Genomic DNA, 72,089 nt, shown 5'->3' with positions numbered 1-72,089 from the left:
AGGGGAGCCACCATCTACAAGGGACACATTAGACCCAATGCTGTGTTGTGAGTTTTTCTTCCTTATTTTTGCACTTTCTATTGGTGGATTATGTTTATAGTCTTGTTTCAAAGAGAGATGGTATACGTACTTAAAAGCTTTTGTAAATCTATATGAGCAAGTCTTCGGCGGCCACACATAAAAAAGTTGGTCGTGCATTTCTAATGAGAAAGGACATAAACCCATTATGCAAAGTAGAGTGTATTCTCTCGCTCTCTTGTGTGCTAAGTGGTTGTTTTCATAATTAGAGAGGGATTACTTGCACACTTAAGCAATAGACTGCTTTTTCTCTATAATGAGATTGTGTGAGGTTAGCATTGTTATGTAATCGGTTGCACCCACCACACAGCTTACCTTGCTTTTTATTGCAAATAGTAATAGTAAGAAGCTTGCTAAGGAGAAGAGTCATGTGTGAACATGAACATAGCAAGAAAAATAAAGTACCCAGAAATCCAAGAATCTGAAGTACATATATCAAATGCTAGTTTTAGCAATTACGAAAGTTATAAAGTGCAATGTTGCATATTCTACATTCTCATAAGATTTGTAATCAATTCAAAGCCCTTGAGAAAATTAATCCTTAGACAAATGGATGTGCTCTCTCTCTCTCTCTCTCTCTCTCTCTCTCTCTCTCTCTCTCTCTCTCTCTCTCTCTCTACATTCTCATAAGATTTGTAATCAATTCAAAGCCCTTGAGAAAATTAATCCTTAGACAAATGGATGTGCTCTCTCTCTCTCTCTCTCTCTCTCTCTCTCTCTCTCTCTCTCTCTCTCTCTCTCTCTCTCTCTCTCTCATGCACACGCCATTAAAAGTATTTATGTCACATAACTTCCTGGATTGGAGAAGAAAGAAAAGGGAAGAGGTGGTTCTTTTTTATCATCCTTTGCTAGACTCTCTCTCTCCCCCCTTTTCTCTCTCCATCTCTCTCCCTTTAGCCATTACAAGCACCTATGTCACATAACTTCCTATATTGGAGAAGAAAAAAGAGGGAACTGGTGGTTCTCTTTATCATCCTTTGCTAGATTGGATTCACATAACTAATGTTGCACCCCATTTTCTAGATTTGGATTCACATAACTAATATCCTATATATTCCTAGGTTGGAGAAGAAAGAAGAGGGAAGAGGTGGTTCTCTCATATCATCCTTTGCTAGATTGGATTCACACAATTAAAATCGCAGCCCATTCCCTTATGGAAATAAACGATTCAACTTTTAATTTAATTATATTTTTAACATGGCTTGCAACTATCCGCTTGAAAAATGCCATGTGAACTTTTATCTTGCCTTGGCAAAATGGCTAAAATTTTGACAGTTTTAGTTCTAAAATCAATCGACGATTAATTAAGGTGAATTAGCACATGGTTTATTTATACATGATGCAACCATACCACACATGGTCCTAACCAGTATGATAGCATGCAAAGGGTGTTTGGGAGAGGGTAAGGCACATGAGAGAGAGAGCTGAAACAAACTAAGGGAATGTGGTGAGGAAGAAATGAAGAAGAGATTACATTGAGCGGTTATGGAGACATCTCTAGAGAAGAGGTGTCTCCATGCTCTTAGTAGTGATTAAAATATAGAGACTTTAGGATTTGTGGAGACACCTCTAGGGAAGAGGTCCATGCTCTTGTAGAGATTTATAGAGACTTTAGGATTTGATATAGTTTTGACTCACCTCAGCATTAAATGGGTCCAACCAAGGCTTAAAGAGGCTCAATTGCAAACCCAAGCAAGAGGAGAGGTGGTTTTCTTATATCATCCTTTGCTAGATTGGATTCACATAATTAATTTCGCAGCCCATTCCCTTATGGAAATAAATGATTCAACTTTTAATTTAATCATATTTTTAAGATGGCTTGCAACTATCCACATAATCAATCACGTTCACAAAATAGTTTACATATGTGGCTCTGCAATATTTTTTCACAAAACCTCAACAAGATTGACAAACCGAATCTCCAAAATGTGTCCTATCTCCTTATGACAAAATTGATTTGTTCTACATCTGTGGCTATTATTATCCTTTTCACAAAATCCAAACGACGTAGATATTATAATACATTCCCAAGAAGAACAAAAACTTCGTGCCTTGTAGTGAAAAAGCTTTATATAACCTTCTAATTTCTAGCCTTGTACTTTTTGTGTTCCCTCTCAAATAAGACAAATGGACGTACTCTCTCTCTCTCTCCTCATTAAAAGCACCTCTGTCATAACTTCTTAGATTGGAGAAGAAACAAGAGGGAAGAGGTGGTTTTTTTAATCATCCTTTGCTAGATTGGATTCACATAACTAATTTCACACCCTATTTTCTATATTAGATTCGCATAACTTTTTGGATTGGAGAAGAAAAAAGAGGGAAGTGGTGGTTCTTTTTTATATTCCTTTCCTAGATTTGATTCACATAACTAATGTTGCACCCCATTCCCTTATGGGGATAAATGAATCTTCTTTCAATTGTGTCCACAATTAATCATGTTTTCAAGATGGCTTGCAACTATCCCCATAATCACTCACCTTCACAAAATAGCTTGCTTACATATGTGGCTACGATAATTTTTTCACAAAACCTCAACAAGATTGAGATACCAAATCTCCAAAATGTGTCCCGTCTCCCCATGGCAAAAGTGATTCGCCATGGCTGTTATTATCCTTTTCATAAACCCCAACTCAACATAAACCATTGACTATTGTATTATTTATGAAACCGATTGAAAAATGCCATGTGAACTTTTATCTTGCCTTGGAAAAATGGTTAAAATTTTGGTTGTTTTAGCTCTAAAATCAATCGATGATTAATTAAGGTGAATTAGCACATGGTTTATTTGTACATGATGCAACCATACCACACATGGTCCTAATCAGTATGATAGCATGCTAAGGGTGTTTGGGAGGGGGTAAGGCACATGCGAGGGAGCTAAAACAAACTAAGGGAATGTGACGAGGAAGAAACAAAGAAGAGATTACATTGAGCGGATATGGAGACATCTCTAGGAAAGAGATGTCTCCATGCTCTTAGTAGTGATTAAAATATAGAGACTTTAGGATTTGTGGAGACACCTCCAGGGAAGAGGTCCATGCTCTTTGTAGATATTTGAAGAGACTTTAGGATTTGATATAGTTGTGACTCACCTCAGCCAGGGATTTTATATTCACGTGATCACAAGCTTTTTTTTGTTAATAACACTTGTGAACATGTTATTAACATGTTCACATGTTTTCATGTTCTCAAAATAGCAAGTTACCAGTGAGCTGGTAACCTACCGAAGCCCGCCGGGCTTTTTGTTTTCCCGGCGGGCCTGCCGGGAAAATCCATTTTCCCGACGGAAAAAAAGTTAAAAAAAATGGTCAAAATATATTTATGTTCACAGTCATTCCTACCATTTTTGGGCCTTCTGGACTCATTTATGATGTCAAAAGTTCAAAATTCTTTGTACAAAAAAAGTTATCTCTAAATTTATCACCTTAAGCTCGATTGCCATCAATTAGATCTTATTATACTTCCAATTGAGTCTAATTGACATCAATTAATATCCAATTGAGTCCAATTGGTATCAATTAAGTCTAATTGGGTGTCAATTGATCGATTGGGCTCAATTGACATCAATTGACACCCCATTGGACTCAATTGGGCTTAATTGGACTTAATTGGTTTCAATCAATTGACACCCAATTGGACACAACTGGGCTTAATTGGACTCAATTGACATCGATTAACACCCAATTGATGTCAATTGAGTCCAATTGGACACAACTGGGCTTAATTGGACTCAATTGACATCAATCCTAGTCAATTGATATCCAATTGATGTCAATTGAGCCGAATTGACACCAATTGCACTCAATTGGTACCCAATTGATGTCAATTGAGTCCTCAATTAACATCAATTAACACCCAATTGAGTCCAATTGACATCAACTAATACCCAATTGAGTCAAATTGATATCAATTAAGTATAATTGGGTGTCAATTAATCAATTCGACTCAACTGATATCAATTGACATCCAATTGGACTCAATTGACATCAATTGGGTGCCAATTGAGTCCAAGTGACACCCAATTGATATCAATTGCATCCAATTGGGCTTAATTGACATCAATTCACACCTAATTGATGTCAATTGAGTCCAATCCAGTTCAATTCACACCCAATTGATGTCAATTGGGCTCAATTGACACCCAATTAACTCAGCCCAATTGATATCAATTGAGTCTAATTCAAACCCGATTGAGTCTAATTACATCTAATTGGACTCAAGTGACATCAATTAACACCCAATTGATGTCAATTAAACTCAATTAACATCAATTAACACCCAATTGATATCAATTCAGCTCAATTGACATCAATCGTAGTTAATTGACACCCAATTGATGTTAATTGAGCCAAATTGGGCTTAATCGACATCAATTGCACTCAATTGGCACCCAATTGATGTCAATTGAGACTAAATTAACATCAATTAACATCCAATTGAGTTTAATTGACATCAATTAATACCCAATTGAGTCAAATTGATATCAATTAAGTCTAATTGGGTGTCAATTGATCAATTGGGCTCAATTGATATCAATTGACATCCAAGTGGACTCAATTGACATCAATTGGGTGCCAATTGAGTCCAATTGACACCAAATTGATATCAATTGCATCCAAGTGGGGTCAATTGACATCAATTCACACCTAATTGATGTTAATCATTAGGAACTCAATGGAGTCTTCTTGGGCCCTTTTATTTGGCAGCTTAAGGGAGTCAAATCTTTTCTCTTAAGAAGAAACGTTTTCTAATTAGAAGCTTCAAAACGGCTACTTTATTCGAATTTGAATTTTGGGGGGAAAATGGAATTTAAAATCTAGCGAATAAAACCATATCATGTAACATATCTATGGAAAGCTCTTGATGCGTAGATCACGGATCTATAATCTCCGCTCAAATCGGAGCTTGTATGTAGAAGTTATGGAGGTCCGAAAATTGTAAAATTACCCCCTCCCCTTTTTGGGGGAAAAAGTGCACCCTTTGACCACTCTTACACCTCTCTTACAAACCATTGGTTTTTGCTTACATGGCGGGCTCCTATTTGTCAAAAAGTTAAACGTTTCCATAACCTCATGGCAAATTAAAGGGCCCAAAAAGACTCCATTGAGTTCCTAATGTGAGTCCAATTAGGTTCAATTTACACCCAATTGATGTGAATTGGGCTCAATTGACACCCAATTGATATCAATTTGGCTTAATTGATATTAATTGGACTCGATTGACATTAATTAACACCCAATTGATGTCAATTGAGCTAAATTGACATCAATTATAGTCAATTGATACCCAATTGATGTCAATTAAGCCAAATTGGACTTAATGGACATCAATTACACTCAATTAGTACCTAATTGATGTCAATTGAGTCTAATTGAGCTCAATTAATATCAATTAGCACCCAATTGAGTCTAATTGATATCAATTAACACCTAATTGAGTCAAATTGATATCAATTAAGTCTAATTGGGTATCAATTGATCAATTGGGCTCAATTGATATCAATTGACATCCACTTGGACTCAATTGACATCAATTGGGTGCCAATTGAGTCTAATTGACACCCAAGTGATATCAATTGCATCGAATTGGGCTCAATTGACATCAATTCACACCTAATTGATATCAATTGAGCCCAATTGATATTAATTAAGTCTAATTCACACCAATTGAGTCCAATTACATCTAATTGGACTCGATTGACATCAATAAATACCCAATTGATGTCAATTAAACTCAATTAATATCAATAAACACCCAATTGATATCAATTGACTCCAATTGGGTTTAATTGACACCCAATTGATGTCAATTAAGTCCAAATAGATACAATTAGGCTCAATTGACACCTAACTGATGTCAATTGAGTCCAATTGGATTCAATTGAGTCCAATTGGGTTAAATTGGATGCAATTAGGCTTAATTGATGTCAATTGAATTAAATTGGATGCAATTTGTCCAATTGATGTCAATTGAGTTCAATTAGATGCAATTAGGCTCAATTGACACCTAATTGATGTCAATTGAGTTCAATTCATACCCAATTATTGTTAATTGTGTCCAATTGAGCTCAATTAACACCCAATTGATGTCAATTGGGCTCAATTAACATCAGTTAACACCCTTTTGAGTCCAATTGATGTCAATTGAGTCCAATTGGGTGTCAATTGATATCAATTGAGTCCAATTGATCAATTAATACCCAATTAGACTTAATTGATGTCAATTAGACTCGATTCATTCAATTTAGCATCAATTATAATCAATTGACACCCAATTGACATCAATTAGGTGTTAATTGATGTCAATTGAGCCCATGTGACATCAATTGTGTGTCAATTGAATCCAATTGATGTCAATTGAGCCCAATTGACATCAATTGTGTGTCAATTGATACACAATTAGCTTCAATTGGGCTCAATTGACATCAATTGACACCCAATTGATGTCAATTAGGCTCCATTGACACCCAATTAGACTCAATTTGGCTCAATTGACATCAATTGACACCCAATTAGACTCAATTTGACTTAATTAAGTCTAATTGGACTCAATTAGACTCAATTTGGCTCAATTGATATCAATTGACACCCAATTATACTCAATTTGACTCAATTGACACCCAATTAGACTCAATTTTACTCAATTGACATCAATTGACACCCAATTGATATGAACTGATGTGAATTGAGCTCAATTGCATCGAATTAGGCTCAATTGACATCGATTGACACCCAATTAATATCAATTGAGAGCAATTGATGTGAATTGATGTCAATTGAGCTCAATTGCATGGAATTAGGTTTAACTGACACCCAATTAATATCAATTGAGTGCAATTGAGCCTAATTCAGCTCAGTTGTAATCAATTGACACCCAATTGATGTCAATTGCATCCAATTTGGCTCAATTGAAACCCAACTGATGTCAATTGAGTCCAATTGATGTTAATTGGCACCCAATTGATGTCAATAAGGTTCAATTGATGTTAATTGACCCCCAATTGATGTCATTTACGTCTAATTGAGCTCAATTGACACCCAAATTATCCAATTGAAGTCAATTAGACTTAATTGACTTTAATTGTGTTAATTGGATATTAATTGATATCAATTAACACCCAATTGCTATCGATTGAGTCTAATTCGGCTCAATTGACACTCAATTTACATCCAATTAGGCGTGAATTGAGCTCAATTGTATCATATTAGGCTCAATTGACATCAATTGACACACAATCAATCACAATTGAGTGCAATTGAGCCCAATTGATATCAATTATGATCAATTGACACCTGATTGATGTTAATTGCATCCTATTAGGCTCAATTGAGCACAATAGGATGCAATTAACACCCAATTGAGTGTCAATTGAGTGCAATTGAGCCCAATTGAGCTCAATTGATATCAATTGACACCCAATTGATGTCAACTGAGCTCAATTGAGCTTAATTAATATCAATTGACACCCAATTGATGTCAACTGAGCTCAATTGAGCTTAATTGATATCAATTGACACCCAATTGATGTCAACTGAGCTCAATTGACACCCAATTGATGTCAACTGAGCTCAATTGAGCTTAATTCACATTAATTGTAATAAATTAACACCCAATTGAAGTCAATTGGGCTTAATTAATATCAATTAACATCCAATTATTATCAATTGAGTCCAATTCGACTCAATTGATACTTAGTTTACATCCAATTTATGCAAATTGGGTGGCTCAATTGCGTCGAATTAAGCACAACTGACATCAATTGACACCCAATTAATATCAATTGAGTGTAAATCAAGTGTAATTGAGTCCAATTGGGCTCAATTGAGTGCAATGATGTCATGGACAATTGAGTCAATTGATGTAAGTATAGTTAGATTTAATTGGTGTGTCAATTGAACTTAAGGCCAGCAAATTATACAAAACTTTTTTTGTGCCAAGAATTTTGAACTTTTGACATCATAAATGAGTCCAGAAGGCCCAAAAATGGTAAGAATGACTCTGAACATGATTTTTTTTTATTTTTTTAATTTGTCCGCCGGGAAAATGGGTTTTCCTGGCGGGCCCGCCGGGAAATGTAATTTTCCCGCCGGGAAATGTAATTTTCCCGGCGAGATTACTGGCAGAGAAGGTTTTTGCAGGTCATAAAAAATGCCCGTGAATATACATTGTGATCACAAGAATTTTTATGTTAACAACAGGTTTTGTTAACGTGATCACGAAATTGTGAAGACGTTAATGAAATCCCTGACCTCAGCATTAAATGGGTCCAAGCAAGGCTTAAAGAGGCTCAATTGCAAACCCAAGCAAGAGGGATGTTAGGAAGACCACTCGTGGGGATATCTGAGATACCATTGTACCATAATGATATATTGTATTGTGGGTGATGCCATATTAATACTGATAGGCTCGTATTATTAGTATATGCATTTGGGCCGTGTTAGTGTTATTGGCCACTATCATATGGGGGATGCCATATTAATATTGACATGCTTGTATTATTATTATATGCATTTGTTAGGGCCATGTTAGTGTTATTGGTATTATGGGTGATTTACTATGTTCATGAATATTGATATAATGTATTACTGGTGTTGTGTTTCTACCTATGAACATAATCATGTTCATACCAATATTGATAGGCTCGTATTAATAGTATATGCATTTGTTGGGGCCATTTGAGTGTTATTGGTATTGTGGGTGATATACCATGTTGATGAATATTAAGCTGGCATATTACTGGTGTTGTGTAGAAATTCTACCTATGAACATAATCATGTAGATGAATATTAAGATAGAGTATTACTAGTGTTGTGTTTCTCCCTATGAACATAAGCATGTTGTGATTAACTATTAAGGAGTCCAATTAATTATTCTAACCAATGTGATTAATGCTTATGAGAGTAATGGGCGTTGAGCAGTGCAAGGATATTGATTCAAGTGTCACACATGGATGACAGTCTAAGCATGGTGTGGGGTGCCAATCAAGTGTCATGTTGAGTATTTATAGTGTGCAAGTTTCTATATTTATCATGTTTGATGAATATTGAGCTAGTGTATTACTGGTGTTGTGTCTCTAGCACAATGAACATAATCTTAATTGTTAAGGTTCCCATTAATTATTCTAACCAATGTGATTATAACGCTTATGAGTAATGTGTGTTGAGCAGTGCAAGAATACTAATTAAAGTGTTGCACATGGATGATAGTCTGAGCATGGTGTGGAGTGCCAATCATGGTGTCATGTAGAGTATTTATGACGATGTGCAAATGTCTATATTTAATTAACACCATATTTTAGATTTGTCCGCCGAATGTTGTAGTTGTAATTGCAATGTATTCTATGTTTGCACATCTTAGATGTGTAAGAGATCAATTTTTTTAATTCTTAAGGTATTGCATAAGGTACTAAGATTTATATTTGAAAAATAAGACGCATATTTGGATGTACTCAATCCTATTATTGCAGATGGGAAGGAGAGCCACCATCTACAAGGGACACATTAGACCCAATGTTGTGTTGTGAGTTTTTCTTCCTTATTTTTGCACTTTCTATTGGTGGATTATGTTTATAGTCTTGTTTCAAAGAGAGAAATGGTATACGTACTTAAAAGCTTTTGTAAATCTATGAGCAAGTCTTCGGTGGCCACACATAAAAAAGTTGATCGTGCATTTCTAATGAGAAAGGACATAAACCCATTATCCAAACTAGAGTGTACTCTCTCGCTCTCTTGTGTGCTAAGTGGTTGTTTTCATAATTAGAGAGGGATTACTTGCACACTTAAGCAATAGAGTGCTTTTTCTCTATAATGAGATTGTGTGAGGTTAGCATCGTTATGCAATCGGTTGCACCCACAGAGCTTACGTTGCTTTTACTTGCAAATAGTAATAGTAATAGTAATAGTAAGAAGCTTGATAAGGAGAAGAGTCATGTGTGAACATGAACATAGCAAAAGAAAAATAAAGTACCCAGAATTCCAAGAATTTGAAGTATATATATCAAATGCCAGTTAGCAATTACGAAAGTTATAAAGTGCAATGTTGCATATTCTACATTCATAAGATTTGTAATCAATTCAAAGCCCTTGAGCAAATTAATCATTAGACAAATGGATGTGCTCTCTCTCTCTCTCTCTCTCTCTCTCTCTCTCTCTCTCTCTCTCTCTCTCTCCCGTGCACGCGCCATTAAAAGTATTTATGTCACATAACTTCTTGGATTGGAGAAGAAAGAAAAGGGAAGAGGTGGTTCTTTCTTATCATCCTTTGCTAGACTCTCTCTCTCCCCCCTTTTCTCTCTCCATCTCTCTCCCTTTAGCCATTACAAGCACCTATGTCACATAACTTCCTAGATTGGAGAAGAAAAAAGAGAGAACTGGTGGTTCTGTTTATGATCCTTTGCTAGATTGGATTCACATAACTAATGTTGCACCCCATTTTCTAGATTTGGATTCACATAACTAATATCATATAACTTCCTAGGTTGGAGAAGAAAGAAGAGGGAAGAGGTGGTTCTCTCATATCATCCTTTGCTACATTAGATTCACATAATTAATTTCGCAGCCCATTCCCTTATGGAAATAAACGATTCAACTTTTAATTTAATTATATTCTTAGCATGGCTTGCAACTATCCGGTTGAAGAATGCCATGTGAACTTTTATCTTGCCTTGGCAAAATGGCTAAAATTTTGACAGTTTTAGTTCTAAAATCAATTGATAATTAATTAAGGTGAATTAGCACATGGTTTATTTATACATGATGCAACCATACCACACATGGTCCTAACCAGTATGATAGCATGCAAAGGGTGTTTGGGAGGGGGTAAGGCACATGAGAGGGAGCTGAAACAAACTAAGGGAATGTGGTGAGGAAGAAACGAAGAAGAGATTACATTGAGCGGTTATGGAGACATATCTAGAGAAGAGGTGTCTCCATGCTCTTAGTAGTGATTAAAATATAGAGACTTTAGGATTTGTGGAGACACCTCTAGGGAAGAGGTCCATGCTCTTTGTAGAGATTTATAGAGACTTTAGGATTTGATATAGTTGTGACTCACCTCAGCATTAAATGTGTCCAAGCAAGGCTTAAAGAGGCTCAATTGCAAACCGAAGCAAGAGGGATGTTAGGAAGACCACTCTATGGTTGACTGGGGATATCTGAGATACCATTGTACCATAATGATATATTGTATTGTGGGTGATGCCATATTAATACTGATAGGCTCGTATTATTAGTATATGCATTTGGGTCGTGTTAGTGTTATTGGCCACTATCATATGGGGAATGCCATATTAATATTGACATGCTTATATTATTATTATATGCATTTGTTGGGGCCATGTTAGTGTTATTGGTATTGTGGGTGATTTACTATGTTTATGAATATTGAGATAGTGTATTACTGGTGTTGTGTTTCTACCTATGAATATAATCATGTTCATACTAATATTGACAGGCTCGTATTATTAGTATATGCATTTGTTGGGGCCATTTTAGTGTTATTAGTATTGTGCGTGATATACCATGTTGATGAATATTGAGCTGGCGTATTACTGGTGTTGTGTAGAAATTCTACCTATGAACATAATCATGTAGATACATATTGAGCTAGTGTATTACTAGTGTTGTGTTTCTACCTATGAACATATTGTGATTAATTATTAAGGAGTCCAATTAATTATTCTAACCAATGTGATTAATGCTTATGAGAGTAATGGATGTTGAGCAGTGCAAGGATACTGATTCAAGTGTCATACATGGATGACAGTCTAAGCATGGTGTGGGGTGCCAATCAAGGTGTCATGTAGAGTAGTTATGGCAGTGTGCAAATTTTTATATTTATCATGTTGATGAATATTGAGCTAGTGTATTATTGGTGTTGTGTTTCTGCCAATGAACATAATCTTAATTGTTAAGGTATTGCATAAGGTACTAAGGTTTAATTTGAAAAATGAGACCCATATTTGGATGTACTCAATCCTATTATTGCCTCCATGGGTCTATTTTTGGAATAAAAGATATAAATACTACAGATGGGAAGGGGAGCCACCATCTACAAGGGACACATTAGACCCAATGCTGTGTTGTGAGCTTTTCTTCCTTATTTTTGCACTTTCTATTGGTGGATTATGTTTATAGTCTTGTTTCAAAGAGAGATGGTATACGTACTTAAAAGCTTTTGTAAATCTATATGAGCAAGTCTTCGGCGGCCACACATAAAAAAGTTGGTCATGCATTTCTAATGAGAAAGGACATAAACCCATTATGCAAGCTAGAGTGTATTCTCTCGCTCTCTTGTGTGCTAAGTGGTTGTTTTCATAATTAGAGAGGGATTACTTGCACACTTAAGCAATAGACTGCTTTTTCTCTATAATGAGATTGTGTGAGGTTAGCATTGTTATGTAATCGGTTGCACCCACCACAGAGCTTACCTTGCTTTTTATTGCAAATAGTAATAGTAAGAAGCTTGATAAGGAGAAGAGTCATGTGTGAACATGAACATAGCAAGAAAAATAAAGTACCCAGAAATCCAAGAATTTGAAGTACATATATCAAATGCTAGTTTTAGCAATTACGAAAGTTATAAAGTGCAATGTTGCATATTCTACATTCTCATAAGATTTGTAATCAATTCAAAGCCCTTGAGAAAATTAATCCTTAGACAAATGGATGTGCTCTCTCTCTCTCTCTCTCTCTCTCTCTCTCTCTCTCTCTGGTGAATTAGCACATGGTTTATTTATACATGATGCAACCATACCACACATGGTCCTAACCAGTATGATAACATGCAAAGGGTGTTTGGGAGGGGGTAAGGCACATGAGAGGGAGCTGAAACAAACTAAGGGAATGTGGTGAGGAAGAAACGAAGAAGAGATTACATTGAGCGGTTATGGAGACATCTCTAGAGAAGAGGTGTCTCCATGCTCTTAGTAGTGATTAAAATATAGAGACTTTAGGATTTGTGGAGACACCTCTAGGAAAGAGGTCCATGCTCTTTGTAGAGATTTATAGAGACTTTAGGATTTGATATAGTTGTGACTCACCTCAGCATTAAATGTGTCCAAGCAAGGCTTAAAGAGGCTCAATTGCAAACCGAAGCAAGAGGGATGTTAGGAAGACCACTCTATGGTTGACTGGGGATATCTGAGATACCATTGTACCATAATGATATATTGTATTGTGGGTGATGCCATATTAATACTGATAGGCTCGTATTATTAGTATATGCATTTGGGTCGTGTTAGTGTTATTGGCCACTATCATATGGGGAATGCCATATTAATATTGACATGCTTATATTATTATTATATGCATTTGTTGTGGTCATGTTAGTGTTATTGGTATTGTGGGTGATTTACTATGTTTATGAATATTGAGATAGTGTATTACTGGTGTTGTGTTTCTACCTATGAATATAATCATGTTCATACTAATATTGACAGGCTCGTATTATTAGTATATGCATTTGTTGGGGCCATTTTAGTGTTATTAGTATTGTGCGTGATATACCATGTTGATGAATATTGAGCTGGCGTATTACTGGTGTTGTGTAGAAATTCTACCTATGAACATAATCATGTAGATAAATATTGAGCTAGTGTATTACTAGTGTTGTGTTTCTACCTATGAACATATTGTGATTAATTATTAAGGAGTCTAATTAATTATTCTAACCAATGTGATTAATGCTTATGAGAGTAATGGATGTTGAGCAGTGCAAGGATACTGATTCAAGTGTCATACATGGATGACAGTCTAAGCATGGTGTGGGGTGCCAATCAAGGTGTCATGTAGAGTAGTTATGGCAGTGTGTAAATTTTTATATTTATCATGTTGATGAATATTGAGCTAGTGTATTATTGGTGTTGTGTTTCTGCCAATGAACATAATCTTAATTGTTGAGGATTCCAATTAATTATTCTAACCAATGTGCTTATAACGCTTATGAGTAATGTGTGTTGTCGCACATGGATGATGGTCTAAGCATGGTGTGGAGTGCCAATCATGGTGTCGTGTAGATTATTTATGGTAGTGTGCAAATGTCTATATTTAATTAACGCCGTATTTAAGCTTTGTCCGTTGAATGTTGTAGTTGTAATTGCAATGTATTCTATGTTTTCACATCTTAGATGTGTAGGAGATTAATTTATTTATTGTTAAGGTATTGCATAAGGTACTAAGGTTTAATTTGAAAAATAAGACCCATATTTGGATGTACTCAATCCTATTATTGCCTCCATGGGTCTATTTTTGGAATAATAGATATAAATACTACAGATGGGAAGGGGAGCCACCATCTACAAGGGACACATTAGACCCAATGCTGTGTTGTGAGTTTTTCTTCCTTATTTTTGCACTTTCTATTGGTGGATTATGTTTATAGTCTTGTTTCAAAGAGAGATGGTATACGTACTTAAAAGCTTTTGTAAATCTATATGAGCAAGTCTTCGGCGGCCACACATAAAAAAGTTGGTCGTGCATTTCTAATGAGAAAGGACATAAACCCATTATGCAAAGTAGAGTGTATTCTCTCGCTCTCTTGTGTGCTAAGTGGTTGTTTTCATAATTAGAGAGGGATTACTTGCACACTTAAGCAATAGACTGCTTTTTCTCTATAATGAGATTGTGTGAGGTTAGCATTGTTATGTAATCGGTTGCACCCACCACAGAGCTTACCTTGCTTTTTATTGCAAATAGTAATAGTAAGAAGCTTGATAAGGAGAAGAGTCATGTGTGAACATGAACATAGCAAGAAAAATAAAGTACCCAGAAATCCAAGAATTTGAAGTACATATATCAAATGCTAGTTTTAGCAATTACGAAAGTTATAAAGTGCAATGTTGCATATTCTACATTCTCATAAGATTTGTAATCAATTCAAAGCCCTTGAGAAAATTAATCCTTAGACAAATGGATGTGCTCTCTCTCTCTCTCTCTCTCTCTCTCTCTCTCTCTCTCTCTCTCTCTCTCTCTCTCTCTACATTCTCATAAGATTTGTAATCAATTCAAAGCCCTTGAGAAAATTAATCCTTAGACAAATGGATGTGCTCTCTCTCTAATCTCTCTCTCTCTCTCTCTCTCTCTCTCTCTCTCTCTCTCTCTCTCTCTCTCTCTCTCTCTCATGCACACGCCATTAAAAGTATTTATGTCACATAACTTCCTGGATTGGAGAAGAAAGAAAAGGGAAGAGGTGGTTCTTTTTTATCATCCTTTGCTAGACTCTCTCTCTCCCCCCTTTTCTCTCTCCATCTCTCTCCCTTTAGCCATTACAAGCACCTATGTCACATAACTTCCTATATTGGAGAAGAAAAAAGAGGGAACTGGTGGTTCTCTTTATCATCCTTTGCTAGATTGGATTCACATAACTAATGTTGCACCCCATTTTCTAGATTTGGATTCACATAACTAATATCCTATTAGACACCTCTAGGGAAGAGGTCCATGCTCTTGTAGAGATTTATAGAGACTTTAGGATTTGATATAGTTGTGACTCACCTCAGCATTAAATGGGTCCAACCAAGGCTTAAAGAGGCTCAATTGCAAACCCAAGCAAGAGGAGAGGTGGTTTTCTTATATCATCCTTTGCTAGATTGGATTCACATAATTAATTTCGCAGCCCATTCCCTTATGTAAATAAATGATTCAACTTTTAATTTAATCATATTTTTAAGATGGCTTGCAACTATCCACATAATCAATCACGTTCACAAAATAGTTTACATATGTGGCTCTGCAATATTTTTTCACAAAACCTCAACAAGATTGACAAACCGAATCTCCAAAATGTGTCCTATCTCCTTATGACAAAATTGATTTGTTCTACATCTGTGGCTATTATTATCCTTTTCACAAAATCCAAACGACGTAGATATTATAATACATTCCCAAGAAGAACAAAAACTTCGTGCCTTGTAGTGAAAAAGCTTTATATAACCTTCTAATTTCTAGCCTTGTACTTTTTGTGTTCCCTTTAGAAAAATTTTAAAAGGTAAAAATAAGACAAATGGACGTACTCTCTCTCTCTCTCTCTCCTCATTAAAAGCACCTCTGTCATAACTTCTTAGATTGGAGAAGAAACAAGAGGGAAGAGGTGGTTTTTTTAATCATCCTTTGCTAGATTGGATTCACATAACTAATTTCACACCCTATTTTCTATATTAGATTCGCATAACTTTTTGGATTGGAGAAGAAAAAAGAGAGAAGTGGTGGTTCTTTTTTATATTCCTTTCCTAGATTTGATTCACATAACTAATGTTGCACCCCATTCCCTTATGGGAATAAATGAATCTTCTTTCAATTGTGTCCACAATTAATCATGTTTTCAAGATGGCTTGCAACTATCCCCATAATCACTCACCTTCACAAAATAGCTTGCTTACATATGTGGCTACGATAATTTTTTCACAAAACCTCAACAAGATTGAGATACCAAATCTCCAAAATGTGTCCCGTCTCCCCATGGCAAAAGTAATTCGCCATGGCTGTTATTATCCTTTTCATAAACCCCAACTCAACATAAACCATTAACTATTGTATTATTTATGAAACCGATTGAAAAATGCCATGTGAACTTTTATCTTGCCTTGGAAAAATGGTTAAAATTTTGGTTGTTTTAGCTCTAAAATCAATCGATGATTAATTAAGGTGAATTAGCACATGGTTTATTTGTACATGATGCAACCATACCACACATGGTCCTAATCAGTATGATAGCATGCTAAGGGTGTTTGGGAGGGGGTAAGGCACATGAGAGGGAGCTAAAACAAACTAAGGGAATGTGGCGAGGAAGAAACAAAGAAGAGATTACATTGAGCGGATATGGAGACATCTCTAGGAAAGAGATGTCTCCATGCTCTTAGTAGTGATTAAAATATAGAGACTTTAGGATTTGTCGAGACACCTCCAGGGAAGAGGTCCATACTCTTTGTAGATATTTTAAGAGACTTTAGGATTTGATATAGTTGTGACTCACCTCAGCATTAAATGGGTCCAAGCAAGGCTTAAAGAGGCTCAATTGCAGACCCAAGCAAGAGGGATGTTAGGAAGACCACTCGATGGTTGATTGGGGATATCTGAGATACCATTGTACCATAATGATATATTGTATTGTGGGTGATGCCATATTAATACTGATAGGCTCGTATTATTAGTATATGCATTTGGGCCGTGTTAGTGTTATTGGCCACTATCATATGGGGGATGCCATATTAATATTGACATGCTTGTATTATTATTATATGCATTTGTTAGGGCATGTTAGTGTTATTGGTATTATGGGTGATTTACTATGTTCATGAATATTGATATAATGTATTACTGGTGTTGTGTTTCTACCTATGAACATAATCATGTTCATACCAATATTGATAGGCTCGTATTAATAGTATATGCATTTGTTGGGGCCATTTGAGTGTTATTGGTATTGTGGGTGATATACCATGTTGATGAATATTAAGCTGGCATATTACTGGTGTTGTGTAGAAATTCTACCTATGAACATAATCATGTAGATGAATATTAAGATAGAGTATTACTAGTGTTTTGTTTCTCCCTATGAACATAAGCATGTTGTGATTAACTATTAAGGAGTCCAATTAATTATTCTAACCAATGTGATTAATGCTTATGAGAGTAATGGGCGTTGAGCAGTGCAAGGATATTGATTCAAGTGTCACACATGGATGACAGTCTAAGCATGGTGTGGGGTGCCAATCAAGTGTCATGTTGAGTATTTATAGTGTGCAAGTTTCTATATTTATCATGTTTGATGAATATTGAGCTAGTGTATTACTGGTGTTGTGTCTCTAGCACAATGAACATAATCTTAATTGTTAAGGTTCCCATTAATTATTCTAACCAATGTGATTATAACGCTTATGAGTAATGTGTGTTGAGCAGTGCAAGAATACTAATTAAAGTGTCGCACATGGATGATAGTCTGAGCATGGTGTGGAGTGCCAATCATGGTGTCATGTAGAGTATTTATGACGATGTGCAAATGTCTATATTTAATTAACGCCATATTTTAGATTTGTCCGCCGAATGTTGTAGTTGTAATTGCAATGTATTCTATGTTTGCACATCTTAGATGTGTAAGAGATCAATTTTTTTAATTCTTAACACTAGTTCTGTAATTGGACACTAAAGTGTCCTGAGGACACTAAAGTGTCCTGAAAGTCAGCATTTTTCTTGAATTTTTGTGGGCAATCTATTAAGAGTTTTGAAATGCTTAACATCCACAGATGTTCCTCAAGACCCAAAAAAAAATTGAGATTTTTTAAATTGCACTTTTCTTAGCTTTTGGAAGGTAATATTTTAATTTTCTTAGACGCATGCTGATAAAACGCATGATTTTTGCTGTTTTCAAAATAGTAGAAATTTGTACATAACTTTTAGAAGGGACATAGTTTGATCATGAAACTTGGCTTGATGGAAAGCCCATTATGTAAACTAAATCTTGGAATCATCAAACGATAATTATTGGATAAATTTTTGACTCGCTAATATTGAAATGATGTTTTTTATACAGGTGGAGCATGAATTTTTCTCCTTCCATATGCAAGCTAATAATGTAAAACTTGAGGTGCACCCATGTTATATAGGGTAAATACTACTTTGTTTTGAATTTTCCAAAACTTTAGAGCCACTTTTTGGGCCTCTTATCATACATGGCCTTTTGCGCAACCTGTTTTTAATACGTAAAATGTCTAATTATGAGCCTAATTTTGATTTTTATCAAAGGAGAAAGCTGAGTAAGTGCATTATTTGTTGTAGCTATAGGTGTAGACTACTTGTGCAAGCATAGTTATGATTAGTTTTTGAAAAAAGATGATCAAATTTTGTATTTTTGTTTTTTACAGTTTTTTTAGAACTAGGCGATAAGAACCTACTTAAGTGGAGGCTAAGTTAGTGTCATACACATCAAATTATGGCTTATTTTTCTCATCTTAAGCATGAAAACCAATAATCAACATTCTCATTGATAGGGCTACAATTTTTTTTAGTGGCGTGATTGAGTTTTGATAATACGCGTTACTTTTGCTGATTTTATACAACTTTTTGGGAAAAATTTCTAGGAAAGGAAAATGATTTTTTTGGTGAACTTCTACCTCCTTGGACTGATGTATGCTATCAAAATATCTTGGAAAAAATGCTATTGATATCATTGGATTTTTTTTTTTGAGAGAATGATGCTTGCATATTTGAAAAAATCCTGAAAAATGTTCATTTTCAAGACATATGCTACTTTGTTGCTTATGTACTTCCAAATAAAAAGGCATTTTATATGTTTAGCATTTTTTACATAAGCATAGGGTTATGTTCTACATGCCCAATGAAGCATTTTGGTTTTTAAAGCCTACATTAGGAGTTTGATTTTTTTCGCAACCCCCAAAAAAGGACACTCAAGTGTCCTGTTTTGGTACCAAACTAGTGTTAAGGTATTGCATAAGGTACTAAGATTTATATTTGAAAAATAAGACGCATATTTGGATGTACTCAATCCTATTATTGCAGATGGGAAGGAGAGCCACCATCTACAAGGGACACATTAGAACCAATGTGGTGTTGTGAGTTTTTCTTCCTTATTTTTGCACTTTCTATTGGTGGATTATGTTTATAGTCTTGTTTCAAAGAGAGAAATGGTATACGTACTTAAAAGCTTTTGTAAATCTATGAGCAAGTCTTCGGTGGCCACACATAAAAAAGTTGATCGTGCATTTCTAATGAGAAAGGACATAAACCCATTATCCAAACTAGAGTGTACTCTCTCGCTCTCTTGTGTGCTAAGTGGTTGTTTTCATAATTAGAGAGGGATTACTTGCACACTTAAGCAATAGAGTGCTTTTTCTCTATAATGAGATTGTGTGAGGTTAGCATCGTTATGCAATCGGTTGCACCCACAGAGCTTACGTTGCTTTTACTTGCAAATAGTAATAGTAATAGTAATAGTAAGAAGCTTGATAAGGAGAAGAGTCATGTGTGAACATGAACATAGCAAAAGAAAAATAAAGTACCCAGAATTCCAAGAATTTGAAGTATATATATCAAATGCCAGTTAGCAATTACGAAAGTTATAAAGTGCAATGTTGCATATTCTACATTCATAAGATTTGTAATCAATTCAAAGCCCTTGAGCAAATTAATCATTAGACAAATGGATGTGCTCTCTCTCTCTCTCTCTCTCTCTCTCTCTCTCTCTCTCTCTCTCTCTCTCTCTCTCTCTCTCTCTATGTGTCCCGTGCACGCGCCATTAAAAGTATTTATGTCACATAACTTCTTGGATTGGAGAAGAAAGAAAAGGGAAGAGGTGGTTCTTTCTTATCATCCTTTGCTAGACTCTCTCTCTCTCCCCCCTTTTCTCTCTCCATCTCTCTCCCTTTAGCCATTACAAGCACCTATGTCACATAACTTCCTAGATTGGAGAAGAAAAAAGAGAGAACTGGTGGTTCTGTTTATGATCCTTTGCTAGATTGGATTCACATAACTAATGTTGCACCCCATTTTCTAGATTTGGATTCACATAACTAATATCATATAACTTCCTAGGTTGGAGAAGAAAGAAGAGGGAAGAGGTGGTTCTCTCATATCATCCTTTGCTACATTAGATTCACATAATTAATTTCGCAGCCCATTCCCTTATGGAAATAAACGATTCAACTTTTAATTTAATTATATTCTTAACATGGCTTGCAACTATCCGGTTGAAAAATGCCATGTGAACTTTTATCTTGCCTTGGCAAAATGGCTAAAATTTTGACAGTTTTAGTTCTAAAATCAATTGATAATTAATTAAGGTGAATTAGCACATGGTTTATTTATACATGATGCAACCATACCACACATGGTCCTAACCAGTATGATAGCATGCAAAGGGTGTTTGGGAGGGGGTAAGGCACATGAGAGGGAGCTGAAACAAACTAAGGGAATGTGGTGAGGAAGAAACGAAGAAGAGATTACATTGAGCGGTTATGGAGACATCTCTAGAGAAGAGGTGTCTCCATGCTCTTAGTAGTGATTAAAATATCGAGACTTTAGGATTTGTGGAGACACCTCTAGGGAAGAGGTCCATGCTCTTTGTAGAGATTTATAGAGACTTTAGGATTTGATATAGTTGTGACTCACCTCAGCATTAAATGTGTCCAAGCAAGGCTTAAAGAGGCTCAATTGCAAACCGAAGCAAGAGGGATGTTAGGAAGACCACTCTATGGTTGACTGGGGATATCTGAGATACCATTGTACCATAATGATATATTGTATTGTGGGTGATGCCATATTAATACTGATAGGCTCGTATTATTAGTATATGCATTTGGGTCGTGTTAGTGTTATTGGCCACTATCATATGGGGAATGCCATATTAATATTGACATGCTTATATTATTATTATATGCATTTGTTGGGGCCATGTTAGTGTTATTGGTATTGTGGGTGATTTACTATGTTTATGAATATTGAGATAGTGTATTACTGGTGTTGTGTTTCTACCTATGAATATAATCATGTTCATACTAATATTGACAGGCTCGTATTATTAGTATATGCATTTGTTGGGGCCATTTTAGTGTTATTAGTATTGTGCGTGATATACCATGTTGATGAATATTGAGCTGGCGTATTACTGGTGTTGTGTAGAAATTCTACCTATGAACATAATCATGTAGATAAATATTGAGCTAGTGTATTACTAGTGTTGTGTTTCTACCTATGAACATATTGTGATTAATTATTAAGGAGTCCAATTAATTATTCTAACCAATGTGATTAATGCTTATGAGAGTAATGGATGTTGAGCAGTGCAAGGATACTGATTCAAGTGTCATACATGGATGACAGTCTAAGCATGGTGTGGGGTGCCAATCAAGGTGTCATGTAGAGTAGTTATGGCAGTGTGCAAATTTTTATATTTATCATGTTGATGAATATTGAGCTAGTGTATTATTGGTGTTGTGTTTCTGCCAATGAACATAATCTTAATTGTTGAGGATTCCAATTAATTATTCTAACCAATGTGCTTATAACGCTTATGAGTAATGTGTGTTGTCGCACATGGATGATGGTCTAAGCATGGTGTGGAGTGCCAATCATGGTGTCGTGTAGATTATTTATGGTAGTGTGCAAATGTCTATATTTAATTAACGCCGTATTTAAGCTTTGTCCGTTGAATGTTGTAGTTGTAATTGCAATGTATTCTATGTTTTCACATCTTAGATGTGTAGGAGATTAATTTATTTATTGTTAAGGTATTGCATAAGGTACTAAGGTTTAATTTGAAAAATAAGACCCATATTTGGATGTACTCAATCCTATTATTGCCTCCATGGGTCTATTTTTGGAATAAAAGATATAAATACTACAGATGGGAAGGGGAGCCACCATCTACAAGGGACACATTAGACCCAATGCTGTGTTGTGAGTTTTTCTTCCTTATTTTTGCACTTTCTATTGGTGGATTATGTTTATAGTCTTGTTTCAAAGAGAGATGGTATACGTACTTAAAAGCTTTTGTAAATCTATATGAGCAAGTCTTCGGCGGCCACACATAACAAAATGTTGGTCGTGCATTTCTAATGAGAAAGGACATAAACCCATTATGCAAAGTAGAGTGTATTCTCTCGCTCTCTTGTGTGCTAAGTGGTTGTTTTCATAATTAGAGAGGGATTACTTGCACACTTAAGCAATAGACTGCTTTTTCTCTATACTGAGATTGTGTGAGGTTAGCATTGTTATGTAATCGGTTCCACCCACCACCACAGAGCTTACCTTGCTTTTTATTGCAAATAGTAATAGTAAGAAGCTTGATAAGGGGAAGAGTCATGTGTGAACATGAACATAGCAAGAAAAATAAAGTACCCAGAAATCCAAGAATTTGAAGTATATATATCAAATGCTAGTTTTAGCAATTACCAAAGTTATAAAGTGCAATGTTGCATATTCTACATTCTCATAAGATTTGTAATCAATTCAAAGCCCTTGAGAAAATTAATCCTTAGACAAATGGATGTGCTCTCTCTCTCTCTCTCTCTCTCTCTCTCTCTCTCTCTCTCTCTCTCTCTCTGGTGAATTAGCACATGGTTTATTTATACATGATGCAACCATACCACACATGGTCCTAACCAGTATGATAGCATGCAAAGGGTGTTTGGGAGGGGGTAAGGCACATGAGAGGGAGCTGAAACAAACTAAGGGAATGTGGTGAGGAAGAAACGAAGAAGAGATTACATTGAGCGGTTATGGAGACATCTCTAGAGAAGAGGTGTCTCCATGCTCTTAGTAGTGATTAAAATATAGAGACTTTAGGATTTGTGGAGACACCTCTAGGAAAGAGGTCCATGCTCTTTGTAGAGATTTATAGAGACTTTAGGATTTGATATAGTTGTGACTCACCTCAGCATTAAATGTGTCCAAGCAAGGCTTAAAGAGGCTCAATTGCAAACCGAAGCAAGAGGGATGTTAGGAAGACCACTCTATGGTTGACTGGGGATATCTGAGATACCATTGTACCATAATGATATATTGTATTGTGGGTGATGCCATATTAATACTGATAGGCTCGTATTATTAGTATATGCATTTGGGTCGTGTTAGTGTTATTGGCCACTATCATATGGGGAATGCCATATTAATATTGACCTGCTTATATTATTATTATATGCATTTGTTGGGGCCATGTTAGTGTTATTGGTATTGTGGGTGATTTACTATGTTTATGAATATTGAGATAGTGTATTACTGGTGTTGTGTTTCTACCTATGAATATAATCATGTTCATACTAATATTGACAGGCTCGTATTATTAGTATATGCATTTGTTGGGGCCATTTTAGTGTTATTAGTATTGTGCGTGATATACCATGTTGATGAATATTGAGCTGGCGTATTACTGGTGTTGTGTAGAAATTCTACCTATGAACATAATCATGCAGATAAATATTGAGCTAGTGTATTACTAGTGTTGTGTTTCTACCTATGAACATATTGTGATTAATTATTAAGGAGTCCAATTAATTATTCTAACCAATGTGATTAATGCTTATGAGAGTAATGGATGTTGAGCAGTGCAAGGATACTGATTCAAGTGTCATACATGGATGACAGTCTAAGCATGGTGTGGGGTGCCAATCAAGGTGTCATGTAGAGTAGTTATGGCAGTGTGCAAATTTTTATATTTATCATGTTGATGAATATTGAGCTAGTGTATTATTGGTGTTGTGTTTCTGCCAATGAACATAATCTTAATTGTTGAGGATTCCAGTTAATTATTCTAACCAATGTGCTTATAACGCTTATGAGTAATGTGTGTTGTCGCACATGGATGATGGTCTAAGCATGGTGTGGAGTGCCAATCATGGTGTCGTGTAGATTATTTATGGTAGTGTGCAAATGTCTATATTTAATTAACGCCGTATTTAAGCTTTGTCCGTTGAATGTTATAGTTGTAATTGCAATGTATTCTATGTTTTCACATCTTAGATGTGTAGGAGATTAATTTATTTATTGTTAAGGTATTGCATAAGGTACTAAGGTTTAATTTGAAAAATAAGACCCATATTTGGATGTACTCAATCCTATTATTGCCTCCATGGGTCTATTTTTGGAATAAAAGATATAAATACTACAGATGGGAAGGGGAGCCACCATCTACAAGGGACACATTAGACCCAATGCTGTGTTGTGAGTTTTTCTTCCTTATTTTTGCACTTTCTATTGGTGGATTATGTTTATAGTCTTGTTTCAAAGAGAGATGGTATACGTACTTAAAAGCTTTTGTAAATCTATATGAGCAAGTCTTCGGCGGCCACACATAAAAAAGTTGGTCGTGCATTTCTAATGAGAAAGGACATAAACCCATTATGCAAACTAGAGTGTATTCTCTCGCTCTCTTGTGTGATAAGTGGTTGTTTTCATAATTAGAGAGGGATTACTTGCACACTTAAGCAATAGACTGCTTTTTCTCTATAATGAGATTGTGTGAGGTTAGCATTGTTATGTAATCGGTTGCACCCACCACACAGCTTACCTTGCTTTTTATTGCAAATAGTAATAGTAAGAAGCTTGATAAGGAGAAGAGTCATGTGTGAACATGAACATAGCAAGAAAAATAAAGTACCCAGAAATCCAAGAATTTGAAGTACATATATCAAATGCTAGTTTTAGCAATTACGAAAGTTATAAAGTGCAATGTTGCATATTCTACATTCTCATAAGATTTGTAATCAATTCAAAGCCCTTGAGAAAATTAATCCTTAGACAAATGGATGTGCTCTCTCTCTCTCTCTCTCTCTCTCTCTCTCTCTCTCTCTCTCTCTCTCTCTCTCTCTCTCTCTCTCTCTCTCTCTCTCTCTACATTCTCATAAGATTTGTAATCAATTCAAAGCCCTTGAGAAAATTAATCCTTAGACAAATGGATGTGCTCTCTCTCTCTCTCTCTCTCTCTCTCTCTCTCTCTCTCTCTCTCTCTCTCTCTCTCTCTCTCTCTCTCTCTCTCTCTCATGCACACGCCATTAAAAGTATTTATGTCACATAACTTCCTGGATTGGAGAAGAAAGAAAAGGGAAGAGGTGGTTCTTTTTTATCATCCTTTGCTAGACTCTCTCTCTCCCCCCTTTTCTCTCTCCATCTCTCTCCCTTTAGCCATTACAAGCACCTATGTCACATAACTTCCTAGATTGGAGAAGAAAAAAGAGAGAACTGGTGGTTCTGTTTATGATCCTTTGCTAGATTGGATTCACATAACTAATGTTGCACCCCATTTTCTAGATTTGGATTCACATAACTAATATCATATAACTTCCTAGGTTGGAGAAGAAAGAAGAGGGAAGAGGTGGTTCTCTCATATCATCCTTTGCTACATTAGATTCACATAATTAATTTCGCAGCCCATTCCCTTATGGAAATAAACGATTCAACTTTTAATTTAATTATATTCTTAACATGGCTTGCAACTATCCGGTTGAAGAATGCCATGTGAACTTTTATCTTGCCTTGGCAAAATGGCTAAAATTTTGACAGTTTTAGTTCTAAAATCAATTGATAATTAATTAAGGTGAATTAGCACATGGTTTATTTATACATGATGCAACCATACCACACATGGTCCTAACCAGTATGATAGCATGCAAAGGGTGTTTGGGAGGGGGTAAGGCACATGAGAGGGAGCTGAAACAAACTAAGGGAATGTGGTGAGGAAGAAATGAAGAAGAGATTACATTGAGCGGTTATGGAGACATCTCTAGAGAAGAGGTGTCTCCATGCTCTTAGTAGTGATTAAAATATAGAGACTTTAGGATTTGTGGAGACACCTCTAGGGAAGAGGTCCATGCTCTTGTAGAGATTTATAGAGACTTTAGGATTTGATATAGTTGTGACTCACCTCAGCATTAAATGGGTCCAACCAAGGCTTAAAGAGGCTCAATTGCAAACCCAAGCAAGAGGAGAGGTGGTTTTCTTATATCATCCTTTGCTAGATTGGATTCACATAATTAATTTCGCAGCCCATTCCCTTATGGAAATAAATGATTCAACTTTTAATTTAATCATATTTTTAAGATGGCTTGCAACTATCCACATAATCAATCACGTTCACAAAATAGTTTACATATGTGGCTCTGCAATATTTTTTCACAAAACCTCAACAAGATTGACAAACCGAATCTCCAAAATGTGTCCTATCTCCTTATGACAAAATTGATTTGTTCTACATCTGTGGCTATTATTATCCTTTTCACAAAATCCAAACGACGTAGATATTATAATACATTCCCAAGAAGAACAAAAACTTCGTGCCTTGTAGTGAAAAAGCTTTATATAACCTTCTAATTTCTAGCCTTGTACTTTTTGTGTTCCCTTTAAAAAAATTTTAAAAGGTAAAAATAAGACAAATGGACGTACTCTCTCTCTCTCTCCTCATTAAAAGCACCTCTGTCATAACTTCTTAGATTGGAGAAGAAACAAGAGGGAAGAGGTGGTTTTTTTAATCATCCTTTGCTAGATTGGATTCACATAACTAATTTCACACCCTATTTTCTATATTAGATTCGCATAACTTTTTGGATTGGAGAAGAAAAAAGAGGGAAGTGGTGGTTCTTTTTTATATTCCTTTCCTAGATTTGATTCACATAACTAATGTTGCACCCCATTCCCTTATGGGGATAAATGAATCTTCTTTCAATTGTGTCCACAATTAATCATGTTTTCAAGATGGCTTGCAACTATCCCCATAATCACTCACCTTCACAAAATAGCTTGCTTACATATGTGGCTACGATAATTTTTTCACAAAACCTCAACAAGATTGAGATACCAAATCTCCAAAATGTGTCCCGTCTCCCCATGGCAAAAGTGATTCGCCATGGCTGTTATTATCCTTTTCATAAACCCCAACTCAACATAAACCATTGACTATTGTATTATTTATGAAACCGATTGAAAAATGCCATGTGAACTTTTATCTTGCCTTGGAAAAATGGTTAAAATTTTGGTTGTTTTAGCTCTAAAATCAATCGATGATTAATTAAGGTGAATTAGCACATGGTTTATTTGTACATGATGCAACCATACCACACATGGTCCTAATCAGTATGATAGCATGCTAAGGGTGTTTGGGAGGGGGTAAGGCACATGCGAGGGAGCTAAAACAAACTAAGGGAATGTGACGAGGAAGAAACAAAGAAGAGATTACATTGAGCGGATATGGAGACATCTCTAGGAAAGAGATGTCTCCATGCTCTTAGTAGTGATTAAAATATAGAGACTTTAGGATTTGTGGAGACACCTCCAGGGAAGAGGTCCATACTCTTTGTAGATATTTGAAGAGACTTTAGGATTTGATATAGTTGTGACTCACCTCAGCCAGGGATTTTATATTCACGTGATCACAAGCTTTTTTTTGTTAATAACACTTGTGAACATGTTATTAACATGTTCACATGTTTTCATGTTCTCAAAATAGCAAGTTACCAGTGACCTGGTAACCTACCGAAGCCCGCCGGGCTTTTTGTTTTCCCGGCGGGCCTGCCGGGAAAATCCATTTTCCCGGCGGAAAAAAAAGTTAAAAAAAATGGTCAAAATATATTCATGTTCACAGTCATTCCTACCATTTTTGGGCCTTCTGGACTCATTTATGATGTCAAAAGTTCAAAATTCTTTGTACAAAAAAAGTTATCTCTAAATTTATCACCTTAAGCTCGATTACCATCAATTAGATCTTATTATACTTCCAATTGAGTCTAATTGACATCAATTAATATCCAATTGAGTCCAATTGGTATCAATTAAGTCTAATTGGGTGTCAATTGATCGATTGGGCTCAATTGACATCAATTGACACCCCATTGGACTCAATTGGGCTTAATTGGACTTAATTGGTTTCAATCAATTGACACCCAATTGGACACAACTGGGCTTAATTGGACTCAATTGACATCGATTAACACCCAATTGATGTCAATTGAGCTCAATTGACATCAATCCTAGTCAATTGATATCCAATTGATGCCAATTGAGCCGAATTGACACCAATTGCACTCAATTGGTACCCAATTGATGTCAATTGAGTCCTCAATTAACATCAATTAACACCCAATTGAGTCCAATTGACATCAACTAATATCCAATTGAGTCAAATTGATATCAATTAAGTATAATTGGGTGTCAATTAATCAATTCGACTCAACTGATATCAATTGACATCCAATTGGACTCAATTGACATCAATTGGGTGCCAATTGAGTCCAAGTGACACCCAATTGATATCAATTGCATCCAATTGGGCTTAATTGACATCAATTCACACTTAATTGATGTCAATTGAGTCCAATCCAGTTCAATTCACACCCAATTGATGTCAATTGGGCTCAATTGACACCCAATTAACTCAGCCCAATTGATATCAATTGAGTCTAATTCAAATCCGATTGAGTCTAATTACATCTAATTGGACTCAAGTGACATCAATTAACACCCAATTGATGTCAATTAAACTCAATTAACATCAATTAACACCCAATTGATATCAATTCAGCTCAATTGACATCAATCGTAGTTAATTGACACCCAATTGATGTTAATTGAGCCAAATTGGGCTTAATCGACATCAATTGCACTCAATTGGCACCCAATTGATGTCAATTGAGACTCAATTAACATCAATTAACATCCAATTGAGTTTAATTGACATCAATTAATATCCAATTGAGTCAAATTGATATCAATTAAGTCTAATTGGGTGTCAATTGATCAATTGGGCTCAATTGATATCAATTGACATCCAAGTGGACTCAATTGACATCAATTGGGTGCCAATTGAGTCCAATCGACACCAAATTGATATCAATTGCATCCAAGTGGGGTCAATTGACATCAATTCACACCTAATTGATGTTAATTGAGTCCAATTAGGTTCAATTTACACCCAATTGATGTGAATTGGGCTCAATTGACACCCAATTGATATCAATTTGGCTTAATTGATATTAATTAGACTCGATTGACATTAATTAACACCCAATTGATGTCAATTGAGCTAAATTGACATCAATTATAGTCAATTGATACCCAATTGATGTCAATTAAGCCAAATTGGACTTAATGGACATCAATTACACTCAATTAGTACCTAATTGATGTCAATTGAGTCTAATTGAGCTCAATTAACATCAATTAGCACCCAATTGAGTCTAATTGATATCAATTAACACCTAATTGAGTCAAATTGATATCAATTAAGTCTAATTGGATATCAATTGATCAATTGGGCTCAATTGATATCAATTGACATCCACTTGGACTCAATTGACATCAATTGGGTGCCAATTGAGTCTAATTGACACCCAAGTGATATCAATTGCATCGAATTGGGCTCAATTGACATCAATTCACACCTAATTGATATCAATTGAGCCCAATTGATATTAATTAAGTCTAATTCACACCAATTGAGTCCAATTACATCTAATTGGACTCGATTGACATCAATAAATACCCAATTGATGTCAATTAAACTCAATTAATATCAATAAACACCCAATTGATATCAATTGACTCCAATTGGGTTTAATTGACACCCAATTGATGTCAATTAAGTCCAAATAGATACAATTAGGCTCAATTGACACCTAACTGATGTCAATTGAGTCCAATTGGATTCAATTGAGTCCAATTGGGTTAAATTGGATGCAATTAGGCTTAATTGATGTCAATTGAATTAAATTGGATGCAATTTGTCCAATTGATGTCAATTGAGTTCAATTGGATGCAATTAGGCTCAATTGACACCTAATTGATGTCAATTGAGTTCAATTCATACCCAATTATTGTTAATTGTGTCCAATTGAGCTCAATTAACACCCAATTGATGTCAATTGGGCTCAATTAACATCAGTTAACACCCTTTTGAGTCCAATTGATGTCAATTGAGTCCAATTGGGTGTCAATTGATATCAATTGAGTTCAATTGATCAATTAATACCTAATTAGACTTAATTGATGTCAATTAGACTCGATTCATTCAATTTAGCATCAATTATAATCAATTGACACCCAATTGACATCAATTAGGTGTTAATTGATGTCAATTGAGCCCATGTGACATCAATTGTGTGTCAATTGAATCCAATTGATGTCAATTGAGCCCAATTGACATCAATTGTGTATCAATTGATACACAATTAGCTTCAATTGGGCTCAATTGACATCAATTGACACCCAATTGATGTCAATTAGGCTCCATTGACACCCAATTAGACTCAATTTGGCTCAATTGACATCAATTGACACCCAATTAGACTCAATTTGACTTAATTAAGTCTAATTGGACTCAATTAGACTCAATTTGGCTCAATTGATATCAATTGACACCCAATTATACTCAATTTGACTCAATTGACACCCAATTAGACTCAATTTTACTCAATTGACATCAATTGACACCCAATTGATATGAACTGATGTGAATTGAGCTCAATTGCATCGAATTAGGCTCAATTGACATCGATTGACACCCAATTAATATCAATTGATGTGAATTGATGTGAATTGATGTCAATTGAGCTCAATTGCATGGAATTAGGTTTAACTGACACCCAATTAATATCAATTGAGTGCAATTGAGCCTAATTCGGCTCAATTGTAATCAATTGACACCCAATTGATGTCAGTTGCATCCAATTTGGCTCAATTGAAACCCAACTGATGTCAATTGAGTCCAATTGATGTTAATTGGCACCCAATTGATGTCAATAAGGTTCAATTGATGTTAATTGACCCCCAATTGATGTCATTTACGTCTAATTGAGCTCAATTGACACCCAAATTATCCAATTGAAGTCAATTAGACTTAATTGACTTCAATTGTGTTAATTGGATATTAATTGATATCCATTAACACCCAATTGCTATCGATTGAGTCTAATTCGGCTCAATTGACACTCAATTTACATCCAATTAGGCGTGAATTGAGCTCAATTGTATCATATTAGGCTCAATTGACATCAATTGACACACAATCAATCATAATTGAGTGCAATTGAGCCCAATTGATATCAATTGTGATCAATTGACACCTGATTGATGTTAATTGCATCCTATTAGGCTCAATTGAGCACAATAGGATGCAATTAACACCCAATTGAGTGTCAATTGAGTGCAATTGAGCCCAATTGAGCTCAATTGATATCAATTGACACCCAATTGATGTCAACTGAGCTCAATTGAGCTTAATTAATATCAATTGACACCCAATTGATGTCAACTGAGCTCAATTGACACCCAATTGATGTCAACTGAGCTCAATTGAGCTTAATTCACATTAATTGTAATAAATTAACACCCAATTGAAGTCAATTGGGCTTAATTAATATCAATTAACATCCAATTATTATCAATTGAGTCCAATTCGACTCAATTGATACTTAGTTTACATCCAATTTATGCAAATTGGGTGGCTCAATTGCGTCGAATTAGGCACAACTGACATCAATTGACACCCAATTAATATCAATTGAGTGTAAATCAAGTGTAATTGAGTCCAATTGGGCTCAATTGAGTGCAATGATGTCATGGACAATTGAGTCAATTGATGTAAGTATAGTTAGATTTAATTGGTGTGTCAATTGAACTTAAGGCCAGCAAATTATACAAAACTTTTTTTGTGCCAAGAATTTTGAACTTTTGACATCATAAATGAGTCCAGAAGGCCCAAAAATGGTAAGAATGACTGTGAACATGATTTTTTTTATTTTTTTATTTTTTTATTTTTTTAATTTGTCCACCGGGAAAATGGGTTTTCCTGGCGGGCCCGCCGGGAAATGTAATTTTCCCGGCGGGATTACTGGCAGAGAAGGTTTTTGCAGGTCATAAAAAATGCCCGTGAATATACATTGTGATCACAAGAATTTTTATGTTAACAACAGGTTTTGTTAACGTGATCACGAAATTGTGAAGACGTTAATGAAATCCCTGACCTCAGCATTAAATGGGTCCAAGCAAGGCTTAAAGAGGCTCAATTGCAAACCCAAGCAAGAGGGATGTTAGGAAGACCACTCGTGGGGATATCTGAGATACCATTGTACCATAATGATATATTGTATTGTGGGTGATGCCATATTAATACTGATAGGCTCGTATTATTAGTATATGCATTTGGGCCGTGTTAGTGTTATTGGCCACTATCATATGGGGGATGCCATATTAATATTGACATGCTTGTATTATTATTATATGCATTTGTTAGGGCCATGTTAGTGTTATTGGTATTATGGGTGATTTACTATGTTCATGAATATTGATATAATGTATTACTGGTGTTGTGTTTCTACCTATGAACATAATCATGTTCATACCAATATTGATAGGCTCGTATTAATAGTATATGCATTTGTTGGGGCCATTTGAGTGTTATTGGTATTGTGGGTGATATACCATGTTGATGAATATTAAGCTGGCATATTACTGGTGTTGTGTAGAAATTCTACCTATGAACATAATCATGTAGATGAATATTAAGATAGAGTATTACTAGTGTTGTGTTTCTCCCTATGAACATAAGCATGTTGTGATTAACTATTAAGGAGTCCAATTAATTATTCTAACCAATGTGATTAATGCTTATGAGAGTAATGGGCGTTGAGCAGTGCAAGGATATTGATTCAAGTGTCACACATGGATGACAGTCTAAGCATGGTGTGGGGTGCCAATCAAGTGTCATGTTGAGTATTTATAGTGTGCAAGTTTCTATATTTATCATGTTTGATGAATATTGAGCTAGTGTATTACTGGTGTTGTGTCTCTAGCACAATGAACATAATCTTAATTGTTAAGGTTCCCATTAATTATTCTAACCAATGTGATTATAACGCTTATGAGTAATGTGTGTTGAGCAGTGCAAGAATACTAATTAAAGTGTCGCACATGGATGATAGTCTGAGCATGGTGTGGAGTGCCAATCATGGTGTCATGTAGAGTATTTATGACGATGTGCAAATGTCTATATTTAATTAACGCCATATTTTAGATTTGTCCGCCGAATGTTGTAGTTGTAATTGCAATGTATTCTATGTTTGCACATCTTAGATGTGTAAGAGATCAATTTTTTTAATTCTTAAGGTATTGCATAAGGTACTAAGATTTATATTTGAAAAATAAGACGCATATTTGGATGTACTCAATCCTATTATTGCAGATGGGAAGGAGAGCCACCATCTACAAGGGACACATTAGACCCAATGTTGTGTTGTGAGTTTTTCTTCCTTATTTTTGCACTTTCTATTGGTGGATTATGTTTATAGTCTTGTTTCAAAGAGAGAAATGGTATACGTACTTAAAAGCTTTTGTAAATCTATGAGCAAGTCTTCGGTGGCCACACATAAAAAAGTTGATCGTGCATTTCTAATGAGAAAGGACATAAACCCATTATCCAAACTAGAGTGTACTCTCTCGCTCTCTTGTGTGCTAAGTGGTTGTTTTCATAATTAGAGAGGGATTACTTGCACACTTAAGCAATAGAGTGCTTTTTCTCTATAATGAGATTGTGTGAGGTTAGCATCGTTATGCAATCGGTTGCACCCACAGAGCTTACGTTGCTTTTACTTGCAAATAGTAATAGTAATAGTAATAGTAAGAAGCTTGATAAGGAGAAGAGTCATGTGTGAACATGAACATAGCAAAAGAAAAATAAAGTACCCAGAATTCCAAGAATTTGAAGTATATATATCAAATGCCAGTTAGCAATTACGAAAGTTATAAAGTGCAATGTTGCATATTCTACATTCATAAGATTTGTAATCAATTCAAAGCCCTTGAGCAAATTAATCATTAGACAAATGGATGTGCTCTCTCTCTCTCTCTCTCTCTCTCTCTCTCTCTCTCCCGTGCACGCGCCATTAAAAGTATTTATGTCACATAACTTCTTGGATTGGAGAAGAAAGAAAAGGGAAGAGGTGGTTCTTTCTTATCATCCTTTGCTAGACTCTCTCTCTCCCCCCTTTTCTCTCTCCATCTCTCTCCCTTTAGCCATTACAAGCACCTATGTCACATAACTTCCTAGATTGGAGAAGAAAAAAGAGAGAACTGGTGGTTCTGTTTATGATCCTTTGCTAGATTGGATTCACATAACTAATGTTGAACCCCATTTTCTAGATTTGGATTCACATAACTAATATCATATAACTTCCTAGGTTGGAGAAGAAAGAAGAGGGAAGAGGTGGTTCTCTCATATCATCCTTTGCTACATTAGATTCACATAATTAATTTCGCAGCCCATTCCCTTATGGAAATAAACGATTCAACTTTTAATTTAATTATATTCTTAACATGGCTTGCAACTATCCGGTTGAAGAATGCCATGTGAACTTTTATCTTGCCTTGGCAAAATGGCTAAAATTTTGACAGTTTTAGTTCTAAAATCAATTGATAATTAATTAAGGTGAATTAGCACATGGTTTATTTATACATGATGCAACCATACCACACATGGTCCTAACCAGTATGATAGCATGCAAAGGGTGTTTGGGAGGGGGTAAGGCACATGAGAGGGAGCTGAAACAAACTAAGGGAATGTGGTGAGGAAGAAACGAAGAAGAGATTACATTGAGTGGTTATGGAGACATCTCTAGAGAAGAGGTGTCTCCATGCTCTTAGTAGTGATTAAAATATAGAGACTTTAGGATTTGTGGAGACACCTCTAGGGAAGAGGTCCATGCTCTTTGTAGAGATTTATAGAGACTTTAGGATTTGATATAGTTGTGACTCACCTCAGCATTAAATGTGTCCAAGCAAGGCTTAAAGAGGCTCAATTGCAAACCGAAGCAAGAGGGATGTTAGGAAGACCACTCTATGGTTGACTGGGGATATCTGAGATACCATTGTACCATAATGATATATTGTATTATGGGTGATGCCATATTAATACTGATAGGCTCGTATTATTAGTATATGCATTTGGGTCGTGTTAGTGTTATTGGCCACTATCATATGGGGAATGCCATATTAATATTGACATGCTTATATTATTATTATATGCATTTGTTGGGGCCATGTTAGTGTTATTGGTATTGTGGGTGATTTACTATGTTTATGAATATTGAGATAGTGTATTACTGGTGTTGTGTTTCTACCTATGAATATAATCATGTTCATACTAATATTGACAGGCTCGTATTATTAGTATATGCATTTGTTGGGGCCATTTTAGTGTTATTAGTATTGTGCGTGATATACCATGTTGATGAATATTGAGCTGGCGTATTACTGGTGTTGTGTAGAAATTCTACCTATGAACATAATCATGTAGATAAATATTGAGCTAGTGTATTACTAGTGTTGTGTTTCTACCTATGAACATATTGTGATTAATTATTAAGGAGTCCAATTAATTATTCTAACCAATGTGATTAATGCTTATGAGAGTAATGGATGTTGAGCAGTGCAAGGATACTGATTCAAGTGTCATACATGGATGACAGTCTAAGCATGGTGTGGGGTGCCAATCAAGGTGTCATGTAGAGTAGTTATGGCAGTGTGCAAATTTTTATATTTATCATGTTGATGAATATTGAGCTAGTGTATTATTGGTGTTGTGTTTCTGCCAATGAACATAATCTTAATTGTTAAGGTATTGCATAAGGTACTAAGGTTTAATTTGAAAAATAAGACCCATATTTGGATGTACTCAATCCTATTATTGCCTCCATGGGTCTATTTTTGGAATAAAAGATATAAATACTACAGATGGGAAGGGGAGCCACCATCTACAAGGGACACATTAGACCCAATGCTGTGTTGTGAGCTTTTCTTCCTTATTTTTGCACTTTCTATTGGTGGATTATGTTTATAGTCTTGTTTCAAAGAGAGATGGTATACGTACTTAAAAGCTTTTGTAAATCTATATGAGCAAGTCTTCGGCGGCCACACATAAAAAAGTTGGTCATGCATTTCTAATGAGAAAGGACATAAACCCATTATGCAAACTAGAGTGTATTCTCTCGCTCTCTTGTGTGCTAAGTGGTTGTTTTCATAATTAGAGAGGGATTACTTGCACACTTAAGCAATAGACTGCTTTTTCTCTATAATGAGATTGTGTGAGGTTAGCATTGTTATGTAATCGGTTGCACCCACCATAGAGCTTACCTTGCTTTTTATTGCAAATAGTAATAGTAAGAAGCTTGATAAGGAGAAGAGTCATGTGTGAACATGAACATAGCAAGAAAAATAAAGTACCCAGAAATCCAAGAATTTGAAGTACATATATCAAATGCTAGTTTTAGCAATTACGAAAGTTATAAAGTGCAATGTTGCATATTCTACATTCTCATAAGATTTGTAATCAATTCAAAGCCCTTGAGAAAATTAATCCTTAGACAAATGGATGTGCTCTCTCTCTCTCTCTCTCTCTCTCTCTCTGGTGAATTAGCACATGGTTTATTTATACATGATGCAACCATACCACACATGGTCCTAAGAAGTATGATAGCATGCAAAGGGTGTTTGGGAGGGGGTAAGGCACATGAGAGGGAGTTGAAACAAACTAAGGGAATGTGGTGAGGAAGAAACGAAGAAGAGATTACATTGAGCGGTTATGGAGACATCTCTAGAGAAGAGGTGTCTCCATGCTCTTAGTAGTGATTAAAATATAGAGACTTTAGGATTTGTGGAGACACCTCTAGGAAAGAGGTCCATGCTCTTTGTAGAGATTTATAGAGACTTTAGGATTTGATATAGTTGTGACTCACCTCAGCATTAAATGTGTCCAAGCAAGGCTTAAAGAGGCTCAATTGCAAACCGAAGCAAGAGGGATGTTAGGAAGACCACTCTATGGTTGACTGGGGATATCTGAGATACCATTGTACCATAATGATATATTGTATTGTGGGTGATGCCATATTAATACTGATAGGCTCGTATTATTAGTATATGCATTTGGGTCGTGTTAGTGTTATTGGCCACTATCATATGGGGAATGCCATATTAATATTGACATGCTTATATTATTATTATATGCATTTGTTGTGGTCATGTTAGTGTTATTGGTATTGTGGGTGATTTACTATGTTTATGAATATTGAGATAGTGTATTACTGGTGTTGTGTTTCTACCTATGAATATAATCATGTTCATACTAATATTGACAGGCTCGTATTATTAGTATATGCATTTGTTGGGGCCATTTTAGTGTTATTAGTATTGTGCGTGATATACCATGTTGATGAATATTGAGCTGGCGTATTACTGGTGTTGTGTAGAAATTCTACCTATGAACATAATCATGTAGATAAATATTGAGCTAGTGTATTACTAGTGTTGTGTTTCTACCTATGAACATATTGTGATTAATTATTAAGGAGTCTAATTAATTATTCTAACCAATGTGATTAATGCTTATGAGAGTAATGGATGTTGAGCAGTGCAAGGATACTGATTCAAGTGTCATACATGGATGACAGTCTAAGCATGGTGTGGGGTGCCAATCAAGGTGTCATGTAGAGTAGTTATGGCAGTGTGCAAATTTTTATATTTATCATGTTGATGAATATTGAGCTAGTGTATTATTGGTGTTGTGTTTCTGCCAATGAACATAATCTTAATTGTTGAGGATTCCAATTAATTATTCTAACCAATGTGCTTATAACGCTTATGAGTAATGTGTGTTGTCGCACATGGATGATGGTCTAAGCATGGTGTGGAGTGCCAATCATGGTGTCGTGTAGATTATTTATGGTAGTGTGCAAATGTCTATATTTAATGAACGCCGTATTTAAGCTTTGTCCGTTGAATGTTGTAGTTGTAATTGCAATGTATTCTATGTTTTCACATCTTAGATGTGTAGGAGATTAATTTATTTATTGTTAAGGTATTGCATAAGGTACTAAGGTTTAATTTGAAAAATAAGACCCATATTTGGATGTACTCAATCCTATTATTGCCTCCATGGGTCTATTTTTGGAATAAAAGATATAAATACTACAGATGGGAAGGGGAGCCACCATCTACAAGGGACACATTAGACCCAATGCTGTGTTGTGAGTTTTTCTTCCTTATTTTTGCACTTTCTATTGGTGGATTATGTTTATAGTCTTGTTTCAAAGAGAGATGGTATACGTACTTAAAAGCTTTTGTAAATCTATATGAGCAAGTCTTCGGCGGCCACACATAAAAAAGTTGGTCGTGCATTTCTAATGAGAAAGGACATAAACCCATTATGCAAACTAGAGTGTATTCTCTCGCTCTCTTGTGTGCTAAGTGGTTGTTTTCATAATTAGAGAGGGATTACTTGCACACTTAAGCAATAGACTGCTTTTTCTCTATAATGAGATTGTGTGAGGTTAGCATTGTTATGTAATCGGTTGCACCCACCACAGAGCTTACCTTGCTTTTTATTGCAAATAGTAATAGTAAGAAGCTTGATAAGGAGAAGAGTCATGTGTGAACATGAACATAGCAAGAAAAATAAAGTACCCAGAAATCCAAGAATCTGAAGTACATATATCAAATGCTAGTTTTAGCAATTACCAAAGTTATAAAGTGCAATGTTGCATATTCTACATTCTCATAAGATTTGTAATCAATTCAAAGCCCTTGAGAAAATTAATCCTTAGACAAATGGATGTGCTCTCTCTCTCTCTCTCTCTCTCTCTCTCTCTACATTCTCATAAGATTTGTAATCAATTCAAAGCCCTTGAGAAAATTAATCCTTAGACAAATGGATGTGCTCTCTCTCTAATCTCTCTCTCTCTCTCTCTCTCTCTCTCTCATGCACACGCCATTAAAAGTATTTATGTCACATAACTTCCTGGATTGGAGAAGAAAGAAAAGGGAAGAGGTGGTTCTTTTTTATCATCCTTTGCTAGACTCTCTCTCGCCCCCCTTTTCTCTCTCCATCTCTCTCCCTTTAGCCATTACAAGCACCTATGTCACATAACTTCCTATATTGGAGAAGAAAAAAGAGGGAACTGGTGGTTCTCTTTATCATCCTTTGCTAGATTGGATTCACATAACTAATGTTGCACCCCATTTTCTAGATTTGGATTCACATAACTAATATCCTATTAGACACCTCTAGGGAAGAGGTCCATGCTCTTGTAGAGATTTATAGAGACTTTAGGATTTGATATAGTTGTGACTCACCTCAGCATTAAATGGGTCCAACCAAGGCTTAAAGAGGCTCAATTGCAAACCCAAGCAAGAGGAGAGGTGGTTTTCTTATATCATCCTTTGCTAGATTGGATTCACATAATTAATTTCGCAGCCCATTCCCTTATGTAAATAAATGATTCAACTTTTAATTTAATCATATTTTTAAGATGGCTTGCAACTATCCACATAATCAATCACGTTCACAAAATAGTTTACATATGTGGCTCTGCAATATTTTTTCACAAAACCTCAACAAGATTGACAAACCGAATCTCCAAAATGTGTCCTATCTCCTTATGACAAAATTGATTTGTTCTACATCTGTGGCTATTATTATCCTTTTCACAAAATCCAAACGACGTAGATATTATAATACATTCCCAAGAAGAACAAAAACTTCGTGCCTTGTAGTGAAAAAGCTTTATATAACCTTCTAATTTCTAGCCTTGTACTTTTTGTGTTCCCTTTAAAAAAATTTTAAAAGGTAAAAATAAGACAAATGGACGTACTCTCTCTCTCTCTCTCTCCTCATTAAAAGCACCTCTATCATAACTTCTTAGATTGGAGAAGAAACAAGAGGGAAGAGGTGGTTTTTTTAATCATCCTTTGCTAGATTGGATTCACATAACTAATTTCACACCCTATTTTCTATATTAGATTCGCATAACTTTTTGGATTGGAGAAGAAAAAAGAGAGAAGTGGTGGTTCTTTTTTATATTCCTTTCCTAGATTTGATTCACATAACTAATGTTGCACCCCATTCCCTTATGGGAATAAATGAATCTTCTTTCAATTGTGTCCACAATTAATCATGTTTTCAAGATGGCTTGCAACTATCCCCATAATCACTCACCTTCACAAAATAGCTTGCTTACATATGTGGCTACGATAATTTTTTCACAAAACCTCAACAAGATTGAGATACCAAATCTCCAAAATGTGTCCCGTCTCCCCATGGCAAAAGTAATTCGCCATGGCTGTTATTATCCTTTTCATAAACCCCAACTCAACATAAACCATTGACTATTGTATTATTTATGAAACCGATTGAAAAATGCCATGTGAACTTTTATCTTGCCTTGGAAAAATGGTTAAAATTTTGGTTGTTTTAGCTCTAAAATCAATCGATGATTAATTAAGGTGAATTAGCACATGGTTTATTTGTACATGATGCAACCATACCACACATGGTCCTAATCAGTATGATAGCATGCTAAGGGTGTTTGGGAGGGGGTAAGGCACATGAGAGGGAGCTAAAACAAACTAAGGGAATGTGGCGAGGAAGAAACAAAGAAGAGATTACATTGAGCGGATATGGAGACATCTCTAGGAAAGAGATGTCTCCATGCTCTTAGTAGTGATTAAAATATAGAGACTTTAGGATTTGTCGAGACACCTCCAGGGAAGAGGTCCATACTCTTTGTAGATATTTGAAGAGACTTTAGGATTTGATATAGTTGTGACTCACCTCAGCATTAAATGGGTCCAAGCAAGGCTTAAAGAGGCTCAATTGCAAACCCAAGCAAGAGGGATGTTAGGAAGACCACTCGATGGTTGATTGGGGATATCTGAGATACCATTGTACCATAATGATATATTGTATTGTGGGTGATGCCATATTAATACTGATAGGCTCGTATTATTAGTATATGCATTTGGGCCGTGTTAGTGTTATTGGCCACTATCATATGGGGGATGCCATATTATTATTGACATGCTTGTATTATTATTATATGCATTTGTTAGGGCCATGTTAGTGTTATTGGTATTATGGGTGATTTACTATGTTCATGAATATTGATATAATGTATTACTGGTGTTGTGTTTCTACCTATGAACATAATCATGTTCATACCAATATTGATAGGCTCGTATTAATAGTATATGCATTTGTTGGGGCCATTTGAGTGTTATTGGTATTGTGGGTGATATACCATGTTGATGAATATTAAGCTGGCATATTACTGGTGTTGTGTAGAAATTCTACCTATGAACATAATCATGTAGATGAATATTAAGATAGAGTATTACTAGTGTTGTGTTTCTCCCTATGAACATAAGCATGTTGTGATTAACTATTAAGGAGTCCAATTAATTATTCTAACCAATGTGATTAATGCTTATGAGAGTAATGGGCGTTGAAAGGATATTGATTCAAGTGTCACACATGGATGACAGTCTAAGCATGGTGTGGGGTGCCAATCAAGTGTCATGTTGAGTATTTATAGTGTGCAAGTTTCTATATTTATCATGTTTGATGAATATTGAGCTAGTGTATTACTGGTGTTGTGTCTCTAGCACAATGAACATAATCTTAATTGTTAAGGTTCCCATTAATTATTCTAACCAATGTGATTATAACGCTTATGAGTAATGTGTGTTGAGCAGTGCAAGAATACTAATTAAAGTGTCGCACATGGATGATAGTCTGAGCATGGTGTGGAGTGCCAATCATGGTGTCATGTAGAGTATTTATGACGATGTGCAAATGTCTATATTTAATTAACGCCATATTTTAGATTTGTCCGCCGAATGTTGTAGTTGTAATTGCAATGTATTCTATGTTTGCACATCTTAGATGTGTAAGAGATCAATTTTTTTAATTCTTAAGGTATTGCATAAGGTACTAAGATTTATATTTGAAAAATAAGACGCATATTTGGATGTACTCAATCCTATTATTGCAGATGGGAAGGAGAGCCACCATCTACAAGGGACACATTAGAACCAATGTGGTGTTGTGAGTTTTTCTTCCTTATTTTTGCACTTTCTATTGGTGGATTATGTTTATAGTCTTGTTTCAAAGAGAGAAATGGTATACGTACTTAAAAGCTTTTGTAAATCTATGAGCAAGTCTTCGGTGGCCACACATAAAAAAGTTGATCGTGCATTTCTAATGAGAAAGGACATAAACCCATTATCCAAACTAGAGTGTACTCTCTCGCTCTCTTGTGTGCTAAGTGGTTGTTTTCATAATTAGAGAGGGATTACTTGCACACAAGCAATAGAGTGCTTTTTCTCTATAATGAGATTGTGTGAGGTTAGCATCGTTATGCAATCGGTTGCACCCACAGAGCTTACGTTGCTTTTACTTGCAAATAGCAATAGTAATAGTAATAGTAAGAAGCTTGATAAGGAGAAGAGTCATGTGTGAACATGAACATAGCAAAAGAAAAATAAAGTACCCAGAATTCCAAGAATTTGAAGTATATATATCAAATGCCAGTTAGCAATTACGAAAGTTATAAAGTGCAATGTTGCATATTCTACATTCATAAGATTTGTAATCAATTCAAAGCCCTTGAGCAAATTAATCATTAGACAAATGGATGTGCTCTCTCTCTCTCTCTCTCTCTCTCTCTCTCTCCCGTGCACGCGCCATTAAAAGTATTTATGTCACATAACTTCTTGGATTGGAGAAGAAAGAAAAGGGAAGAGGTGGTTCTTTCTTATCATCCTTTGCTAGACTCTCTCTCTCCCCCCTTTTCTCTCTCCATCTCTCTCCCTTTAGCCATTACAAGCACCTATGTCACATAACTTCCTAGATTGGAGAAGAAAAAAGAGAGAACTGGTGGTTCTGTTTATGATCCTTTGCTAGATTGGATTCACATAACTAATGTTGCACCCCATTTTCTAGATTTGGATTCACATAACTAATATCATATAACTTCCTAGGTTGGAGAAGAAAGAAGAGGGAAGAGGTGGTTCTCTCATATCATCCTTTGCTACATTAGATTCACATAATTAATTTCGCAGCCCATTCCCTTATGGAAATAAACGATTCAACTTTTAATTTAATTATATTCTTAACATGGCTTGCAACTATCCGGTTGAAGAATGCCATGTGAACTTTTATCTTGCCTTGGCAAAATGGCTAAAATTTTGACAGTTTTAGTTCTAAAATCAATTGATAATTAATTAAGGTGAATTAGCACATGGTTTATTTATACATGATGCAACCATACCACACATGGTCCTAACCAGTATGATAGCATGCAAAGGGTGTTTGGGAGGGGGTAAGGCACATGAGAGGGAGCTGAAACAAACTAAGGGAATGTGGTGAGGAAGAAACGAAGAAGAGATTACATTGAGCGGTTATGGAGACATCTCTAGAGAAGAGGTGTCTCCATGCTCTTAGTAGTGATTAAAATATAGAGACTTTAGGATTTGTGGAGACACCTCTAGGGAAGAGGTCCATGCTCTTTGTAGAGATTTATAGAGACTTTAGGATTTGATATAGTTGTGACTCACCTCAGCATTAAATGTGTCCAAGCAAGGCTTAAAGAGGCTCAATTGCAAACCGAAGCAAGAGGGATGTTAGGAAGACCACTCTATGGTTGACTGGGGATATCTGAGATACCATTGTACCATAATGATATATTGTATTGTGGGTGATGCCATATTAATACTGATAGGCTCGTATTATTAGTATATGCATTTGGGTCGTGTTAGTGTTATTGGCCACTATCATATGGGGAATGCCATATTAATATTGACATGCTTATATTATTATTATATGCATTTGTTGGGGCCATGTTAGTGTTATTGGTATTGTGGGTGATTTACTATGTTTATGAATATTGAGATAGTGTATTACTGGTGTTGTGTTTCTACCTATGAATATAATCATGTTCATACTAATATTGACAGGCTCGTATTATTAGTATATGCATTTGTTGGGGCCATTTTAGTGTTATTAGTATTGTGCGTGATATACCATGTTGATGAATATTGAGCTGGCGTATTACTGGTGTTGTGTAGAAATTCTACCTATGAACATAATCATGTAGATAAATATTGAGCTAGTGTATTACTAGTGTTGTGTTTCTACCTATGAACATATTGTGATTAATTATTAAGGAGTCCAATTAATTATTCTAACCAATGTGATTAATGCTTATGAGAGTAATGGATGTTGAGCAGTGCAAGGATACTGATTCAAGTGTCATACATGGATGACAGTCTAAGCATGGTGTGGGGTGCCAATCAAGGTGTCATGTAGAGTAGTTATGGCAGTGTGCAAATTTTTATATTTATCATGTTGATGAATATTGAGCTAGTGTATTATTGGTGTTGTGTTTCTGCCAATGAACATAATCTTAATTGTTGAGGATTCCAATTAATTATTCTAACCAATGTGCTTATAACGCTTATGAGTAATGTGTGTTGTCGCACATGGATGATGGTCTAAGCATGGTGTGGAGTGCCAATCATGGTGTCGTGTAGATTATTTATGGTAGTGTGCAAATGTCTATATTTAATTAACGCCGTATTTAAGCTTTGTCCGTTGAATGTTGTAGTTGTAATTGCAATGTATTCTATGTTTTCACATCTTAGATGTGTAGGAGATTAATTTATTTATTGTTAAGGTATTGCATAAGGTACTAAGGTTTAATTTGAAAAATAAGACCCATATTTGGATGTACTCAATCCTATTATTGCCTCCATGGGTCTATTTTTGGAATAAAAGATATAAATACTACAGATGGGAAGGGGAGCCACCATCTACAAGGGACACATTAGACCCAATGCTGTGTTGTGAGTTTTTCTTCCTTATTTTTGCACTTTCTATTGGTGGATTATGTTTATAGTCTTGTTTCAAAGAGAGATGGTATACGTACTTAAAAGCTTTTGTAAATCTATATGAGCAAGTCTTCGGCGGCCACACATAAAAAAGTTGGTCGTGCATTTCTAATGAGAAAGGACATAAACCCATTATGCAAACTAGAGTGTATTCTCTCGCTCTCTTGTGTGCTAAGTGGTTGTTTTCATAATTAGAGAGGGATTACTTGCACACTTAAGCAATAGACTGCTTTTTCTCTATAATGAGATTGTGTGAGGTTAGCATTGTTATGTAATCGGTTGCACCCACCACAGAGCTTACCTTGCTTTTTATTGCAAATAGTAATAGTAAGAAGCTTGATAAGGAGAAGAGTCATGTGTGAACATGAACATAGCAAGAAAAATAAAGTACCCAGAAATCCAAGAATCTGAAGTACATATATCAAATGCTAGTTTTAGCAATTACGAAAGTTATAAAGTGCAATGTTGCATATTCTACATTCTCATAAGATTTGTAATCAATTCAAAGCCCTTGAGAAAATTAATCCTTAGACAAATGGATGTGCTCTCTCTCTCTCTCTCTCTCTCTCTCTCTCTCTCTCTCTCTACATTCTCATAAGATTTGTAATCAATTCAAAGCCCTTGAGAAAATTAATCCTTAGACAAATGGATGTGCTCTCTCTCTCTCTCTCTCTCTCTCTCTCTCTCTCTCTCTCTCTCTCTCTCTCTCTCTCTCATGCACACGCCATTAAAAGTATTTATGTCACATAACTTCCTGGATTGGAGAAGAAAGAAAAGGGAAGAGGTGGTTCTTTTTTATCATCCTTTGCTAGACTCTCTCTCTCCCCCCTTTTCTCTCTCCATCTCTCTCCCTTTAGCCATTACAAGCACCTATGTCACATAACTTCCTATATTGGAGAAGAAAAAAGAGGGAACTGGTGGTTCTCTTTATCATCCTTTGCTAGATTGGATTCACATAACTAATGTTGCACCCCATTTTCTAGATTTGGATTCACATAACTAATATCCTATTAGACACCTCTAGGGAAGAGGTCCATGCTCTTGTAGAGATTTATAGAGACTTTAGGATTTGATATAGTTGTGACTCACCTCAGCATTAAATGGGTCCAACCAAGGCTTAAAGAGGCTCAATTGCAAACCCAAGCAAGAGGAGAGGTGGTTTTCTTATATCATCCTTTGCTAGATTGGATTCACATAATTAATTTCGCAGCCCATTCCCTTATGTAAATAAATGATTCAACTTTTAATTTAATCATATTTTTAAGATGGCTTGCAACTATCCACATAATCAATCACGTTCACAAAATAGTTTACATATGTGGCTCTGCAATATTTTTTCACAAAACCTCAACAAGATTGACAAACCGAATCTCCAAAATGTGTCCTATCTCCTTATGACAAAATTGATTTGTTCTACATCTGTGGCTATTATTATCCTTTTCACAAAATCCAAACGACGTAGATATTATAATACATTCCCAAGAAGAACAAAAACTTCGTGCCTTGTAGTGAAAAAGCTTTATATAACCTTCTAATTTCTAGCCTTGTACTTTTTGTGTTCCCTTTAAAAAAATTTTAAAAGGTAAAAATAAGACAAATGGACGTACTCTCTCTCTCTCTCTCTCTCCTCATTAAAAGCACCTCTGTCATAACTTCTTAGATTGGAGAAGAAACAAGAGGGAAGAGGTGGTTTTTTTAATCATCCTTTGCTAGATTGGATTCACATAACTAATTTCACACCCTATTTTCTATATTAGATTCGCATAACTTTTTGGATTGGAGAAGAAAAAAGAGAGAAGTGGTGGTTCTTTTTTATATTCCTTTCCTAGATTTGATTCACATAACTAATGTTGCACCCCATTCCCTTATGGGAATAAATGAATCTTCTTTCAATTGTGTCCACAATTAATCATGTTTTCAAGATGGCTTGCAACTATCCCCATAATCACTCACCTTCACAAAATAGCTTGCTTACATATGTGGCTACGATAATTTTTTCACAAAACCTCAACAAGATTGAGATACCAAATCTCCAAAATGTGTCCCGTCTCCCCATGGCAAAAGTAATTCGCCATGGCTGTTATTATCCTTTTCATAAACCCCAACTCAACATAAACCATTGACTATTGTATTATTTATGAAACCGATTGAAAAATGCCATGTGAACTTTTATCTTGCCTTGGAAAAATGGTTAAAATTTTGGTTGTTTTAGCTCTAAAATCAATCGATGATTAATTAAGGTGAATTAGCACATGGTTTATTTGTACATGATGCAACCATACCACACATGGTCCTAATCAGTATGATAGCATGCTAAGGGTGTTTGGGAGGGGGTAAGGCACATGAGAGGGAGCTAAAACAAACTAAGGGAATGTGGCGAGGAAGAAACAAAGAAGAGATTACATTGAGCGGATATGGAGACATCTCTAGGAAAGAGATGTCTCCATGCTCTTAGTAGTGATTAAAATATAGAGACTTTAGGATTTGTCGAGACACCTCCAGGGAAGAGGTCCATACTCTTTGTAGATATTTGAAGAGACTTTAGGATTTGATATAGTTGTGACTCACCTCAGCATTAAATGGGTCCAAGCAAGGCTTAAAGAGGCTCAATTGCAAACCCAAGCAAGAGGGATGTTAGGAAGACCACTCGATGGTTGATTGGGGATATCTGAGATACCATTGTACCATAATGATATATTGTATTGTGGGTGATGCCATATTAATACTGATAGGCTCGTATTATTAGTATATGCATTTGGGCCGTGTTAGTGTTATTGGCCACTATCATATGGGGGATGCCATATTATTATTGACATGCTTGTATTATTATTATATGCATTTGTTAGGGCCATGTTAGTGTTATTGGTATTATGGGTGATTTACTATGTTCATGAATATTGATATAATGTATTACTGGTGTTGTGTTTCTACCTATGAACATAATCATGTTCATACCAATATTGATAGGCTCGTATTAATAGTATATGCATTTGTTGGGGCCATTTGAGTGTTATTGGTATTGTGGGTGATATACCATGTTGATGAATATTAAGCTGGCATATTACTGGTGTTGTGTAGAAATTCTACCTATGAACATAATCATGTAGATGAATATTAAGATAGAGTATTACTAGTGTTGTGTTTCTCCCTATGAACATAAGCATGTTGTGATTAACTATTAAGGAGTCCAATTAATTATTCTAACCAATGTGATTAATGCTTATGAGAGTAATGGGCGTTGAAAGGATATTGATTCAAGTGTCACACATGGATGACAGTCTAAGCATGGTGTGGGGTGCCAATCAAGTGTCATGTTGAGTATTTATAGTGTGCAAGTTTCTATATTTATCATGTTTGATGAATATTGAGCTAGTGTATTACTGGTGTTGTGTCTCTAGCACAATGAACATAATCTTAATTGTTAAGGTTCCCATTAATTATTCTAACCAATGTGATTATAACGCTTATGAGTAATGTGTGTTGAGCAGTGCAAGAATACTAATTAAAGTGTCGCACATGGATGATAGTCTGAGCATGGTGTGGAGTGCCAATCATGGTGTCATGTAGAGTATTTATGACGATGTGCAAATGTCTATATTTAATTAACGCCATATTTTAGATTTGTCCGCCGAATGTTGTAGTTGTAATTGCAATGTATTCTATGTTTGCACATCTTAGATGTGTAAGAGATCAATTTTTTTAATTCTTAACACTAGTTCTGTAATTGGACACTAAAGTGTCCTGAGGACACTAAAGTGTCCTGAAAGTCAGCATTTTTCTTGAATTTTTGTGGGCAATCTATTAAGAGTTTTGAAATGCTTAACATCCACAGATGTTCCTCAAGACCCAAAAAAAATTGATATTTTTTAAATTGCACTTTTCTTAGCTTTTGGAAGGTAATATTTTAATTTTCTTAGACGCATGCTGATAAAACGCATGATTTTTGCTGTTTTCAAAATAGTAGAAATTTGTACATAACTTTTAGAAGGGACATAGTTTGATCATGAAACTTGGCTTGATGGAAAGCCCATTATGTAAACTAAATCTTGGAATCATCAAACGATAATTATTGGATAAATTTTTGACTCACTAATATTAAAATGATGTTTTTTATACAGGTGGAGCATGAATTTTTCTCCTTCCATATGCAAGCTAATAATGTAAAACTTGAGGTGCACCCATGTTATATAGGGTAAATACTACTTTGTTTTGAATTTTCCAAAACTTTAGAGCCACTTTTTGGGCCTCTTATCATACATGGCCTTTTGCGCAACCTGTTTTTAATACGTAAAATGTCTAATTATGAGCCTAATTTTGATTTTTATCAAAGGAGAAAGCTGAGTAAGTGCATTATTTGTTGTAGCTATAGGTGTAGACTACTTGTGCAAGCATAGTTATGATTAGTTTTTGAAAAAAGATGATCAAATTTTGTATTTTTGTTTTTTACAGTTTTTTTAGAACTAGGCGATAAGAACCTACTTAAGTGGAGGCTAAGTTAGTGTCATACACATCAAATTATGGCTTATTTTTCTCATCTCAAGCATGAAAACCAATAATCAACATTCTCATTAATAGGGCTACAATTTTTTTTAGTGGCGTGATTGAGTTTTGATAATACGCGTTACTTTTGCTGATTTTATACAACTTTTTGGGAAAAAATTCTAGGAAAGGAAAATGATTTTTTTGGTGAACTTCTACCTCCTTGGACTGATGTATGCTATCAAAATATCTTGGGAAAAATGCTATTGATATCATTGGATTTTTTTTTTGAGAGAATGATGCTTGCATATTTGAAAAAATCCTGAAAAATGTTCATTTTCAAGACATATGCTACTTTGTTGCTTATGTACTTCCAAATAAAAAGGCATTTTATATGTTTAGCATTTTTTACATAAGCATAGGGTTATGTTCTACATGCCCAATGAAGCATTTTGGTTTTTAAAGCCTACATTAGGAGTTTGATTTTTTTCGCAACCCCCAAAAAAGGACACTCAAGTGTCCTGTTTTGGTACCAAACTAGTGTTAAGGTATTGCATAAGGTACTAAGATTTATATTTGAAAAATAAGACGCATATTTGGATGTACTCAATCCTATTATTGCAGATGGGAAGGAGAGCCACCATCTACAAGGGACACATTAGAACCAATGTGGTGTTGTGAGTTTTTCTTCCTTATTTTTGCACTTTCTATTGGTGGATTATGTTTATAGTCTTGTTTCAAAGAGAGAAATGGTATACGTACTTAAAAGCTTTTGTAAATCTATGAGCAAGTCTTCGGTGGCCACACATAAAAAAGTTGATCGTGCATTTCTAATGAGAAAGGACATAAACCCATTATCCAAACTAGAGTGTACTCTCTCGCTCTCTTGTGTGCTAAGTGGTTGTTTTCATAATTAGAGAGGGATTACTTGCACACAAGCAATAGAGTGCTTTTTCTCTATAATGAGATTGTGTGAGGTTAGCATCGTTATGCAATCGGTTGCACCCACAGAGCTTACGTTGCTTTTACTTGCAAATAGCAATAGTAATAGTAATAGTAAGAAGCTTGATAAGGAGAAGAGTCATGTGTGAACATGAACATAGCAAAAGAAAAATAAAGTACCCAGAATTCCAAGAATTTGAAGTATATATATCAAATGCCAGTTAGCAATTACGAAAGTTATAAAGTGCAATGTTGCATATTCTACATTCATAAGATTTGTAATCAATTCAAAGCCCTTGAGCAAATTAATCATTAGACAAATGGATGTGCTCTCTCTCTCTCTCTCTCTCTCTCTCTCTCTCTCTCTCTCTCTCTCTCTCTCTCTCTCTCTCTCTCTCTCTCTCTCTCTCTCTCTCCCGTGCACGCGCCATTAAAAGTATTTATGTCACATAACTTCTTGGATTGGAGAAGAAAGAAAAGGGAAGAGGTGGTTCTTTCTTATCATCCTTTGCTAGACTCTCTCTCTCCCCCCTTTTCTCTCTCCATCTCTCTCCCTTTAGCCATTACAAGCACCTATGTCACATAACTTCCTAGATTGGAGAAGAAAAAAGAGAGAACTGGTGGTTCTGTTTATGATCCTTTGCTAGATTGGATTCACATAACTAATGTTGCACCCCATTTTCTAGATTTGGATTCACATAACTAATATCATATAACTTCCTAGGTTGGAGAAGAAAGAAGAGGGAAGAGGTGGTTCTCTCATATCATCCTTTGCTACATTAGATTCACATAATTAATTTCGCAGCCCATTCCCTTATGGAAATAAACGATTCAACTTTTAATTTAATTATATTCTTAACATGGCTTGCAACTATCCGGTTGAAGAATGCCATGTGAACTTTTATCTTGCCTTGGCAAAATGGCTAAAATTTTGACAGTTTTAGTTCTAAAATCAATTGATAATTAATTAAGGTGAATTAGCACATGGTTTATTTATACATGATGCAACCATACCACACATGGTCCTAACCAGTATGATAGCATGCAAAGGGTGTTTGGGAGGGGGTAAGGCACATGAGAGGGAGCTGAAACAAACTAAGGGAATGTGGTGAGGAAGAAACGAAGAAGAGATTACATTGAGCGGTTATGGAGACATCTCTAGAGAAGAGGTGTCTCCATGCTCTTAGTAGTGATTAAAATATAGAGACTTTAGGATTTGTGGAGACACCTCTAGGGAAGAGGTCCATGCTCTTTGTAGAGATTTATAGAGACTTTAGGATTTGATATAGTTGTGACTCACCTCAGCATTAAATGTGTCCAAGCAAGGCTTAAAAGAGGCTCAATTGCAAACCGAAGCAAGAGGGATGTTAGGAAGACCACTCTATGGTTGACTGGGGATATCTGAGATACCATTGTACCATAATGATATATTGTATTGTGGGTGATGCCATATTAATACTGATAGGCTCGTATTATTAGTATATGCATTTGGGTCGTGTTAGTGTTATTGGCCACTATCATATGGGGAATGCCATATTAATATTGACATGCTTATATTATTATTATATGCATTTGTTGGGGCCATGTTAGTGTTATTGGTATTGTGGGTGATTTACTATGTTTATGAATATTGAGATAGTGTATTACTGGTGTTGTGTTTCTACCTATGAATATAATCATGTTCATACTAATATTGACAGGCTCGTATTATTAGTATATGCATTTGTTGGGGCCATTTTAGTGTTATTAGTATTGTGCGTGATATACCATGTTGATGAATATTGAGCTGGCGTATTACTGGTGTTGTGTAGAAATTCTACCTATGAACATAATCATGTAGATAAATATTGAGCTAGTGTATTACTAGTGTTGTGTTTCTACCTATGAACATATTGTGATTAATTATTAAGGAGTCCAATTAATTATTCTAACCAATGTGATTAATGCTTATGAGAGTAATGGATGTTGAGCAGTGCAAGGATACTGATTCAAGTGTCATACATGGATGACAGTCTAAGCATGGTGTGGGGTGCCAATCAAGGTGTCATGTAGAGTAGTTATGGCAGTGTGCAAATTTTTATATTTATCATGTTGATGAATATTGAGCTAGTGTATTATTGGTGTTGTGTTTCTGCCAATGAACATAATCTTAATTGTTGAGGATTCCAATTAATTATTCTAACCAATGTGCTTATAACGCTTATGAGTAATGTGTGTTGTCGCACATGGATGATGGTCTAAGCATGGTGTGGAGTGCCAATCATGGTGTCGTGTAGATTATTTATGGTAGTGTGCAAATGTCTATATTTAATTAACGCCGTATTTAAGCTTTGTCCGTTGAATGTTGTAGTTGTAATTGCAATGTATTCTATGTTTTCACATCTTAGATGTGTAGGAGATTAATTTATTTATTGTTAAGGTATTGCATAAGGTACTAAGGTTTAATTTGAAAAATAAGACCCATATTTGGATGTACTCAATCCTATTATTGCCTCCATGGGTCTATTTTTGGAATAAAAGATATAAATACTACAGATGGGAAGGGGAGCCACCATCTACAAGGGACACATTAGACCCAATGCTGTGTTGTGAGTTTTTCTTCCTTATTTTTGCACTTTCTATTGGTGGATTATGTTTATAGTCTTGTTTCAAAGAGAGATGGTATACGTACTTAAAAGCTTTTGTAAATCTATATGAGCAAGTCTTCGGCGGCCACACATAAAAAAGTTGGTCGTGCATTTCTAATGAGAAAGGACATAAACCCATTATGCAAACTAGAGTGTATTCTCTCGCTCTCTTGTGTGCTAAGTGGTTGTTTTCATAATTAGAGAGGGATTACTTGCACACTTAAGCAATAGACTGCTTTTTCTCTATAATGAGATTGTGTGAGGTTAGCATTGTTATGTAATCGGTTGCACCCACCACAGAGCTTACCTTGCTTTTTATTGCAAATAGTAATAGTAAGAAGCTTGATAAGGAGAAGAGTCATGTGTGAACATGAACATAGCAAGAAAAATAAAGTACCCAGAAATCCAAGAATCTGAAGTACATATATCAAATGCTAGTTTTAGCAATTACGAAAGTTATAAAGTGCAATGTTGCATATTCTACATTCTCATAAGATTTGTAATCAATTCAAAGCCCTTGAGAAAATTAATCCTTAGACAAATGGATGTGCTCTCTCTCTCTCTCTCTCTCTCTCTCTCTCTCTCTCTCTACATTCTCATAAGATTTGTAATCAATTCAAAGCCCTTGAGAAAATTAATCCTTAGACAAATGGATGTGCTCTCTCTCTCTCTCTCTCTCTCTCTCTCTCTCTCTCTCTCTCTCTCTCTCTCTCTCTCATGCACACGCCATTAAAAGTATTTATGTCACATAACTTCCTGGATTGGAGAAGAAAGAAAAGGGAAGAGGTGGTTCTTTTTTATCATCCTTTGCTAGACTCTCTCTCTCCCCCCTTTTCTCTCTCCATCTCTCTCCCTTTAGCCATTACAAGCACCTATGTCACATAACTTCCTATATTGGAGAAGAAAAAAGAGGGAACTGGTGGTTCTCTTTATCATCCTTTGCTAGATTGGATTCACATAACTAATGTTGCACCCCATTTTCTAGATTTGGATTCACATAACTAATATCCTATTAGACACCTCTAGGGAAGAGGTCCATGCTCTTGTAGAGATTTATAGAGACTTTAGGATTTGATATAGTTGTGACTCACCTCAGCATTAAATGGGTCCAACCAAGGCTTAAAGAGGCTCAATTGCAAACCCAAGCAAGAGGAGAGGTGGTTTTCTTATATCATCCTTTGCTAGATTGGATTCACATAATTAATTTCGCAGCCCATTCCCTTATGTAAATAAATGATTCAACTTTTAATTTAATCATATTTTTAAGATGGCTTGCAACTATCCACATAATCAATCACGTTCACAAAATAGTTTACATATGTGGCTCTGCAATATTTTTTCACAAAACCTCAACAAGATTGACAAACCGAATCTCCAAAATGTGTCCTATCTCCTTATGACAAAATTGATTTGTTCTACATCTGTGGCTATTATTATCCTTTTCACAAAATCCAAACGACGTAGATATTATAATACATTCCCAAGAAGAACAAAAACTTCGTGCCTTGTAGTGAAAAAGCTTTATATAACCTTCTAATTTCTAGCCTTGTACTTTTTGTGTTCCCTTTAAAAAAATTTTAAAAGGTAAAAATAAGACAAATGGACGTACTCTCTCTCTCTCTCTCTCTCCTCATTAAAAGCACCTCTGTCATAACTTCTTAGATTGGAGAAGAAACAAGAGGGAAGAGGTGGTTTTTTTAATCATCCTTTGCTAGATTGGATTCACATAACTAATTTCACACCCTATTTTCTATATTAGATTCGCATAACTTTTTGGATTGGAGAAGAAAAAAGAGAGAAGTGGTGGTTCTTTTTTATATTCCTTTCCTAGATTTGATTCACATAACTAATGTTGCACCCCATTCCCTTATGGGAATAAATGAATCTTCTTTCAATTGTGTCCACAATTAATCATGTTTTCAAGATGGCTTGCAACTATCCCCATAATCACTCACCTTCACAAAATAGCTTGCTTACATATGTGGCTACGATAATTTTTTCACAAAACCTCAACAAGATTGAGATACCAAATCTCCAAAATGTGTCCCGTCTCCCCATGGCAAAAGTAATTCGCCATGGCTGTTATTATCCTTTTCATAAACCCCAACTCAACATAAACCATTGACTATTGTATTATTTATGAAACCGATTGAAAAATGCCATGTGAACTTTTATCTTGCCTTGGAAAAATGGTTAAAATTTTGGTTGTTTTAGCTCTAAAATCAATCGATGATTAATTAAGGTGAATTAGCACATGGTTTATTTGTACATGATGCAACCATACCACACATGGTCCTAATCAGTATGATAGCATGCTAAGGGTGTTTGGGAGGGGGTAAGGCACATGAGAGGGAGCTAAAACAAACTAAGGGAATGTGGCGAGGAAGAAACAAAGAAGAGATTACATTGAGCGGATATGGAGACATCTCTAGGAAAGAGATGTCTCCATGCTCTTAGTAGTGATTAAAATATAGAGACTTTAGGATTTGTCGAGACACCTCCAGGGAAGAGGTCCATACTCTTTGTAGATATTTGAAGAGACTTTAGGATTTGATATAGTTGTGACTCACCTCAGCATTAAATGGGTCCAAGCAAGGCTTAAAGAGGCTCAATTGCAAACCCAAGCAAGAGGGATGTTAGGAAGACCACTCGATGGTTGATTGGGGATATCTGAGATACCATTGTACCATAATGATATATTGTATTGTGGGTGATGCCATATTAATACTGATAGGCTCGTATTATTAGTATATGCATTTGGGCCGTGTTAGTGTTATTGGCCACTATCATATGGGGGATGCCATATTATTATTGACATGCTTGTATTATTATTATATGCATTTGTTAGGGCCATGTTAGTGTTATTGGTATTATGGGTGATTTACTATGTTCATGAATATTGATATAATGTATTACTGGTGTTGTGTTTCTACCTATGAACATAATCATGTTCATACCAATATTGATAGGCTCGTATTAATAGTATATGCATTTGTTGGGGCCATTTGAGTGTTATTGGTATTGTGGGTGATATACCATGTTGATGAATATTAAGCTGGCATATTACTGGTGTTGTGTAGAAATTCTACCTATGAACATAATCATGTAGATGAATATTAAGATAGAGTATTACTAGTGTTGTGTTTCTCCCTATGAACATAAGCATGTTGTGATTAACTATTAAGGAGTCCAATTAATTATTCTAACCAATGTGATTAATGCTTATGAGAGTAATGGGCGTTGAGCAGTGCAAGGATATTGATTCAAGTGTCACACATGGATGACAGTCTAAGCATGGTGTGGGGTGCCAATCAAGTGTCATGTTGAGTATTTATAGTGTGCAAGTTTCTATATTTATCATGTTTGATGAATATTGAGCTAGTGTATTACTGGTGTTGTGTCTCTAGCACAATGAACATAATCTTAATTGTTAAGGTTCCCATTAATTATTCTAACCAATGTGATTATAACGCTTATGAGTAATGTGTGTTGAGCAGTGCAAGAATACTAATTAAAGTGTCGCACATGGATGATAGTCTGAGCATGGTGTGGAGTGCCAATCATGGTGTCATGTAGAGTATTTATGACGATGTGCAAATGTCTATATTTAATTAACGCCATATTTTAGATTTGTCCGCCGAATGTTGTAGTTGTAATTGCAATGTATTCTATGTTTGCACATCTTAGATGTGTAAGAGATCAATTTTTTTAATTCTTAAGGTATTGCATAAGGTACTAAGATTTATATTTGAAAAATAAGACGCATATTTGGATGTACTCAATCCTATTATTGCAGATGGGAAGGAGAGCCACCATCTACAAGGGACACATTAGAACCAATGTGGTGTTGTGAGTTTTTCTTCCTTATTTTTGCACTTTCTATTGGTGGATTATGTTTATAGTCTTGTTTCAAAGAGAGAAATGGTATACGTACTTAAAAGCTTTTGTAAATCTATGAGCAAGTCTTCGGTGGCCACACATAAAAAAGTTGATCGTGCATTTCTAATGAGAAAGGACATAAACCCATTATCCAAACTAGAGTGTACTCTCTCGCTCTCTTGTGTGCTAAGTGGTTGTTTTCATAATTAGAGAGGGATTACTTGCACACTTAAGCAATAGAGTGCTTTTTCTCTATAATGAGATTGTGTGAGGTTAGCATCGTTATGCAATCGGTTGCACCCACAGAGCTTACGTTGCTTTTACTTGCAAATAGTAATAGTAATAGTAATAGTAAGAAGCTTGATAAGGAGAAGAGTCATGTGTGAACATGAACATAGCAAAAGAAAAATAAAGTACCCAGAATTCCAAGAATTTGAAGTATATATATCAAATGCCAGTTAGCAATTACGAAAGTTATAAAGTGCAATGTTGCATATTCTACATTCATAAGATTTGTAATCAATTCAAAGCCCTTGAGCAAATTAATCATTAGACAAATGGATGTGCTCTCTCTCTCTCTCTCTCTCTCTCTCTCTCTCTCTCTCTCTCTCTCTCCCGTGCACGCGCCATTAAAAGTATTTATCTCACATAACTTCTTGGATTGGAGAAGAAAGAAAAGGGAAGAGGTGGTTCTTTCTTATCATCCTTTGCTAGACTCTCTCTCTCCCCCCTTTTCTCTCTCCATCTCTCTCCCTTTAGCCATTACAAGCACCTATGTCACATAACTTCCTAGATTGGAGAAGAAAAAAGAGAGAACTGGTGGTTCTGTTTATGATCCTTTGCTAGATTGGATTCACATAACTAATGTTGCACCCCATTTTCTAGATTTGGATTCACATAACTAATATCATATAACTTCCTAGGTTGGAGAAGAAAGAAGAGGGAAGAGGTGGTTCTCTCATATCATCCTTTGCTACATTAGATTCACATAATTAATTTCGCAGCCCATTCCCTTATGGAAATAAACGATTCAACTTTTAATTTAATTATATTCTTAACATGGCTTGCAACTATCCGGTTGAAGAATGCCATGTGAACTTTTATCTTGCCTTGGCAAAATGGCTAAAATTTTGACAGTTTTAGTTCTAAAATCAATTGATAATTAATTAAGGTGAATTAGCACATGGTTTATTTATACATGATGCAACCATACCACACATGGTCCTAACCAGTATGATAGCATGCAAAGGGTGTTTGGGAGGGGGTAAGGCACATGAGAGGGAGCTGAAACAAACTAAGGTAATGTGGTGAGGAAGAAACGAAGAAGAGATTACATTGAGCGGTTATGGAGACATCTCTAGAGAAGAGGTGTCTCCATGCTCTTAGTAGTGATTAAAATATAGAGACTTTAGGATTTGTGGAGACACCTCTAGGGAAGAGGTCCATGCTCTTTGTAGAGATTTATAGAGACTTTAGGATTTGATATAGTTGTGACTCACCTCAGCATTAAATGTGTCCAAGCAAGGCTTAAAGAGGCTCAATTGCAAACCGAAGCAAGAGGGATGTTAGGAAGACCACTCTATGGTTGACTGGGGATATCTGAGATACCATTGTACCATAATGATATATTGTATTGTGGGTGATGCCATATTAATACTGATAGGCTCGTATTATTAGTATATGCATTTGGGTCGTGTTAGTGTTATTGGCCACTATCATATGGGGAATGCCATATTAATATTGACATGCTTATATTATTATTATATGCATTTGTTGGGGCCATGTTAGTGTTGATGAATATTGAGCTAGTGTATTATTGGTGTTGTGTTTCTGCCAATGAACATAATCTTAATTGTTGAGGATTCCAATTAATTATTCTAACCAATGTGCTTATAACGCTTATGAGTAATGTGTGTTGTCGCACATGGATGATGGTCTAAGCATGGTGTGGAGTGCCAATCATGGTGTCGTGTAGATTATTTATGGTAGTGTGCAAATGTCTATATTTAATTAACGCCGTATTTAAGCTTTGTCCGTTGAATGTTGTAGTTGTAATTGCAATGTATTCTATGTTTTCACATCTTAGATGTGTAGGAGAATAATTTATTTATTGTTAAGGTATTGCATAAGGTACTAAGGTTTAATTTGAAAAATAAGACCCATATTTGGATGTACTCAATCCTATTATTGCCTCCATGGGTCTATTTTTGGAATAAAAGATATAAATACTACAGATGGGAAGGGGAGCCACCATCTACAAGGGACACATTAGACCCAATGCTGTGTTGTGAGTTTTTCTTCCTTATTTTTGCACTTTCTATTGGTGGATTATGTTTATAGTCTTGTTTCAAAGAGAGATGGTATACGTACTTAAAAGCTTTTGTAAATCTATATGAGCAAGTCTTCGGCGGCCACACATAACAAAATGTTGGTCGTGCATTTCTAATGAGAAAGGACATAAACCCATTATGCAAACTAGAGTGTATTCTCTCGCTCTCTTGTGTGCTAAGTGGTTGTTTTCATAATTAGAGAGGGATTACTTGCACACTTAAGCAATAGACTGCTTTTTCTCTATAATGAGATTGTGTGAGGTTAGCATTGTTATGTAATCGGTTGCACCCACCACCACAGAGCTTACCTTGCTTTTTATTGCAAATAGTAATAGTAAGAAGCTTGATAAGGAGAAGAGTCATGTGTGAACATGAACATAGCAAGAAAAATAAAGTACCCAGAAATCCAAGAATTTGAAGTACATATATCAAATGCTAGTTTTAGCAATTACCAAAGTTATAAAGTGCAATGTTGCATATTCTACATTCTCATAAGATTTGTAATCAATTCAAAGCCCTTGAGAAAATTAATCCTTAGACAAATGGATGTGCTCTCTCTCTCTCTCTCTCTCTCTCTCTCCCTCTCTCTCTCTCTCTCTCTCTGGTGAATTAGCACATGGTTTATTTATACATGATGCAACCATACCACACATGGTCCTAACCAGTATGATAGCATGCAAAGGGTGTTTGGGAGGGGGTAAGGCACATGAGAGGGAGCTGAAACAAACTAAGGGAATGTGGTGAGGAAGAAACGAAGAAGAGATTACATTGAGCGGTTATGGAGACATCTCTAGAGAAGAGGTGTCTCCATGCTCTTAGTAGTGATTAAAATATAGAGACTTTAGGATTTGTGGAGACACCTCTAGGAAAGAGGTCCATGCTGTTTGTAGAGATTTATAGAGACTTTAGGATTTGATATAGTTGTGACTCACCTCAGCATTAAATGTGTCCAAGCAAGGCTTAAAGAGGCTCAATTGCAAACCGAAGCAAGAGGGATGTTAGGAAGACCACTCTATGGTTGACTGGGGATATCTGAGATACCATTGTACCATAATGATATATTGTATTGTGGGTGATGCCATATTAATACTGATAGGCTCGTATTATTAGTATATGCATTTGGGTCGTGTTAGTGTTATTGGCCACTATCATATGGGGAATGCCATATTAATATTGACATGCTTATATTATTATTATATGCATTTGTTGGGGCCATGTTAGTGTTATTGGTATTGTGGGTGATTTACTATGTTTATGAATATTGAGATAGTGTATTACTGGTGTTGTGTTTCTACCTATGAATATAATCATGTTCATACTAATATTGACAGGCTCGTATTATTAGTATATGCATTTGTTGGGGCCATTTTAGTGTTATTAGTATTGTGCGTGATATACCATGTTGATGAATATTGAGCTGGCGTATTACTGGTGTTGTGTAGAAATTCTACCTATGAACATAATCATGTAGATAAATATTGAGCTAGTGTATTACTAGTGTTGTGTTTCTACCTATGAACATATTGTGATTAATTATTAAGGAGTCCAATTAATTATTCTAACCAATGTGATTAATGCTTATGAGAGTAATGGATGTTGAGCAGTGCAAGGATACTGATTCAAGTGTCATACATGGATGACAGTCTAAGCATGGTGTGGGGTGCCAATCAAGGTGTCATGTAGAGTAGTTATGGCAGTGTGCAAATTTTTATATTTATCATGTTGATGAATATTGAGCTAGTGTATTATTGGTGTTGTGTTTCTGCCAATGAACATAATCTTAATTGTTGAGGATTCCAATTAATTATTCTAACCAATGTGATTATAACGCTTATGAGTAATGTGTGTTGTCGCACATGGATGATGGTCTAAGCATGGTGTGGAGTGCCAATCATGGTGTCGTGTAGATTATTTATGGTAGTGTGCAAATGTCTATATTTAATTAACGCCGTATTTAGGCTTTGTCCGTTGAATGTTGTAGTTGTAATTGCAATGTATTCTATGTTTTCACATCTTAGATGTGTAGGAGATTAATTTATTTATTGTTAAGGTATTGCATAAGGTACTAAGGTTTAATTTGAAAAATAAGACCCATATTTGGATGTACTCAATCCTATTATTGCCTCCATGGGTCTATTTTTGGAATAAAAGATATAACTAGTACAGATGGGAAGGGGAGCCACCATCTACAAGGGACACATTAGACCCAATGCTGTGTTGTGAGTTTTTCTTCCTTATTTTTGCACTTTCTATTGGTGGATTATGTTTATAGTCTTGTTTCAAAGAGAGATGGTATACGTACTTAAAAGCTTTTGTAAATCTATATGAGCAAGTCTTCGGCGGCCACACATAAAAAAGTTGGTCGTGCATTTCTAATGAGAAAGGACATAAACCCATTATGCAAACTAGAGTGTATTCTCTCGCTCTCTTGTGTGCTAAGTGGTTGTTTTCATAATTAGAGAGGGATTACTTGCACACTTAAGCAATAGACTGCTTTTTCTCTATAATGAGATTGTGTGAGGTTAGCATTGTTATGTAATCGGTTGCACCCACCACAGAGCTTACCTTGCTTTTTATTGCAAATAGTAATAGTAAGAAGCTTGATAAGGAGAAGAGTCATGTGTGAACATGAACATAGCAAGAAAAATAAAGTACCCAGAAATCCAAGAATTTGAAGTACATATATCAAATGCTAGTTTTAGCAATTACGAAAGTTATAAAGTGCAATGTTGCATATTCTACATTCTCATAAGATTTGTAATCAATTCAAAGCCCTTGAGAAAATTAATCTTTAGACAAATGGATGTGCTCTCTCTCTCTCTCTCTCTCTCTCTCTCTACATTCTCATAGATTTGTAATCAATTCAAAGCCCTTGAGAAAATTAATCCTTAGATAAATGGATGTCCTCTCTCTCTCTCTCTCTCTCTCTCTCTCTCTCTCTCTCTCTCTCTCATGCACACGCCATTAAAAGTATTTATGTCACATAACTTCCTGGATTGGAGAAGAAAGAAAAGGGAAGAGGTGGTTCTTTTTTATCATCCTTTGCTAGACTCTCTCTCTCCCCCCTTTTCTCTCTCCATCTCTCTCCCTTTAGCCATTACAAGCACCTATGTCACATAACTTCCTATATTGGAGAAGAAAAAAGAGGGAACTGGTGGTTCTCTTTATCATCCTTTGCTAGATTGGATTCACATAACTAATGTTGCACCCCATTTTCTAGATTTGGATTCACATAACTAATATCCTATATATTCCTAGGTTGGAGAAGAAAGAAGAGGGAAGAGGTGGTTCTCTCATATCATCCTTTGCTAGATTGGATTCACACAATTAAAATCGCAGCCCATTCCCTTATGGAAATAAACGATTCAACTTTTAATTTAATTATATTTTTAACATGGCTTGCAACTATCCGCTTGAAAAATGCCATGTGAACTTTTATCTTGCCTTGGCAAAATGGCTAAAATTTTGACAGTTTTAGTTCTAAAATCAATCGATGATTAATTAAGGTGAATTAGCACATGGTTTATTTATACATGATGCAACCATACCACACATGGTCCTAACAAGTATGATAGCATGCAAAGGGTGTTTGGGAGAGGGTAAGGCACATGAGAGAGAGAGATGAAACAAACTAAGGGAATGTGGTGAGGAAGAAATGAAGAAGAGATTACATTGAGCGGTTATGGAGACATCTCTAGAGAAGAGGTGTCTCCATGCTCTCAGTAGTGATTAAAATATAGAGACTTTAAGATTTGTGGAGACACCTCTAGGGAAGAGGTCCATGCTCTTGTAGAGATTTATAGAGACTTTAGGATTTGATATAGTTGTGACTCACCTCAGCATTAAATGGGTCCAACCCAAGCAAGAGGAGAGGTGGTTTTCTTATATCATCCTTTGCTAGATTGGATTCACATAATTAATTTCGCAGCCCATTCCCTTATGGAAATAAATGATTCAACTTTTAATTTAATCATATTTTTAAGATGGCTTGTAGCTATCAATCACGTTCACAAAATAGTTTACATATGTGGCTCTGCAATATTTTTTCACAAAACCTCAACAAGATTGACAAACCGAATCTCCAAAATGTGTCCTATCTCCTTATGACAAAATTGATTTGTTCTACATCTGTGGCTATTATTATCCTTTTCACAAAATCCAAACGACGTAGATATTATAATACATTCCCAAGAAGAACAAAAACTTCGTGCCTTGTAGTGAAAAAGCTTTATATAACCTTCTAATTTCTAGCCTTGTACTTTTTGTGTTCCCTTTAAAAAAATTTTAAAAGGTAAAAATAAGACAAATGGACGTACTCTCTCTCTCTCTCCTCATTAAAAGCACCTCTGTCATAACTTCTTAGATTGGAGAAGAAACAAGAGGGAAGAGGTGGTTTTTTTAATCATCCTTTGCTAGATTGGATTCACATAACTAATTTCACACCCTATTTTCTATATTAGATTCGCATAACTTTTTGGATTGGAGAAGAAAAAAGAGGGAAGTGGTGGTTCTTTTTTATATTCCTTTCCTAGATTTGATTCACATAACTAATGTTGCACCCCATTCCCTTATGGGAATAAATGAATCTTCTTTCAATTGTGTCCACAATTAATCATGTTTTCAAGATGGCTTGCAACTATCCCCATAATCACTCACCTTCACAAAATAGCTTGCTTACATATGTGGCTACGATAATTTTTTCACAAAACCTCAACAAGATTGAGATACCAAATCTCCAAAATGTGTCCTATCTCCCCATGGCAAAAGTGATTCGCCATGGCTGTTATTATCCTTTCCATAAACCCCAACTCAACATAAACCATTGACTATTGTATTATTTATGAAACCGATTGAAAAATGCCATGTAAACTTTTATCTTGCCTTGGAAAAATGGTTAAAATTTTGGTTGTTTTAGCTCTAAAATCAATCGATGATTAATTAAGGTGAATTAGCACATGGTTTATTTGTACATGATGCAACCATACCACACATGGTCCTAATCAGTATGATAGCATGCTAAGGGTGTTTGGGAGGGGGTAAGGCACATGAGAGGGAGCTAAAACAAACTAAGGGAATGTGGCGAGGAAGAAACAAAGAAGAGATTACATTGAGCGGATATGGAGACATCTCTAGGAAAGAGATGTCTCCATGCTCTTAGTAGTGATTAAAATATAGAGACTTTAGGATTTGTCGAGACACCTCCAGGGAAGAGGTCCATACTCTTTGTAGATATTTGAAGAGACTTTAGGATTTGATATAGTTGTGACTCACCTCAGCATTAAATGGGTCCAAGCAAGGCTTAAAGAGGCTCAATTGCAAACCCAAGCAAGAGGGATGTTAGGAAGACAACTCGATGGTTGATTTGGGTATATCTGAGATACCATTGTACCATAATGATATATTGTATTGTGGGTGATGCCATATTAATACTGATAGGCTCGTATTATTAGTATATGCATTTGGGCCATGTTAGTGTTATTGGCCACTATCATATGGGGGATGCCATATTAATATTGACATGCTTGTATTATTATTATATGCATTTGTTGGGGCCATGTTAGTGTTATTGGTATTGTGGGTGATTTACTATGTTCATGAATATTGATATAATGTATTATTGGTGTTGTGTTTCTACCTATGAACATAATCATGTTCATACCAATATTGATAGGCTCGTATTAATAGTATATGCATTTGTTGGGGCCATTTGAGTGTTATTGGTATTGTGGGTGATATACCATGTTGATGAATATTAAGCTGGCATATTACTGGTGTTGTGTAGAAATTCTACCTATGAACATAATCATGTAGATGAATATTGAGATAGAGTATTACTAGTGTTGTGTTTCTCCCTATGAACATAAAGCATGTTGTGATTAACTATTAAGGAGTCCAATTAATTATTCTAACCAATGTGATTAATGCTTATGAGAGTAATGGGCGTTGAGCAGTGCAAGGATATTGATTCAAGTGTCACACATGGATGACAGTCTAAGCATGGTGTGGGGTGCCAATCAAGGTGTCATGTTGAGTATTTATAGTGTGCAAGTTTCTATATTTATCATGTTTGATGAATATTGAGCTAGTGTATTACTGGTGTTGTGTCTCTAGCACAATGAACATAATCTTAATTGTTAAGGATTCCCATTAATTATTCTAACCAATGTGATTATAACGCTTATGAGTAATGTGTGTTGAGCAGTGCAAGAATACTAACTAAAGTGTTGCACATGGATGACGGTCTGAGCATGGTGTGGAGTGCCAATCATGGTGTCATGTAGAGTATTTATGACGGTGTGCAAATGTCTATATTTAATTAACGCCATATTTTAGATTTGTCCGCCGAATGTTGTAGTTGTAATTGCAATGTATTCTATGTTTGCACATCTTAGATGTGTAAGAGATCAATTTTTTTAATTCTTAAGGTATTGCATAAGGTACTAAGATTTATATTTGAAAAATAAGACGCATATTTGGATGTACTCAATCCTATTATTGCAGATGGGAAGGAGAGCCACCCCATCTACAAGGGACACATTAGACCCAATGTTGTGTTGTGAGTTTTTCTTCCTTATTTTTGCACTTTCTATTGGTGGATTATGTTTATAGTCTTGTTTCAAAGAGAGAAATGGTATACGTACTTAAAAGCTTTTGTAAATCTATGAGCAAGTCTTCGGCGGCCACACATAAAAAAGTTGGTCGTGCATTTCTAATGAGAAAGGACATAAACCCATTATCCAAACTAGAGTGTACTCTCTCGCTCTCTTGTGTGCTAAGTGGTTGTTGTCATAATTAGAGAGGGATTACTTGCACACTTAAGCAATAGAGTGGCTTTTCTCTATAATGAGATTGTGTGAGGTTAGCATCGTTATGCAATCGGTTGCACCCACAGAGCTTACGTTGCTTTTACTTGCAAATAGTAATAGTAATAGTAATAGTAAGAAGCTTGATAAGGAGAAGAGTCATGTGTGAACATGAACATAGCAAAAGAAAAATAAAGTACCCAGAATTCCAAGAATTTGAAGTATATATATCAAATGCCAGTTAGCCATTACGAAAGTTATAAAGTGCAATGTTGCATATTCTACATTCATAAGATTTGTAATCAATTCAAAGCCCTTGAGCAAATTAATCATTAGACAAATGGATGTGCTCTCTCTCTCTCTCTCTCTCTCTCTCTCTCTCTCTCTCTCTCTCTCTCTCTCTCTCTCTCTGTGTGTCCCGTGCACGCGCCATTAAAAGTATTTATGTCACATAACTTCTTGGATTGGAGAAGAAAGAAAAGGGAAGAGGTGGTTCTTTTTTATCATCCTTTGCTAGACTCTCTCTCCCCCCTTTTCTCTCTCCATCTCTCTCCCTTTAGCCATTACAAGCACCTATGTCACATAACTTCCTAGATTGGAGAAGAAAAAAGAGAGAACTCGTGGTTCTGTTTATGATCCTTTGCTAGATTGGATTCACATAACTAATGTTGCACCCCATTTTCTAGATTTGGATTCACATAACTAATATCATATAACTTCATAGGTTGGAGAAGAAAGAAGAGGGAAGAGGTGGTTCTCTCATATCATCCTTTGCTACATTGGATTCACATAATTAATTTCGCAGCCCATTCCCTTATGGAAATAAACGATTCAACTTTTAATTTAATTATATTCTTAACATGGCTTGCAACTATCCGGTTGAAGAATGCCATGTGAACTTTTATCTTGCCTTGGCAAAATGGCTAAAATTTTGGCAGTTTTAGTTCTAAAATCAATTGATAATTAATTAAGGTGAATTAGCACATGGTTTATTTATACATGATGCAACCATACCACACATGGTCCTAACCAGTATGATAGCATGCAAAGGGTGTTTGGGAGGGGGTAAGGCACATGAGAGGGAGCTGAAACAAACTAAGGGAATGTGGTGAGGAAGAAACGAAGAAGAGACATTGAGCGGTTATGGAGACATCTCTAGAGAAGAGGTGTCTCCATGCTCTTAGTAGTGATTAAAATATAGAGACTTTAGGATTTGTGGAGACACCTCTAGGGAAGAGGTCCATGCTCTTTGTAGAGATTTATAGAGACTTTAGGATTTGATATAGTTGTGACTCACCTCAGCATTAAATGTGTCCAAGCAAGGCTTAAAGAGGCTCAATTGCAAACCGAAGCAAGAGGGATGTTAGGAAGACCACTCTATGGTTGACTGGGGATATCTGAGATACCATTGTATCATAATGATATATTGTATTGTGGGTGATGCCATATTAATACTGATAGGCTCGTATTATTAGTATATGCGTTTGGGCCGTGTTAGTGTTATTGGCCACTATCATGGGGAATGCCATATTAATATTGACATGCTCGTATTATTATTATATGCATTTGTTGGGGCCATGTTAGTGTTATTGGTATTGTGGGTGATTTACTATGTTTATGAATATTGAGATAGTGTATTACTGGTGTTGTGTTTCTACCTATGAATATAATCATGTTCATACTAATATTGACAGGCTCGTATTATTAGTATATGCATTTGTTGGGGCCATTTTAGTGTTATTAGTATTGTGCGTGATATACCATGTTGATGAATATTGAGCTAGCGTATTAATGGTGTTGTGTAGAAATTCTACCTATGAACATAATCATGTAGATAAATATTGAGCTAGTGTATTACTAGTGTTGTGTTTCTACCTATGAACATATTGTGATTAATTATTAAGGAGTCCAATTAATTATTCTAACCAATGTGATTAATGCTTATGAGAGTAATGGGTGTTGAGCAGTGCAAGGATACCGATTCAAGTGTCATACATGGATGACAGTCTAAGCATGGTGTGGGGTGCCAATCAAGGTGTCATGTAGAGTAGTTATGGCAGTGTGCAAATTTTTATATTTATCATGTTGATGAATATTGAGCTAGTGTATTATTGGTGTTGTGTTTCTGCCAATGAACATAATCTTAATTGTTGAGGATTCCAATTAATTATTCTAACCAATGTGATTATAACGCTTATGAGTAATGTGTGTTGTCGCACATGGATGACGGTCTAAGCATGGTGTGGAGTGCCAATCATGGTGTCATGTAGATTATTTATGGTAGTGTGCAAATGTCCATATTTAATTAACGCCGTATTTAGGCTTTGTCCAATGAATGTTGTAGTTGTAATTGCAATGTATTCTATGTTTTCACATCTTAGATGTGTAGGAGATTAATTTATTTATTGTTAAGGTATTGCATAAGGTACTAAGGTTTAATTTGAAAAATAAGACCCATATTTGGATGTACACAATCCTATTATTGCCTCCATGGGTCTATTTTTGGAATAAAAGATATAAATACTACAGATGGGAAGGGGAGCCACCATCTACAAGGGACACATTAGACCCAATGCTGTGTTGTGAGTTTTTTTTCCTTATTTTTGCACTTTCTATTGGTGGATTATGTTTATAGTCTTGTTTCAAAGAGAGATGGTATACGTACTTAAAAGCTTTTGTAAATCTATGAGCAAGTCTTCAGCGGCCACACATAAAAAAGTTGGTCGTGCATTTCTAATGAGAAAGGACATAAACCCATTATCCAAACTAGAGTGTATTCTCTCGCTCTCTTGTGTGCTAAGTGGTTGTTTTCATAATTAGAGAGGGATTACTTGCACACTTAAGCAATAGAGTGCTTTTTCTCTATAATGAGATTGTGTGAGGTTAGCATTGTTATGTAATCGGTTGCACCCACCACAGAGCTTACCTTGCTTTTTATTGCAAATAGTAATAGTAAGAAGCTTGATAAGGAGAAGAGTCATGTGTGAACATGAACATAGCAAGAAAAATAAAGTACCCAGAAATCCAAGAATTTGATGTACATATATCAAATGCTAGTTTTAGCAATTACGAAAGTTATAAAGTGCAATGTTGCATATTCTAAATTCTCATAAGATTTGTAATCAATTCAAAGCCCTTGAGAAAATTAATTCTTAGACAAATGGATGTGCTCTCTCTCTCTCTCTCTCTCTCTCTCTCTCTCTCTCTCTCTCTCTCTCTCTCTCTCTTTCCCGTGCACACGCCATTAAAAGTATTTATGTCACATAACTTCCTGGATTGGAGAAGAAAGAAAAGGGAAGAGGTGGTTCTTTTTTATCATCCTTTGCTAGACTCTCTCTCTCCCCCCTTTTCTGTCTCCATCTCTCTCCCTTTAGCCATTACAAGCACCTATGTCACATAACTTCCTATATTGGAGAAGAAAAAAGAGGGAACTGGTGGTTCTCTTTATCATCCTTTGCTAGATTGGATTCACATAACTAATGTTGCACCCCATTTTCTAGATTTGGATTCACATAACTAATATCCTATATATTCCTAGGTTGGAGAAGAAAGAAGAGGGAAGAGGTGGTTCTCTCATATCATCCTTTGCTAGATTGGATTCACACAATTAAAATTGCAGCCCATTCCCTTATGGAAATAAACGATTCAACTTTTAATTTAATTATATTTTTAACATGGCTTGCAACTATCCGCTTGAAAAATGCCATGTGAACTTTTATCTTGCCTTGGCAAAATGGCTAAAATTTTGACACTTTTAGTTCTAAAATCAATCGACGATTAATTAAGGTGAATTAGCACATGGTTTATTTATACATGATGCAACCATACCACACATGGTCCTAACCAGTATGATAGCATGCAAAGGGTGTTTGGGAGAGGGTAAGGCACATGAGAGAGAGAGCTGAAACAAACTAAGGGAATGTGGTGAGGAAGAAATGAAGAAGAGATTACATTGAGCGGTTATGGAGAAATCTCTAGAGAAGAGGTGTCTCCATGCTCTTAGTAGTGATTAAAATATAGAGACTTTAGGATTTGTGGAGACACCTCTAGGGAAGAGGTTCATGCTCTTGTAGAGATTTATAGAGACTTTAGGATTTGATATAGTTGTGACTCACCTCAGCATTAAATGGGTCCAACCAAGGCTTAAAGAGGCTCAATTGCAAACCCAAGCAAGAGGAGAGGTGGTTTTCTTATATCATCCTTTGCTAGATTGGATTCACATAATTAATTTCGCAGCCCATTCCCTTATGGAAATAAATGATTCAACTTTTAATTTAATCATATTTTTAAGATGGCTTGCAACTATCCACATAATCAATCATGTTCACAAAATAGTTTACATATGTGGCTCTGCAATATTTTTTCACAAAACCTCAACAAGATTGACAAACCGAATCTCCAAAATGTGTCCTATCTCCTTATGACAAAATTGATTTGTTCTACATCTGTGGCTATTATTATCCTTTTCACAAAATCCAAACGACGTAGATATTATAATACATTCCCAAGAAGAACAAAAACTTCGTGCCTTGTAGTGAAAAAGCTTTATATAACCTTCTAATTTCTAGCCTTGTACTTTTTGTGTTTTCTTTAAAATTTTTTTAAAAGGTAAAAATAAGACAAATGGACGTACTCTCTCTCTCTCTCCTCATTAAAAGCACCTCTGTCATAAATTCTTAGATTGGAGAAGAAACAAGAGGGAAGAGGTGGTTTTTTTAATCATCCTTTGCTAGATTGGATTCACATAACTAATTTCACACCCTATTTTCTATATTAGATTCGCATAACTTTTTGGATTGGAGAAGAAAAAAGAGGGAAGTGGTGGTTCTTTTTTATATTCCTTTCCTAGATTTGATTCACATAACTAATGTTGCACCCCATTCCCTTATGGGAATAAATGAATCTTCTTTCAATTGTGTCCACAATTAATCATGTTTTCAAGATGGCTTGCAACTATCCCCATAATCACTCACCTTCACAAAATAGCTTGCTTACATATGTGGCTACGATAATTTTTTCACAAAACCTCAACAAGATTGAGATACCAAATCTCCAAAATGTGTCCCATCTCCCCATGGCAAAAGTGATTCGCCATGGCTGTATTATCCTTTTCATAAACCCCAACTCAACATAAACCATTGACTATTGTATTATTTATGAAACCGATTGAAAAATGCCATGTGAACTTTTATCTTGCCTTGGAAAAATGGTTAAAATTTTGGTTGTTTTAGCTCTAAAATCAATCGATGATTAATTAAGGTGAATTAGCACATGGTTTATTTGTACATGATGCAACCATACCACACATGGTCCTAATCAGTATGATAGCATGCTAAGGGTGTTTGGGAGGGGGTAAGGCACATGCGAGGGAGCTAAAACAAGCTAAGGGAATGTGGCGAGGAAGAAACAAAGAAGAGATTACATTGAGCGGATATGGAGACATCTCTAGGAAAGAGATGTCTCCATGCTCTTAGTAGTGATTAAAATATAGAGACTTTAGGATTTGTGGAGACACCTCCAGGGAAGAGGTCCATGCTCTTTGTAGATATTTGAAGAGACTTTAGGATTTGATATAGTTGTGACTCACCTCAGCATTAAATGGGTCCAAGCAAGGCTTAAAGAGGCTCAATTGCAAACCCAAGCAAGAGGGATGTTAGGAAGACCACTCGATGGTTGATTTGGGGATATCTGAGATACCATTGTACCATAATGATATATTGTATTGTGGGTGATGCCATATTAATACTG

Source organism: Cibotium barometz, chromosome 1 (genome assembly GCF_041138505.1).
Source record: "Cibotium barometz isolate CiBa-2024 chromosome 1, ASM4113850v1, whole genome shotgun sequence".
NCBI lineage: Eukaryota > Viridiplantae > Streptophyta > Polypodiopsida > Cyatheales > Cibotiaceae > Cibotium > Cibotium barometz.
Note: the sequence above shows the minus strand (reverse complement) of the source record.